The sequence below is a fragment of the Zingiber officinale genome, chromosome 7B, assembly GCF_018446385.1.
Source record: "Zingiber officinale cultivar Zhangliang chromosome 7B, Zo_v1.1, whole genome shotgun sequence".
Classification (NCBI taxonomy): Eukaryota; Viridiplantae; Streptophyta; class Magnoliopsida; order Zingiberales; family Zingiberaceae; genus Zingiber; species Zingiber officinale.
The window spans coordinates 82452398-82524486 of NC_055999.1; the positions used below are offsets into that span (position 1 = coordinate 82452398).

Sequence of the window (72089 nt, forward strand, 5' to 3'; positions counted from 1 at the left end):
CTGAAATCTGCATACTATACTTATAAAAATCTGCATGCTATACTTATAAAATCTGCATACCATACTTATAAAATCTGCATACTATTCTGCAAACAAACTTAACAAGATTCTGCATATAAACTTTAACAAAATCTTTAACATGCTACAATGGAAATCAGAAGAAAGGAAAGTAAATCACGCATGCTATTCTTAACCTCTTCCAAATCCTAATTCTGTACATAAAGCAACCATCTTTACCAAAATCTTCAACCAAGCTAAGCCTAAGGAAAAGTTACTGCTGCTATCAAAGGTTAACTCGTAATATACTAAAACATGCACTCAATGGATCTACACATGCTGAATTGTTTCCAACCGAACAAAGCATAAGAACATGTTACTGTTGCTGTCACAAATTGATACATGATACACTAGAACAAAACTAAGTAGACATGAATCTACACATTCTAAATCATTTCCAACAAAACAAGCATAAGGAAAAGATGCTTCTATTAAACTAAAAAAAATCAAACTACATGTTTTAAAAGAAAACTAAACTCTTTCTTGTTCCTTGCCCAACAACAGGAATCCGAAATCTGTAACCCTTCTAATTTACTGATCATGCCCACCAGAATTCATGAACAAAAGGATTTGGATCCACATCTGAATTCCCTTAAGCTAGCTACGGCAGCAATGACTAGAGCATGCTTTAATAGATTCTGAACAGCATGCTTTAACAAGAGAAATCTAACTATAATGCTTAAGGTAACACTGTGGTCTTCTAATCTGTTCGTGCTCTATACTTCAGCTCACTTCATGGCTCGTTGTTCGCACAACTTCAAAACCGAAAGGCCCAAACATAAACCAATCCGAAAATTGACCAAATTTGATGTACGATTCATGAGGATGGTGGGATTTAAATTACATGTCTAACCTATACAATTTCTCCTTCTTTCCTTAGGGTTCATGGCAGCAAGCATCAAAACAAAAACTCCTTAAAACATGCTTCGAAATCCAAACAAGAAGCTAACTTGAATCCGAAAATAGAGAAAGCAAGGAAACTCATGCAAAGCTTCGGGAACAAGGAGAGGATCAAGGATTAAACCTCGGAGCTATCCTACTGCAGGTGAGTAGCAACTTACCATGGCATTCTTGGACTTACAACCGAAGCAAAGGCCCTAGGGTTTCCGGAGAAGTCGAGCTTTCGGTCTCTTCTTGTGCTCACGGCTCCGCCTCGACGAGGAAACCTGGTACTGATGAAGAACCTCCGGAGAATCCCCTCGTCGGCCGCCGGAAGCATACCCTAGCTGCTGCTGCATTTTCGCCGAGAAGAGGTCGACGCCGCGTGAGAAAGAGGGGAGGAGAAGTTTAGGGCACGGGAAAATAATACCTCCCCTTCTTCTCATAACTTATCTCCCTTTTATAACTTAACTATATTACAGGTTCTTATCTGTTCACGAAATAATAGCGGAACAGTTGGTTCGTTGGGTTTTGCTCGAAACCGCGGGTCTGGGCTTCGATTCTCAGCCGCACCTGTTTTTCTCCAATTTATTTCTTTGTTATTAATTTCTATTACTTAAATAAATCTCTTCCTTTATCTGTTCAAGTAACAACTGCTATCCCAGTTGGTTAGCTGGGTTTTGCTCGGGTCAGGGGTTGCCGGTTCGAGCCTCGGCTTGGACATTTTTTTGTCACAACTTCTTTCTTTTGGTAAAAATTCCATAAAAATACTCTAAAAATTTCTAAAAATCTCTAGAATTTTTATAAAGCATTTCCAGATTTTTAAAGCACTTTTAGGATTCCTAATGAGGAAAATTGGGTCGTTACATGTTCATATAAATCCCCTAATTTTATAAATCTCCTTAACCATTGATTTTACCCAACTAATAATTTTTTTACTATGAATGTGGCCAAAAAATGTTAATCACCTTTATAATATTAATAATCTCAATATATTAGGTAAAATTATTATTTAAGGACATCTATATGATAAGGGGATTTATACAAACCTATAGGAATTAGTTGTTAGGACCAAAAGTAGCTAGAGGGGGGGGTGAATAGCTCGTCGCGTTCGCTTGTTGCTCGGCGTTGCTTGTTTCTTCAAAGATGTGCAGCGGAAATACAGAAACAAACACAAGCACGCTAACACTAGGATTTTACTTGGTATCCACCTCACAAGAGGTGACTAATCCAAGGATCCACACCAACGCACACACCCTCCACTATGAATAACACTCCTTTATGGTAACTACCAAAGGCGGAGAAGCCCTACAACACTCTCAATACAAGAAGAAGAAAGGGAAATACAAGTTAAGCAAAAGCTTACAAGATGTGCAGTAAAAACCCTAACCCTAACTTCTTCCTCTTGCAATAGATCCGCCTCTTGACTTGGAAAGCCTCCAAGAACCTTCAAGAACGGCGATCACGTGCTTGTAGAGAGCCGTGGAGGAGCTGGAATGAATCCGAGAAGAGCTCGTGAAGAAGTTGCGAAGACCACGCTCGCTTTCGACGCCAACGGTTGGATCCCGATCGATTCGAATGTTCGCAACGAGGCTTTGATCGATCCACGGATCGATCCGAGCGCGCGTTCAGAAACGCCGATCGATCCACGGATTGATCCGGCGCTTATCGCGAAGACTCGCCCGATCGATCGATCGATCGGGACCTCGATCGATCCACGGATCGATCCGAGCTTCTATCCGGAAGAATGCGGATCGATCCACCGATCGATCCACCTGGATCGATCCACGGATCGATCCAATTTTGCCCAAACCAAGTCCCAAACCTCCCTAACCAACATCCGGTCAACCTTGACCTGTTGGTACATCATGCCTCGCATCTGGTCACTCCCTTGACCTGCTAGGACTCCCCACCAAGTGTCCGGTCACTCCCTTTGACCCACTTGGACTTCCACCAGATGTCTGGTCAACCTTGACCCATCTGGACTTCCACCTGATGTCTGGTCAACCTTGACCCATCTGGACTTCCTTCCTTGCCAAGTATCCAGTCAATCCTTTGACCTACTTGGACTTCGCAACACCAGATGTCCGATCATCCTTGATCCATCTGGATTTTCCCTTGCCTGGCTTCACTCACCAGGACTTTCACCTAGCTTCACTCACTAGGATTTTCAATCTGCCTAGCTTCACTCACTAGGTCTTTCACCTGGCTTCACTCACCAGGACTTTCACCTAGCTTCACTCACTAGGGTTTTCACCTGGCTTCACTCACCAGGATTTTCCATCTGCCTAGCTTCACTCACTAGGACTTTCACCTGGCTTCACTCACCAGGATTTTCACCTAGCTTCACTCACTAGGACTTTCACCTGGCTTCACTCACCAGGATTTTCACCTAGCTTCACTCACCAGGATTTTCAATCTGCCTAACATGCCAGTTAGGACTTCCCAGTCAAGTATCCGGTCAACCTTGACCTACTTGACTCTTCTTCGATCAATATCTTATTGTCAAACATCTAAACCCAAACCAAGACTCAGCTTGGTTAACCAGGTCAACCTTGACCTGAGGGATGTTGCACCAACAATCTCCCCCTTTTTGATGTTTGACAATACCACAATAACACTTACAATTCCACATGTAAGTTAGGCTAATCCTATAGCCTCCTTCTTCATGCCACTAGGTAATGAACCCATAAATTAAGCTTTTCATTCTCCCCCTAAGAGGGCAAACTCCCTCTAGGTAATGAAAACCTAACTTACTTTCTTTCATTCTCCCCCTATTGGCACACATCAACCTCCTACTAATAAAACACATCAACCCGTCTTTGGACACACATCAACCTATGCTCCAATTTTGGGCACACTTCAACAACTCCATTTGGTGAAGACTCTCCCCCTGAAGAGTTGCTCATCGTGATCACAATTTCACTCATTGTGATCAACGTAATATCGAAGGTCCCATACCCTTCATTATCCTTAACTTCTCCCTCAATGTTGACAAATACCCAACCTTGAGCATTTTCAACCACTTGAGTTGCCACTTGAAATGATGAGGATATCCACTCCCCATTTATCCCCATTTCAAGTTTAAATGCTCAACCTGGAGCAAGTTCACAATGTATGATCCACCTTCCAAGGTTCATGAAAATAATTTTCATATCTTTAAAGCTAAAGACATGGTGGAAACTTCTGTCATTGCACCAACAATGACTTGGAATCCCTAAACCTTTAGGAAACCCAGATTTAGAAGTTTTGAGGTTCAAATGTTCAAAATTTGAAACAAACCTCAACCTAAACTTCAACTTAGCCTTCCTTTACCATTCCATCCTTGTTTTCAACACGAAAACACCCTTTTATGTATACAAATGTATTTTAAGGGTTTGGAATGAGTACCTAGACTAAAAATAGGTTCAAAGTGCTGAAATCAGGCTTTCCCAACCAAAATCAGCAACTTGGATCGATTGAAGTTGGGTTCCAATCGATTGAACCTTTCCGAATCGATCCACCGATCGATTCAGACTACCTGATCGATCGGCTGATCGACTGGATCGATTGCTCTCTTTTCAATCGATCCATGGATCGATTCAGCACTCAATCGATCCATGGATCGATCGGAACTCGATAGTTGCTGAAATTCCATTTCAGTCAACTGAAACCCTAGAAAATTCTACAAAATCCAAAATTATGAAATTTCGTGTAGACATTGTTTAGGGCATATATTATCAAGAAAAATAGTTTTCTATGAAAATACATCATATTTTCAAAGATTGACACAAACTTGAAAACTTGCAAAACTTTAGTGTTTTCTTTAAGTTTGTGTCTAACTATTCAATGGTGATTACTATCAAAAGATAGCCTTCACCAAGGTTTTCCAAAATCATTTTGAAAACTTTTTCAAACCAATATCCCACCATATTCCTTGGGCTTAATGCACATGACTTGTACATTAGCTTTCCCAATGATGGGAAAACACATATCTATGTGTTTTGATGAAACTAAAACTCAAAAGAATGCACTAAATCAGCATCTTGAGTTTTGTTCATCATCCTAACATCTCACTTGTATCTAATGTGCACTAAAACACATACAAGTCATCTTATAGGTCTTTGTGAGATGTAGATTTTGGTTTTGCCCTAATCTAGGGATCATGCATATCTATCTAGGCATTTTGGAGATATTAGACACCCACCTAGGATGTCACTTGTTAATAAGTGTTGTTAAATGCCTTTTGTCCTTAATTACAAGGAATTAAACTTAATGCATGATAATGTTATGACATACATCAAAAAGAAATAATTTTCAAAAGAGAATATCCTATAATTACATGATGTATGAATGTCATGACATGGTATTTTTGGATTTTTCATAATAAAACATGAACGCAAAAATAGACATGATGTCATGACATATGATGGGCAAACAATCATGGCAAGATTTAGCATAAATAAAATATACCTAGATTAACTATCTAAGTATCCTTAAAACCGTAGCTAAACTTACAACTTAAACCTAGATTGCCCTAAAGTGCTTCAATAAAATGTCAAAGCCTAAATTGGCATTTCTAATTCCCTTGATTAATTTATGCCAGTCGAAATTAAGCATATCCTCAAATGTTGGCATATTTCATTTTTCCACAAGAGTAGCACTTCAAAGTTAAGGCCCGGATTGCCTTAAATTTCCTAAGAACATACCAAAATCCCAACTTGGTAGCTCTTATGAATTTCCCAATATGTGCCTTTTAAGTTTAAAATGAAATTTTCACCACTAGGCACATTTTACTCTTTCAAGGAGTAAATAATAGTTCCATTTCATTTTCAAAGGTTAACACAAACCTTGAAAATGCTCCTTGAGTGTCAATTTCCTCAAAGTTGGGTTAACTACCCTTCTAATTGGAGTTGACACTCTCTAACCCATCTATGGGGTAGAGAAGATGCTCCTAGGAACCCAACACCTATTGGTGCTCCTTGGATGCTCTAGGTACTCACTAGGGATAACTTCCCTAGATACCTTCCTAGTGACCTTGTTGGGCTTCTTAGAAGCCTTGGTCACATTTTCTAGGTCAACCCTAGGGATAGCCTCCCTTGTGACCTTGTTAGTGACTTTCTTAGACTTCTTAGAAGTCTTAGTCACTTTGGTTGCAAAAATACTCTTAGGGATGACTTCCCTAGTATTCTTGACTTGACCACTAAACCTAGGGTTTGTTCCATAACTATATGGAACCCTATGATAACTAGGCACATCCTTCTTAGCCTTTGGTTTGTATCCCAAACCTCTATGGCTATTTGATGGCTTTGACTTTCCTACCCCTAGGTTTTGCTCATTTTGCCCTTTTAGGATATTTTCCATCCTTTTTAGGGTCTTTTCCATTTTATCAAGTCTTGATCTCAAGACTTGATTTTCTATCATTAAATCCTTAGAATTTGGTTTTTCATTAAGTCCATGAGCATTTTTGTTTCTAGGCTTGTATCTACAATCCTTAGAGTTCTTGCCTAGACTTTTACCTACATTCCTAGCCTTAGGTGTAGTAGTTTTGGCATGTAGGGCCACATGCTTTTCCTTAAAGCCCTCATGCTTCCTATTCTTATGGTAAATTGCATTAAAATGATAAAAATTAGAACTATCATGCTTTTTACCATAATTTAAAGGAGTAGGCTCAATAAATGTTACCTTCTTCTTTACCTTGGAGGCTCCCCCTTGACTAATGCCTCCTTGAGCCTTGACCATCTTCTTCCCCTTGAGGCATTGACTTCGGTAATGCCCCTTTTGATTGCAAGAGAAGCATATAATATGCTCCTTGCTCTTCTTGGTTCTGGGGATGGTCTCCTTGGGCTTCACCTTGCCCTTTTGTGCCACTTGGCCCTTCTTCTTGGCTAATTTAGGGCACTTGCTCTTGTAGTGCCCATGTTCCCTACATTCAAAGCAAATAATATGATTTTTATTATTAATTGAAATATTTATACCTTTGCTTGTAGGGGTGGCATCTTTTTCTTTGGATCCGGAGGTAGAAGCTTCCTCTTGATCGGACCTTGATTCTCCTCCATTTGATTTTTCTTGACTTGTGGAGGTATAAGCTTCTTCCTCCTCTTCTTCTCTTGACCCGGATGTAGAAGCTTCTCCTTCTTCTTGATCCGGTGTCACCAAGGATTGCTCCCCCTCAATCCTAGAGGTGGAGGCTTCATCATCTTGAATATGAAACAAGGAGTATGCTCCCTCCTTGTTCCCTTCGGTGCATTCCCTTGAGGATGAAGCTTCTTGGATTTCCTCTTCTTCGGAGGTTGAGCATCTCTCAACCTCGGAGTCCTCCTCTTGGTCTTGCTCCAAAGAGTCACCCTCTCTGGATTCTTCTTGCTCTTGTACAGTGGAGGGGATCTCTTCATGAAGCTTGGCCAATTTGCTCCATAGTTCCTTTGCATCTTCAAATTCTCCAATTTTGCAAAGGATGGTGCTTGGCAATAAATTGACCAAGAGCTTGGTCACTTTGTCATTGGCCTCGCACCTTTGGACTTGCTCTTGGCTCCACTTGCTCCTCTTGAGAACTTTGCCCTTTGAATTTCTTGGAGCCTCAAAGCCTTCCATTAGAGCAAACCATTGCTCTATCTCCATCATAAGGAAATTTTCGATTCTTGATTTCCAAGAATCGAAACTCGTGGAAGTGTATGGTGGAGCCACCCTTGTGTCAAATCCAAGCCCATCTTGGAATTGCATCTTGAAGTTGAGCTTGATAAAGTCTTGAACTTGAAGAATTTGCTCCAACTTCTTCACCCTCTAGCTTTTCTTGATATGCTTGACCCTTCCGGCGATGATTCCGGTGAAGAGCGGCCTTGCTCTGATACCACTTGTTAGGACCAAAAGTAGCTAGAGGGGGGTGTGAATAGCTCGTCGCGTTCGCTTGTTGCTCGGCGTTGCTTGTTTCTTCAAAGATGTGCAGCGGAAATACAGAAACAAACACAAGCACGCTAACACTAGGATTTTACTTGGTATCCACCTCACAAGAGGTGACTAATCCAAGGATCCACACCAACGCACACACCCTCCACTATGAATAACACTCCTTTATGGTAACTACCAAAGGCGGAGAAGCCCTACAACACTCTCAATACAAGAAGAAGAAAGGAAAATACAAGTTAAGCAAAAGCTTACAAGATGTGCAGAAAACCTAACCCTAACTTCTTCCTCTTGCAATAGATCCGCCTCTTGACTTGGAAAGCCTCCAAGAACCTTCAAGAACCTGGCGATCACGTGCTTGTAGAGAGCGTGGAGGAGCTGGAATGAATCTGAGAAGAGCTCGTGAAGAAGTTGCCGAAGACCGCTCGCTGCGGCTTTAAACCCGACGCAGTTGGATCCCGATCGATTCGAATGTTCCGAATCGATCGGAGGCTTTGATCGATCCACGGATCGATCCGACCTGCGTATTAGAAACGCCGATCGATCCACGGATTGATCCGCGCTGAGTTGTGCCACGGATCGTCCCGCCGATCGAGATCGATCGGGACCTGATCGATCCACGGATCGATCCGTGCTTCGATCGATCGAAGAATGGATCGATCCACTGATCGATCCACAGCCTGGATCGATCCACGGATCGATCCAGCACTTGGTTTTTGCCCAAAACCAAGTCCCAAACCTCCCTAACCAACATCCGGTCAACCTTGACCTGTTGGTACATCATGCCTCGCATCTGGTCACTCCCTTGACCTGCTAGGACTCCCCACCAAGTGTCCGGTCACTCCCTTTGACCCACTTGGACTTTTACTCGTCGTGCCAAGTATCCGGTCACTCCATTGACCTACTTGGACTTCCACCAGATGTCTGGTCAACCTTGACCCATCTGGACTTCCTTCCTTGCCAAGTATCCAGTCAATCCTTTGACCTACTTGGACTTCGCAACACCTACGTGATCATCCTCGATCCATCCTGGATTTTCCCTCGCCTGGCTTCACTCACCAGGACTTTCACCTAGCTTCACTCACTAGGATTTTCAATCTGCCTAGCTTCACTCACTAGGTCTTTCACCTGGCTTCACTCACCAGGACTTTCACCTAGCTTCACTCACTAGGGTTTTCACCTGGCTTCACTCACCAGGATTTTCCATCTGCCTAGCTTCACTCACTAGGACTTTCACCTGGCTTCACTCACCAGGATTTTCACCTAGCTTCACTCACTAGGACTTTCACCTGGCTTCACTCACCAGGATTTTCACCTAGCTTCACTCACCAGGATTTTCAATCTGCCTAACATGCCAGTTAGGACTTCCCAGTCAAGTATCCGGTCAACCTTGACCTACTTGACTCTTCTTCGATCAATATCTTATTGTCAAACATCTAAACCCAAACCAAGACTCAGCTTGGTTAACCAGGTCAACCTTGACCTGAGGGATGTTGCACCAACATTAGTCTCATCTCATTCTGAGCTCTTTAGGTATCTCGACCATCTTCATATATTTCAAAATATGTGTGGCATGTTAAATTACAACCTTTTATAGAAATTTAACTAAATCTTACGTGCGTGGAGCTGATTTAGTAATTTAAGAAAAAAATACAGTTGGTCAAATTATTTTTAAGTATATTTTTATGATCAGGTGGTTTGTAGGAACCCATATGAATTAGTTTCATGTTTTGAGCCCTTTAGGTACGCCAACCGACTTCGGAAAGTTTATTTTTTTAAAAAAATAAAAATAACAATCTACAACGAATTTTTAATTTCATCGCAAAATCTATGATGAATTTTTAAATTCGTCAAAAAATCTGTGACGAATTTTAAAATTCGTTGCAGATCTGCGATGAATATAATTTAAAAATTCATCTCAGAATCTGTGATAAATTTTAAAATTTGTCATAGATTTATGATTTTTTACATATAAATTTTAAAAATTTTGAGTCTGGTTGATATACCTAGAGAGCTTAGAATGATATGAAATTAGTTTTTATGGGTTCTTATAAATCTCTTGATTTTATAAATTTCTCAAACACTAAGTTTACCCTACCAGTGATTTTTTTACTGCGAAGGTGTCCAAAAAATATTAATCACCTTCATAAAATCAATGATCTTAATATTGTTGGCACAGTGGGCCGACAAGAGGGGAAGGGTGAATTGCCTGAAAAATAAGAAATACCCTCCTTGTTCTTTCAACTCTAAAAATACAACAGTGAAATAATAAAATGACAAAAAATAGAGAAAAGACTCAAGAGATTGACTTGGTTACAACTTAGATGGATGTTAATTCAAGACAGTTGAAAAGCTGAGAAACAATCTCCTTCTCTAAAGGTGGAGAAGCCTTTTACACACTAAGAAAACTCAAACATTGCTAGGAATTGAATATTAGAGTTGATTGATTATTTCCTAGCTCCAGGGGTCTTTTTATAACTCCTGGAAACTCTATCTACAACGTTGAGGGTGCCTCCACCGAAGCATTTGGATAAATCTTTATCCAAATGCGAAACAGTCATGTTGACTACTTCGAGGGCACCCTCAATGGCCTTGAGGGAGCCTCAGACGCTATGGAGGGCACCCTCCCGCCTGAAGAGGTGGAGGCGCCTTCAACACTGCGTTAAGGGTGGCCCCAGCTTGCTTGTCCAGCTCCTTTTGACTCCTTTTCTTCTTCCGAAGCTCCGATCGCTTGGGTGATTTCGACCAACCGAAATAGGGCTCACCCAAACTCAATTTCCGGCCTTCTCCTTGAGCAGACTTCTGATCTGGCTTCTCATCCCTCGAATGTCGCGTACGTTCTTCTCGTCCACCGGTGTACTCTTCCGCAGCTCTCTCATCCCTCAGACGCACCGAGCCCGTCGACTCCCTTCCCGTGCCATCCTTCTCGCTATCTGCGTCTTCTGCTCGACTTACTGTACTCCTAAGCTCCTGCACACTTAGACATAGGGATCAAAAACCAAACAGGGCCTAACCTAACTTGGTTGATCACATCAAAATAACCACGGGGTCCAACAATCTCCCCCTTTTTGATGTGAATCAACCCAAGTTCAAGCTAGGGTTAAAACAGACAAGTAATAAATGCAAATAAAACATTTAAGCATAAATTTGCAATATAAGTAATTGCAACATTAAAATTGATAAAAAAATCTATCAGTAAAAAAAATTAACTCCCCCTAGACTTGTACCTATCTCTCCCCCTTTGATCACGTAAAAAAAGTACAAATGGTCAAGTTTTAAAAACATTTTTGAACATTTTCAAAACAATTTTAAAAAAAATGAAATTTTCTAATAATTGACAAGAATTTAAAAGCATTAATTTTCATGCTTATCAGTTTGTCAATTAAATATTCAATTCGATAATCGACTTCCAGGTTGTGGCGAGACACCATGCCTTCTTGGTTATTAGATCATCAACCACTTTTAGACAAAGCCTTTTAAGGAATATAAACATTTAATTTCTCTGATAGCCTAAACATAAGAGAATTTTTAATCTAAATAAGAGTTGGGAACCCAATATAGGTTCTTCCTACAGGATTAACTAGAAATTTAAGGGGTACATAATTTTTGGAAATCTTTCTAAGTTGTCCCTGATGTTGTCTAATATACCAACTTAACTTTCCATAAACTCTAAGTTTTGGTTTTTGAAAGTTGTTAGGTTTTAAGCATGCATTAGTGTTCAGATTTTGAATTTGCATTTTCAAATTATCATTTTCTGTTTGTAAATTATCTAATAGTATTTTTTAAATTAGCAATTTATTTTTCTGATTTTACTAAGTCTTTTGTAAGAACTTTGATAAAATGAAAAGACTGTTTCAAGTTTAGAGTACGCACCTCACTTACCTCTATTTCTGATACTCCCCCTTCATCGTAGCTTTCTACTGATGATTCTCTCCCTTCATCTATGCTCATCTCTGAGCTGATTTCTTCTTCAATTTGATGGTTGGCCATCAGTGCTAATCTCAAGAAGGCTTCGACTTTAGATCCGGAGGACGACGAATCTGACCACATGGCCTTCAGGGTATTGTACTTGGAGGATGTTGACTTGTACTTTCCTTTCTCCTTTTCGTTGTTATTTTTCTTTATTTTTGTGTAGTCATCCTTGATGTGCCCTTCTTCATTGCAATTATAGAAACAAACCATCCTTCTGTTGCGTTGATGCTTTTTTGACTGCGATCTAAATTTATTAGTCTTAATAAACTTATTGAACTTCCTTACCAATAGCGCCGCTTCAATTTCATCGATCGACGCTTCGGAGTCGGGATCATCCATCTCAGCTTGTAGGGCAACATTGAGATTTGACTTCTCTATTTGTTTAGATTCTCTAATTCGAGACTCGTGAAGTTCGAAAGTAGAAAATAAGTTTTTTAGCGTACTTACCTCAAAGCCCTTAGAAATGTTGTATGCATCTACTAAGGATACCCATTCTGACGTTTTCAGGAAGGCGTTGAGCGCATACCAGATCGAATCTTGATTTGTTACCGATTTTCGAGGTTGTTCAGTTGAGTTATTAGTTCTTTGATTCTCGCTTGGAGTTGACTACCTTCTCTCCATTGTTCATCTGGAGATTTGTAAGCTGAGTCCGGAGGATGCCCGCCTTGCTAACTTTGCTTCTGAGGTACCTTCGTGGAGCTCCAGGAATTTTTCCTAGAGGTCTTTGGCAGAGTCGTAGCTTCTGATTTGACTTACCTCCTGGGGCGGCAGAACGCTGAGCAGATGAAACTCTGTCTTTCTGTTGGCCACGAAATCGGCTTGCTCCTTCTTAGTCCATTGGTACTCCTCTTTATATTTTGGAACTACAAAACTGTATTTCATTGTTAATCAAATATCGAAATTCATTTTAAAAAATACCTCCATTTAGCGTTTCTATGTAGCGAAGTCTCCGTCGAATTTCGGGGGGGGGGGGGGGGGGACTACTTGCACTGGCCATCGTCTTGGTCTTTGCTGCTTTAGATGGCGATTAGTCCTTCTGAGGCTGTCGGACTCTGATACCACTTGTTGGTTCAGCGGGCCGACAAGAGGGGAGGGGTGAATTGCCTGAAAAATAAGAAATACCCTCCTCATTCTTTCAACTCTAAAAATGCAATAGTAAAATAATAAAATGACAGAAAATAGATAAAAGACTCAAGAGATTGACTTGGTTACAACCTAGGTGGTTGTTAATCCAAGCGGTTGAAAAGCTCAGAAACAATCTCCTTCTCTAAAGATGGAGAAGCCATTTACATACTAAGAAAGCTCAAACGTTGCTAGGAATTGAATACTAGAGTTGATTGATTATTTCTTAGCTCCAGAGGTCTTTTTATAGCTCCTGGAAACTCTATCTACAACGTTGAGGGTTCCTCCCGAGGGGTGGAGGGCGCCTCCCCCAAAGAATTTGGATAAATCTTTATCCAAATGTGAAACGATCATGTTGACTGCTTTGAGGGCACCCTCAATGGCTTGAGGGCGCCTAGGATGCTATGGAGGGCTCCCTCAAGGCATGGAGGGTGCCCTCCCGCCTGAAGAGGTGGAGGCGCCATCAACACTGCGTTGAGGGCGCCTCCAGCTCCTTTTGACTCATTTTCTTCTTTCGAAGCTCCGATCGCTTGGGTGATTTCGGCCAATCAAAATAGGGCTCACCTGAATCCAATTTCCGACCTTCTCCACGAGCAAGCTTCCGCTCTGGCTTCTCATCCCTCGAACGTCGCGTACGTTCTTCTCGTCCACCGGTGTACTCTTTCGCAACTCTCTCGTCCCTCAGATGCACCGAGCCCGTTGACTCCCTTCCCGTGCTGTCCTTATAGCCAGATGCATCTAGCTTTCGCTCGACTTCTTGTGCTCATGAGCTCCTACACACTTAGACACAGGGATCAAAAATTAAACATGACTTAACCTAACTTGGTTGATCACATCAAAATAACCATGGGGTCCAACAAATATGTTGGGTAAAATTGATATTTGAGGGAATTTTTGTGATCAAGGAATTTATATGAACCCATTGTAACTGGTTTTATCTCATTCTGAGCTCTCTAGGTACTCAACTAACATTAGAAAGTTTATGTTTTTTTAAAAAAATTTACAATCTCCAATGAATTTTGAAATTTGTCACAGAATCTGTGATGAATTTCAAAATTTGTTGCAGATATGTGATGAACTTGGCGATTCGTCGCAGATTTGATATTTTTTTATATATAAATTTAAATTTTTCGAGATCGGTTGAGATACTTAGAGATCTTGGAATGAGATTACACAAGTTCCTATGAGTTCCTATAAATACCTTGATTTTATAAATCTCCTCGACCACTAATTTTACCCAACCGGTGATTTTTTTTACCGTGAATGTGGTCACAAAATATTAATCCCCTTCATAAAATCAATGATCTCAATATATTCGGTAAAATTAATATTTGAGGACATCTATATGTTTAGGTGATTTATAGGAACCCATAGGAACTGGTTTTATCTCATTCTGAGCTCACTAGGTATCTCGACCATCTTCATATATTTCAAAATAAGTGTTACATGTTAAATTACAACTTCTTATAGAAATTTAACTAAGTCTTACGTGCACGAAACTGATTTAACAATGTAAGAAAAAAAATAAAATTGGTCAAATTAATTTTTAAGGTCATTTTTATGAACAAGTGATTTATACGAACTCATACAACTTGTATCATGTTATTCTAAGCCCTCTAAGTATGTCAATTGATTATGGAAAGTTTATTTTTTTAAAAAAAATAAAAATAACAATTTGCAATGAATTTTTAAATTTGTCGTAGAATCTGTGACAAATTTTAGAATTCATTGAAGATCTGTGATGAATTTATTCTGCACTGAATTTTAAAATTCGTTGCAGATCTATGATGAGTTTTTAAATTCATCGCAGAATCTAAGACAAATTTTAAAATTCATTGCAAATTTAAGATTTTTTTTATATATAAATTTTAAACTTTCTGAGACTAGTTGAGGTACTTAGAGAGCTCAGAATGATATGAAATCAGTTCTTATAAATCACCGGATTTTATAATTCTCCTCAACCACTACTTTTACCCAATCGGTGATTTTTTACCATGAAGGTGTCTAAAAAATATTAATTATCTTCATAAAATTAATAATCTCAATATATTTGGTAAAATTAATGTTTGAGGGCATCTATATGATTAGGGTGTAAAATACTGAAAAATGGCAAATAATGATAAGGGAATTTTCTGGAATTTTTAGAAATTTTTCTGGAATTTTTCGGAGATCGTATGGACGAGTTTATGGGGACAAAAATTGAGCACCGGGAAAGCCTGTTTGGGTTACCCCATTTAAATGAGGAAATATTTGATTTTCCTTTTTAATTTTCTTTCTTTTTCCTTATTTCTTCTCCATCGCCGTTTCTTCCCCAAACCCGCGCCTCCTCTCCCAATTTCCCCCGACGCCGTGCCCTAACCGCCCTTCCCAATCGGCGTCGCAACACCGCCTTCTCCCTCGTGTACAAGGTGATCGGCTAAGGAGTCTGAGCCTCTGCCGATTCTCCACTCTTTGTGATCGTGTCCTAGCCAGCCCCGACCACCACAACCGACGCCGACTCTCTCTGCCTAGCGTCGACAGCCGGCTACCCCCCTTGTGCTGACACTTCATCGCTTCCTGTGTCACCTCTCGTCCCCACGGCTAACACCAGTCACCACTGCCGTCACCGTTCATCCTCGCGAGCAGCCGACGCAGAAGGGGGGGTTGATCACAGCTGGCCCTGTCCGTGCCCTAGCGCTGACACAAATCCAACACACTTCTCTTGAGTGTGCCCTAGTGTGGAATCCAAGCCCTAGTTCTTCCTCTTGCTGCCACTGCCGAGCGAGCTTGCTTCATCCCTCTATTTTCGGCAGTCTCCTCTATGCTGGCCGCCAAACCTACCCTTGCCTCTGTGCCACTCTTCCTTTCACGGGATGATCTGTGGCCAAGCGAAAGAAGTCGCCAATCTAGCTTCAAGACCAGCACTGGATCTCAGCCTCGGTCTGGTGTGAAGTTGCCGGCAGTTAGTATGGTGATCAGACCACAAGGTGAGCCTTAATTTGGTCTTGCATGGTTGAGGATTTACTCACTGTGAATTTGACATTTAGTTTGTTCTAGGTGCTGATGTGGAAGGGTTGACCTGTTAGGCAACGGCTCCACCTTGCTTCGATTACGATTATTGGCAACAACTTCACCTATGACTAACTACTGTGCTCCAACAGCGGATTTTCTCCGACTGTGAATTGAGGTATGGAATTTGGGATTAAGTTGTTGTGATGGATTATGTTTATTTCAAGTCCTAATTTGAATGGATTAGTTAAGAAATGATCGAGGAGTTAGATGATCCAATTAGGGTTTATAATTGGATCTGGATTTATGTTAGCTTTTCGAGGATTTGATTTAGCTAATTTGTTTATATGTAATTAGCTAAATCTGGATACCATGTATTACAGGACTCTGATTCGAGACGAGCATCTCAACGTTGGATTTGACTGGATTGAACCTGCTATTTGAGGCAGGTACCTTGACTTATCTTTGATAATGTCATGTTGATATGTTTAGTAGGTTATAACCTTTAGTAATGATTATGCTCATCTTTGCTTCGGTTGGTCACAACCCGATACCTCTTACATGCTTGTTTCGTTTATTTGTTATGCATATCATGATAGTATTTACCTGATTATATATGTCTATAGAGGTAGTGACACAACAATGTTATTTATTATGTTCAGGACCTAGGGTTTTTTATACCTTATCTGATATGTGTACCTTTGATTTGGTTCATTGTCCTATGGTACACCTTTTATATTCATATATGGATATTGCTATGCTGTTCAGGATATTGTCATGCTTAGTGTCATGCACCATTCGCATGATTGCATGTTGTGCGATAGTCTGCTCCATTATTGTTGAGCACATCGCCAGTTTCATCGGTGGTCCGTTCATGGGTAGCGTGGTAGCACGTCATTGCTCGGTGGTGCTCCGTTGGGGCGCTCATGGGTAGTGCGTGGTAGCACGCCAGATCCCTCCCTCGTCATGTATCGGAGATGAGAGCATTGTGCTCCCATATGATTTGGGGTAGGAGGATAGGTGTACTCGACAGCATCCCGTCCACTCGGTCACTCATCAGGAGCAGTGATCACTGTCCTACCCACTCGGTCTCACCATTGTGTGTGAGATGGCTGACTGGCGTCAGGGGTTACCATGTCATTGGCATCATATGCGTTGATGCATTTACTGATTGTGTTTGTTGCACTTATATGCTGCATTTGGATGGATGCATTTGTTTGACATGCATACAGGATTTATGATACTCTCGGTCTGATGACCTGACTATTCTGATAGGAGGCCCCGGAGTCTCTCTAGCCCTTTTTATGCATTCCGGCTTTTGTCGTACTCCATAGTTATTCTGTTATAGCTTACTATACATGTCATTCTCTGAGTTGTTGAACTCACCCCGTGGACACTATCTTTCCAGGTTGTTTATGGAGTTGCTTGGAGTATCCTACCTGCCGGTCCCCACGTCACATTAGAAGACTAGTCTCCGTATTTTTGTTTATTTTTATCTTGGTATATAATATGTGTGTATTTGGTTTTGTGTTCCGGTTTTGTTTCCGGAGTGTTGTTTTGTTGTGTGGTGTAAGCCTAGGCAGCTAGCAGTCTTGTATTTTGGTTTGTATTTGGTTTTCTAAACTGCGTGGTTGTGTGTATGTTCCAACCGCCTGTGGCTGATGTATACTGTGTCTGTAGAAATGCTTAAGATTGTCACCCGTATAGGGGTGGTGATGCCGAAATTTCTTTGCATAGGGACTTCCCCGGGGCGTGACAATTTAGTGGTATCAGAGCAGGTATACGATACTTGCTATGTGTTTTGGATTTTCGAGATTTATCTGATACCAATTTATTTGGTATCAGAGCTCGGTTTACGAGTCTTATTTCTCATGTTTCAGATTTTGTGTTTTAGTCTTCTCGATGTGACTTTTCGGGTTTTGTGACCTGGCAGCGGCAGGACATCTCCAAGTTATAGGAGGTATGTTGGTATATTGTCATCCTACCTTTTTGTTGGTATATGCATTGTTGACTATGATAGTTATGACATGTATAAGTACTTTGTATTTGGTATCTGTCTGATGTTGTAACCCATATTACATGTGATGGGTTAGCCACTGATGATGATCGACTCTGTTAGAGATCAAGGATTACAGTTTCTGGTGATTTTTCATATCATACACCAGTAGTTTTAGCTTCTGTTACTACTAGTTGGTTAGCAAATTGAGGCACATACCAGTCTCTGCTATTATTAGCTGGGTAGTGGATAGTATCTATATCTTCATGTTGACCTAGCCAGTAGTATACCATTTTATCTTAGTTAATTTTATTAGTAAATATTGATTTACTCTTGTTACATCGGTCAGAAGAGGTCTGATTTACACTTATTGATTTGGATAGTCGTGGATGGATTTACCACAGTTGCTTGAAGAGGATTAATGTAATCTTGATCAGTTAGTAGATGACTGATTTAGTTTTGTTGGTTCGATCAGTAGGGGACCATCATACTCTATTTTATAGAGATGCTGATCTTTGGGTTATTCGTGCTTAGTTGGATATCTGGAGCACATTGAATACATGACTTGTCACTATGTGAATTTTGATGATATACTTCGCCAATGGTTACTTCTGCAATTGTTAATTATGAAGTAATATATGCTAATATACTTCGTTAATAAAATTAGGATAGTAAATATTATTTTAGACTTCATAAATTAAAAAAAGTGGGTTTCACATATAATTTTAAGCGAGGATTTACTTCGTAATATGTATTCGATGAAGTAATAAGTGTCAAAATAAAATTTATAATTTTAAGTGATGAAGTAATAAGTTTGAACCAATTGAAACATGAGTTAAATCGGTTAATTTTTTCAACCCAATTAATCTCCACGGTACTAAACCCTTAATTAGTTTTATTATGTTTCTCACTTCCCGTTCTTCCCGACTTTTTTCTTCCCGACGCGACATACAAGTTTAGGGTTTAACGCGGCGATTTCCTCTTCTTCATCAAGGTTCGACGATTTCCTTCTTCATCAACACGACTTGCTAGGTTTCCTTCTTCTTCATCAACCATCGGCTAGGGTTGTGTTCTTCAGCGACGCGACAGTGCTAGGGTTGTCACGACAGTGCTAGGGTTGTGCTCGCCGCTCGATTCCACTGTAAGATCCTCTTTCTTACTAGTGTTGTATTTATTTTCTTCTAGATTGAAACTCTTCTTTTGTTAATCTTCAAGATCTTAGCAATTTGTTGGTGAGATCCTCTTGTCAATCTTCTCGATTTTTCTGATCTTGTGCTTTTCCCTATATTCGTGGCAAAAAAAAATAATTGAAAGCTTGTTATTCTATTGTGATGTTTTTCTCTAGAAGTGTTAGGACTTAAAAGATAGTCTTATCTTGATGGTTAAATCCTGTGATCCCAAGTTTATTGCATGAATTAGAAACAATTCTTCACATTGCCCATAATGATATGAAAACTAATTTTTATATTGAATTGCATAAAAGGATATGGCTACAGAAAGTCAAGTAGAATGAAATTTAGATGAGATGGGGTTCAATTGAGTTGGTACTAGTTAGGTCCAAGTCAATGAATATGGATGTAGGACTGTCTGTTAATTTTCCTGAGTTCATCATGGTTCAAACAGAGTGTCTCAGAGATGACAGTTTGCATAAGATGAAGGATTAAGGTGGATGGTTGCTTAGGGTAAATGGCTTGATTAATGCTGTGATATTAGATGTTGCTTGTCCGTTCACAGATTCAACTATGTTATATTGCTTTATTTTTGTTTAACATGTGTCACAATAGGATTGACTCTCTATTGATATCTTAAGAAAGCATTTGTTTACTCTGGTGTGCTTTGCTGCTTCACAAGCATTCCATCCATTGACTTAGTGGATATTTTCCCCATAACATTTCCCCCGTAGATCATGCCTTTCGAAATCTCATTTGTAGAATCTGATGTTATATTAATTCGGTCTTTTCTTGACATCTGCCTTAGCTTCCATGTCGTACCTTCCGTTACTAAACACCTTGACATTTAGTAATTATTGTATCAATAATATGTTAATAATAGTAATTTCATAAGTATGATATACAATTAAAGTTTAAACCAGTTGAGTTGATAAAATAATAATTCTAAAACCCTTGCAAAAGGAGGGCATTAGACTAAGTCCTGAAATCACCTCAACAGCTTCATGCTTTTGAGTTTCTTCCTTTACATCATGTTCATGGCTATTCTCTATCATCTTATCTGTGGATCTTAGCATCCAATCCAACCCTAATTCCTTCCTTACAATCTCTTCATTGTTTTGATGAAATAGGTCTCTTTCACTATCATTGTCAGAAACGTCCACTGCTGAGCAGCAATAAAGCAATAAAAAAAAAATCAATTAAGTCCATAACTCTACATCCCAAAAACTATATAAACCGATTGTGCAAAATAATAATAATAATAATAATAATAATAATAATAATAATAAGTTTAAGAAAAAAAGACAAAGTTCTAGAAATGGTTACCAGATCTTTTTTCCTTTCGCTTATTTTTCACTTCTCTACTTCTCTTTCTTTGTTTTCGCTTTAGGTTGCCTTTCCTCTCATTCTCTTCAGACGATGATGAATAATCATCCGATGATTCTTATCTTCTCTTCCTTAAGTCTCTCCTCTCGATCTTTTTGTCTCCAGATTCATCTGAATCTGAATGAGAAGCAAAGGAATCAAGAAGCAAAGAAATGCTCCTTGACAATCTAGTCTATGACAACAAAAAAAAACAATCTTATCAGCTTAACATCAAGTTCAAGCCCAAATTTCTACAAAATAACATTAAACTATAAATAAAAAGTTGGGAAAATGAAATTAAGCCAACGTATCTAGTCATCCACATAGCATGAGTCATGCGCACCATTTGTTTAACACAATTATGAAACTACTGATTAACTCTTTTGTTAACCAACCCATATTATAAACAACTCAATACCATTAGAAGTTAGTTTATTAATGCTAATAAAAGTTTCTTCATACCACACACCTACCTCTTTGAATTGTCTCTTCTTAATTCTTGCATTAGGATTTATAAATTAAAGTTCCATAGGATTTACATTTTGAACTACATGTAGTTTTAACTTTTGTTTATTCACTTTAATATCTTTTAATGTTGACCTATTTGTTTGTAGATTTTGCTTGATTTAAATGGATAAATCTTGGATATACTTGGATAGAAGGTCCAAACAGTATGAGGAGGGTGTGGAACAGTTTATTAGATATTGTTTACAGAATCCCAATATTGACCCCAATGATATTCATTGTCCTTGTTGCAAATGTATCAATCTTAAAAAAGGATCGGTGAAGTCCATTTCAGAGCATCTTTATTTCCATGGTTTTAGTCAAAATTATGTGAATTGGATTTGGCATGGTGAGCCCGCCAAAGATGATAAAGTAAAATGGAGTGTCAACCAGGAGCCAATTAATAATGATTATGACAACGTTGAAACCGCTCATATGTGTGAGGCAGCGTATGATAACTATACAGAAAACCCTGAAGAATTTATGAAATTTTTAGAAGAATCAGAGAAGCCGCTGTACAAGGGATGTCAACGTTACACAAAATTGAGTGCACTTGTGAAACTGTACAATACCAAAGCAAGGCATGGAATGAGTGATGCTCTGTTTTCAGATTTACTATTGGATTTTGGGGATATGTTGCCAAATAATCACAATTTACCATCCTCAATGTATGATGTAAAAAAGACGTTGAGTTGTTTGTCGTTGACTCATGAAAAGATTCATGCTTGTTCCAATGATTGCATTCTTTATAGGAAGCAATATAAAAACTGCGTAAGTTGCCCTAAATGTGGCTTGTCACGGTGGAAGTTAACCAAAAACAAGGTTGAGAAGAAAGGTATTCCTGCTAAGGTGGTTTGGTATTTCCCTCCCATACCAAGATTTAAGCGCATGTTTAAATCTTTAGAGACCTCAAGAAATTTAACATGGCATGCAGATTCTACAAGAGTTGTTGGTCAGTTACGTCATCCAGTTGATTCACCATCGTGGAAGTTGGTGGATCATATGTGGCCCGACTTTGAAAGTGAGCCAAGAAATCTTCGTCTAGCACTTGCAGCTGATGGCATTAATCCTCATAGCAACCTTAGTAGTCGGTACAGCTGTTGGCCAATTATGTTGGTTAACTATAATTTACCTCCAAATATGTGCATGAAGAGGAAATACATTATGCTAACTATGCTCATTTCAGGGCCTAAGCAGCCTGGAAACGATATTGATGTATATCTGGAGGTGTTAGTTGAAGATTTGCAACAATTGTGGGCAGGAGTTGATGGAGTCTATGATGCTTATCGAAGGGAGTTCTTCACTCTTAAAGGAGTCTTATTATGGACCATCAATGATTTTCCTGCCTACGGTAACCTTAGTGGATGTACTACACATGGTTATTATGCATGCCCATTATGTGGAGAAGATACTTATGCAAGACACTTGGAAAATGGGAAGAAAATGTCATTTACGGGCCATAGACGATTCCTATCACAGTTTCATCCCTATCGTAGGCAAATCAAGGAGTTTAATGGCAGGGAAGAACTTGGAGAAGTAGCTAGACCATTATCTGGGATTAAGTTGTTTGAGAAACTTTCTGACATAAGGTGTGAGTTTGGAAAGAAGATAAGTGTGAGAGGGAAAAAAAAGCATGCAAAGGCTAATAAGTTGGAAGTCAATATAGAAGAAAAAGATTTAGAAGCAATAAATTTCAGAAAATGTTGGAAGAAGAAGTCAATCTTTTTTAATATTCCTTACTGGAAACACTTGCATGTAAGACATTGTCTTGATGTTATGCACATCGAGAAAAATGTATTTGAATCCCTCATTAATACTTTGATGAATGTTAAAGGAAAAACCAAGGATAATGTGGCAGCTAGGTTGGACATGGTTGCGATGGGAATTAGACCTGAATTAACACCTATAGTTGGGGAGAAGAGAACATATCTTCCTTTTGCTGCGTGCTCATTCACAAAAAAAGAAAAATTACAAGTGTGCAAGTCATTAAAGGATATAAAAGTTCCAGAAGGTTTCTCTTCAAACATGAATAATATTGTGTGCATGGATCAGCTGAGGTTGACTTGCTTGAAATCACATGATTGCCATGTTTTAATGCAGCATTTCTTGCCAATAGTTATACGTGATGCGCTGCCAAAACATGTTAGATATGCCATCATAAGATTATGTTTTTTCTTCAAAGATATTTGTTGCAAAGTTATAGATGTAGCCAAGTTAGATAAGTTGCAATCTGACTTGGTTGTTACACTATGCTTATTGGAGCAATATTTTTCCCCATCTTTCTTCGATATCATGCTTCACTTAACTGTCCATCTTGTTCGAGAAGTCCGATTATGTGGACCAGTTTACTTTAGATGGATGTATCCATTTGAAAGATGCATGAAGGTGCTTAAGAGTTATGTAGGCAGTCGAAAACATCCTGAAGGTTGCATTGTTCAGAGATATTTAGCAGAAGAAGCAATTGAATTTTGTTCAGAATACCTCAGTGACGTTGATCCTATTGGAGTTCCTCAATCAATTTGAGACCCGAAAGCAAATGGTTCTGGCTTGCAAGCATGCATCACACCAATTATAGTGCAACAAGTTGATCTGCAACAAGCACATTTGACTGTGCTAGAAAATATGGAAGAAGTATCTCGCTATATAATGTAAGTGTGTTGTATTATTTATAATTCTGCACACATAAATGAGATTATCTAATGTCTCACTTAAATTTACATATTAATACTTCTACAGTGAACATAAAACTTTTTTGAAATCAATGTTTCCCAAAAAAGAGAAAGATGAAAGGTGGATACAAGATGCTCACAACAAGAGGTTTATTGATTGGTTTCGTGCAAAGGTGGGTATTAGATTCATCAAATTTTTAATATCATTTGTGCTAAACAACTTATATCTACTATTTTTAATCACCATATTCAAATTGAATACATGTTAGGTGGCTGCTGAAATTGACAGTTGCAATGGTGGAACAACATCGACATTAACATGGTTGTCCCATGGACCGCGTGCACAAATCATTAAGTATAATAGTTATGTGATAAATGGTAATTTATACCAAACAAAGGCGCGAGATGATGACAGAGTTTGCCAAAACAGTGGGGTCTCTTTAGTTGCCAACACTATGCTTGTTTGTAGTGCTAAAGATAAGAATCCCTTGCTAGCTGATGTGTCTTTCTATGGAGTGATTGAAGAAATATGGGAATTAGACTATCATCAATTTCAAGTTCCTCTTTTCAAATGTGAGTGGGTTGCAAATGACAAAGGAATAATCAACAATGATGAATGTGGCTTCACCTTAGTCAACTTGAACAAACGTGGACACAAGAATGACGAATTTGTGCTTGCAAGTCAAGTCAACCAAGTCTTTTATATTGATGACCCATTAACAAAGGGGTGGTCAATTGTGCTTCCAGTTCCAAATAGATGTTATGAGGGAGATGCTGATGACAATTGGAGCAGTATTCCTGATTCTAGACCAATTGATGATGTTGATACTCATTGCATTCCTGCACATGAAAGATATATTAGATCAGAAATTGAGGGTGTTTGGGTCACAAAAAAGAAAAAATGATGTTTTAAATTTTTGTGTAATGTTTATGTTATGAACATAAAGGAATGTTTTATGCACTTTAAAAAATTATGTTATGTAATTGCATGTTATGCTTATACTTGTGTTGCTATTTATTTATATTTTTGCTATTATGATTATATATGTCATGTTTTTGTTATTGTACCAATTTTAATAGCGGTTTCATTGATGTTCTTATGCAGACAATACTCGATGGGTCGTAAAAAACAAGTAGTAGCAGTTGAGGAGATACATGGAGTAGTTGATGCTGAGCTACATGGTGTAGCTGATACAGAGGTACATGAAGGTACTGATAGAGAAGAACGTTCTGTCGATGTGCAGAAGAACAAACGAGGTCCTACATCAATGTGTAAACTTACTGCAGCTGCAAGATGGGGGAAAAAAGCGAAGATTGATTATGATGACATGGGCCGACCATTATACAATGCAAATGGAAAGGCATTGCAATCGTACATTGGCTGTGTTGCTAGAACCATGGTGCCAATCAACATAAAGTCTTGGCCTACTGTCCCAGAAAATATAAAACAAAAATTGTGGGAAGAGATTTCGGTAAGATTAATAAATACATACAATCTCAAATCAAGTTAGCTTTCAACTCTCTGCTGCCAATGTTTTATTTAATCCATTCTTGTCATATAGCTATCATTGTTTTATTTAATCAATTCTTGTCATATTAGTTGTATAATTATCCAGCTTGTATGTCTATTATTGTTTTATTTCTATTCAACTTCTCTATTAATAGTATTAACTAATTTTTTGTGTTGCAGAATGTGTTCGAATTAACACCACAAAGTGAGACTGCTGTGATGAATTCAGCATCTCAAAAGTGGCGAGATTTTAAAAATAAACTCACTAGCAGATTTGTTTGGCCAAATAAAGACAATCCTGAAAAATTGAGTTCTCCACCTAGCCAATATCAAATCCCAAAAGCAGTTTGAAAAGCATTTGTAGATGAGAGACTTCATTCATCATGGGAGGTACACACTCATATGGTGTTAGCTGAAAATCTTTAAAATATCTCATTTGCAAATTTTGATTATAAAATTTATTGTCTTTTAAAGTATGGTGTTATTTGTACTTTTACATTTGCAATTTCCTACATTTAGACGTTGAATTTCCTACATAGGGTTTAGTGTATAACATATTTTATATACACTTAAAATCTGTGTAGGAGGAATTGCAACCACCCAGCCACGTGGGGGGATTGAAAAGAATTACTCAAGCACTTTTGACCACCAAACCAAAAGAATAATTCTTGTCTGATACAAATTGAAGCCTTGCTACTTTGTCTTAAATGCATCATTCATATATAGATTCCGTAACATCAATGCACAAATCACGTTTAATTGTTTGCAGGTTTATTGGGTAGACTTCATTGGGTAGAGCAATTTATATATAGTTAGGATTATGGTTGCAGGTTTAATTGTTTGCAGTTTATATATAGTTAGGATTATGGTTTCGTAACATCATTCATATTTTGCAGTTTAATTGTTTACAGTATAATTGTTTGCTTATACACTTATAATTGTTTGCATGTCTGCTATATATAATGCATACTAATGCATACGGGTGTTTATGAATGTATCTTCTATGTAGGCTATTCATGAAAAGCAAAAAGAACGAACCATGCATTATAAATATCATCACAGATTGTCTCGCAAAGGTTACATCGGCTTAGAGGCTGAATTGATGAGCTATCATGCAATTATACTTATCATTTTCAAGCAAGTATTTAATATTATGTAGCTGATCATTTTTGGAATTGTAGAGGGAAAAAAAAATAATTGCTGAAAATGAGGAAGTTGATAGATCGATGCTTTGGCGTAAAGCCCGTGAGGATAAATCTGGCAACATAACAAATATGGAGATAGCAGAAGTCGTTGCAAAAATTGTAATTATTTTTTTTATCTACTTTTCATATTGCTTAGCTAAATATTATTGGAATTTTTGGATTGATTTGTTACATCTCATATTGTAGGATGACTTAATGGAAAAGAAAGTCAAAGGAGAGTTCAAATCTTCTGGGATGAATGATGTGTTAACTACTGCTTTAGGAAATCAAGAACACTATGGATGGGTTAGAGGAGTGGGAGGATGTGTAAAACCCCAACTCTACTTTAAAACTGCAAGAAAGAGTAGAGAATCAGTCCCAAAGGATTTGATCGATAATTTCAAAGAACAATCGGAGGAGAATAAGAGCTTGAAGGCTGAAATAGAGAAATTGAAGGCTCAACTTGCTCAGGTCATTGATAATCGACTTGTGAGGTTGTTATATCGAACAAGTCCTCAAACATGAACGACCCAAAATGGAGAGATGATGTCGAGATTTATGAATGTGGCACTTCAAGCTTTGAGGTTTTATATTTCTCAATTTTATGTCAAATTATTTTTCTTTCAAATTAAGGTATTTATATACAATTTATTCTTTTTTGTTAAAGGGAAAAAAATGTAACCTGGCTGTGAAGCAACGTGAAAATGTGGTGGCGTACGACACAATACTATCAGAAGGAGGCCCAAATATACTGATTCATCATGTTCCACTTGGAGAAGGGAATTTCAAGGTATCTATTGATGTTGTTTTAGATGAAGGAGCAAAGCTTCCAATTCCAATTCCGTCTGGACCAACAATCATCAATGATGCTATTGGAACAATTGTTGCTTGGCCTAAAGAGTTGGTAATTTTACCAACAAAGAAGGTACTTTCAATTTATCTTGAAAAGTTGTATTTGAAAAAGCCTCAATCATTTGAATACTCATATGAATATTTTAACATATTGCAGAAGAATGTACAACTTCAATCATTTGCTCCTTCGGATGTTCATGGTGATCAAGACAAGTACAAGGAAATTGAGAAAACTTTACCGATGGCATGCAAGTATATCTACTCCTATGTTATTAGATTGATGCCTAAAGATGAGAGCATACACATAGAATTTGATGAAGCTATGTTTGGACGTCCTAAAAGTGTATGGTTGCTAAGAGAAGATATCTTACGCTTTATGGAGATGAAAGAGATAGGTGCCAGACACATTTTGGTTTACATGGGGTATGTTATGTGTTAAATACAATATTTGTTCACATGTTTTGCTTTGTTCACAATATTTGTTCACATGCTTTTGCTTTGGTTTACATGGGGTATATTTAGATTTTTCATTACTTTTCCATTACCTTGCAATTAATACCATGCAGTTACCTTTACAAATACATGAAGAAAGAAAATAGAGCTGAGTATGTGTCATTTGTGGATCCTGGTCACATATCTACATGCGGTGTGGGTGAAGAAGGTAGTAAATTATCACAACATATTGCTGCTCAGTTGGGAGCATCGAACAGAGATAGCATATGCTTCATCCCATATAACACTGGGTAAGATTTTAATTATTTATTTTTTTCCTACTACATGCTAGTCAATGTTATATTTTTTTTGTGCAGGTACCATTGGATCTTGACTATAATTAATGAAGATAAGAATATGATATATTTATTGGACTCTTTGAGTAACAGGAACCGAGATCATGCTTGGCAAACTATTGTGACCAAGTAAGTCGTAACTTATGCTAATTTTGAATGCATTCAATTCATTATAGGTTGAAAAACTAATTTTCTATTTTTACAATGTAGTGGGGTCAAGATATACAATGCATCAAGGGGTATTTCAAAAGGACCAGGTTTTAAACAATTGACAGTATGTATTGTGACTATGTATTTAGACATCAATTAATAATTCTTATTATTTGGATTGTGACTTCTTGCATGACATTTTCAATTTCATTAGGGTAATCTTAAACAAAATGGTGGTGTTGAATGTGGATATTGTGTGATGCGGTACATGAAAGAGATAGTCTTAGATGAATATCCACAATTGGAGAGAAAGGTGAATTTCTTTTTTATGAAATATTTTCTTTCTAAAATATTAAGTTATTTTTCATTGATCCTCAAATTTTTGTTAATGATTCAGTTTGCAGCATCAAAAAACAAACAGTATTTCAATCAATCTCAGTATGATGAAGTCAGAAGTGAATGAAGCGAATTTGTCTATTTCTATGTGGATGCCTAAGTGTAGGCTATGAGATAAAGTTTAGATTGTATTTAGAGATTTATGGATACAAAAGTTTTTGGATTATGTTTAAACATTTCTTTTATGAATACACTTTTGAATTGTATTTGACAGATATTTGTGATATATTTGTTCAATTTTGGTGATGAAAATTATTGTGTTATAGCAAAATATTACGATATACACTTTTATTAATTAAATTTGTATTGTAGTAAAATATAGTCAAATACTTCGATACTATAAATAAAAATGATGAAGTAATACAATACATATGACTTCGGTATATTTAAATATTGTCGTAGTTAAAGAAACTATTTACTTTGTCACTGATTAAATTGTTGAAGTCGTTCGTATGTATTACTACGTTAACGTAAATTGTTGAAGTGTAGTAAAATATGCTTTCCTACTTCTATACTATGATGAAGTATTACAATAACAATTACTTCGATCAAGCTAAAATATGCGGAAGTAATATTAACTATTTACTACACCATAATATAAACAATTGTGAAGTCATAACTTCTTTAAACTTCGTTAGATAATGTTACCTCTACAGTAATATATCATCAACTACTTCGGTAATTTTACTGGTCTTGATGAAGTAATAACGGTTTTTTACTTCGAAACCGGTCCGATTTTGAACCGGTTTTGAACCGGTGATAGACTTCAGTAATCATGTGCCGAAGTAAAAAAATAACCCTTTTACTTCACGTGCGTCTACTTCGGTAAATATCTCCCTATTACTTCGGATAATATCCGAAGTCTATCATTGATTTTCACATAGTGTGTACTGACATGGGGAAAGACTGAATTAGCCGTATACCGTTGTCGGTTTGGTCAATCTATAGAGGATCGATGTATCCTATTCCATGGGTACGTTAATTTTAGACTGTATGTACCTAGTTGGATAACATAGAAGGTAGCATAGGGAATATCAGGTTGATTGGGTTAAATATGCTTATTATGTATATCCATGTGGTGTGTACATATGATTATTGTGGGTGTCTAGTAGATTATACCCGAGTGGTCTGATTATTTTTTTGGAGGTATCTTATCGACTTAATCTGAGTTGTGATATGTGTAGATGTGTTCGGTGTAATATTTGAGGTATCTTGTTCATCATATTTGTTCTGTGTGTACACTCGTGTCGATTATGATTTGTTGGAAGTATTACGTTGATTATACTCTTGGCATAGGTGTATATATGTCATGTGAGTGTTGTTTAAGGTGTATTGTCGATTATACCTATGTGGATATATACACACGGGCTCGTATGCATTGTTGGAAGTATCACGATGATTTATACCTATGTTGAATGTAGAATGTTAAATGTCTACATTATGTCATTTGTTGTATTACCCTGTCAACTAATTCTCCTATTAGTGGGTGACCGACCCACTAGGATGATGATAGAGTTGACTATGGATTTGATTTGCTTACTGGGTTGTTAAACCCTAGGCTACCCACAATGATATGTGGTAGAGAGATCTCGTGCAGTCTCTAGTTGGATAGTTAGGTGCCTTGGGCACTTATGGATTGTTGTGGTGGAGCGTTGCTCCCACATGTTATGGATCGTTTGTGGTGGAGCGTTGCTCCCACATATTGCGGATTGCGTGTAGCGGAGCATTGCTCCCATATTTATTGCAGATACATATTTTGGATTATTTGTGGTGGAGCGTTGCTCCCACATATGTGGTATTTCGTGTGATGGAGCGTTGCTCTCATACTGGAGGATCTAATCTTTGGTGATTTATATCGCTGGTGATCAGATTTCCTGACTTATTGTCGGGGATCTTATGGTTAGGAATGTCTGTGATACGGACATTATGTGTCTTGGTTTTACCATTTAGGGTTACAGTGCCCTAGATGTTTTCATGGACTCGATGATTTTTGGTATTCCTAGGATGTTGGATCGGTTTCCATTGTCTTTGTTGATAATGTTATGATCTATTTCAGATCCAAGGTGAGTCACGTACACCATCTTCACATAGCTCTAGAGATGTTTCGACGAGAACATCTATATGTGAAGATCAGTAGTGCGTATTTGGATTGTCTCATGTGAGATGTTTGGGACACACGGTCACCAGTAGGAGTATACCGTGGTTCCACAGGAGATAGAGGTTGTTACCGTTTGGAGCAGCCGAAATCAGTGCAGGAGATCCGCAGTCCTTGGGACTAGCAGGATATTACAGACCTTTCATCGAGGGTTTCTCCCGCATAGCTATGTCACTGACACGCCTGACCAGGAAAGGCGTGAAGTCCACGTGGTCCGAGGATTTCAAGACCAGCTTTCAGGAGATGAAGCGGAGATTAGTGTCGACTCTAGTTTTGGTTTTACCTTCTGGAGAGGACGGATTCGTGCTCTATACCGATGCGTCTCTTCAGGGTTTGGGCGTTGTTCTGATGCAGCACGACGGGTTAGTCTCCTATGCTTTTCGACAGTTGAAGGAGCATGAGAAGAACTAACCAGTTCATGATCTGGAGTTAGCCGCCATCGTCTTTGTTTTGAAGAGTTGGCGACATCATTTATACGGCATTACATTTGAGATTCTCACTGATCATAAAAGTCTCAATTATATTTTCATCCAGAAGGAACTTAATCTCCGACAGAGGAGATGGATGGAGTTCCTGAAGGATTATGATTGTACCATTAGCTAACACCCGGGGAAAGCTAATCTGGTTGTCGATGCACTCAGAAGGAAGTCCGGAGGGACTTTGACTTGCCACCGGACTTCAATCACATACTTGATTCAGGGTTTCTCCGAGTTAGACTTTGAGGAGCAGGAACAGACAGAGCAGGGTATTCTTGTTACCATGGTTGCTCAGTCGTCGATCAGGATGAGGATCTGAGAGGCTCAGGCTGGTGATCAGCATTTATAATGTATAGGCAGCCAGATAGCTTCCGGGCAGCAGACCGAGTTCACACGAGACGAGGAGGGTATTATATACTTCTAAGGCAGATTATGCGTACCTCAGTCTTACCCAGTTTTGTCGGAGCTACTTCAGGAGGCTCATCATTCTCGATTTACGATCCACCCAGGCGGAACCCACATGTATCGAGATTTGAGGCGTTCCTACTGGTGGAACGGTATGAAGAAAGGCATCATGGAATTTGTAGCAAGATGTCTTGTCTGTCAGCAGGTGAAGTCCGAGCATCAGAGACCTGCCGGCTTACTTCAGCGGATTCCTGTTCCTGAGTGGAAATGGGAACATATTACTATGGACTTTGTGGTGGGTTGCCGAGGACACGATGAGGCCATGACGCGATTTGGGTAATCATTGAACGATTAACCAAATCGACGCATCTCTAAGCGATCCGGAAGACTGATTCCCTGGATCGATTGGTAGATCTGTATTGCCGGGAGATCATCAGATTACATGGTGTCCCATTGAGTATCATTTCGGATAGAGACCCTCGTTTCACATCTCGATTTTGGCAGAGTATGTAGCAGGCCTTGTGCACTCAGCTCCGTTTCAGTACAACTTTCCATCCGCAGACAGATGGACAGTCAGAGCGGACCATAAAGACTCTAGAGGACTTGCTGAGGTCATGTGTATCAGATTTTGGAGGCAGTTGTAATGACCATTTGCCATTGGTAGAGTTCGCCTACAATAACAGCTTTAATTCGGCTATCCAGATGGCACTGTTTTAAGCGTTGTATGGTAGGCCTTGTCGGACACCCACCCTCTGGGATGAGGTTGGGTAGGCCCAGTTGTTGGGACCTCATAGAGCTCAGCTTGAGGTAGAATTGGTCCGTACTATCAGACGGAGGATGTCAGAGGCTCAGGACCGCCAGAAGAGTTATGCAGATCGGAGACGCAGACCCCTGGAGTTCTTTTCAGGTGACCATGTTTTTCTGCGAGTTTCACCCACGAAAGGGGTGAAGAGATTTGGCCTCAGAGGTAAGCTAGCTCCGCGATGAATTGGCCTTTTCTAGATCCTAGAGAGGATTGGAGTAGTAGCTTATCGCCTGACGCTACCACCGGCTCTAGCAGGCGTGCATGACGTATTTCATGTATCTATGTTGAAGAGATACATAGCAGACCCAGCTCATGTGTTGTCTGATATACCAGTTTCCTTCAGCCTGACGCCACCTACGAGGAGGTTCCGGTACGGATTATGCACCGGAAAGAGCGTCAGTTGCGAAAACAAGACTATCCGGCTGGTTAAAGTCGGATGGCAGCATCGTTCGTACAAGGAGGCTACTTAGGAGCTCGAGGAGACTATCCGAGCTCGATACCCCCATCTTTTCACTTGAGGTATGTGATTAATTTACCGTTCAGCATTTATACTTTTACCTGTTGTTAGTATGTGCTGATGGTAGATAACGAAATTTGGAGACCAAATTTTTATTAGTGGGGGAGAATGTAAAATACCGAAAAATGGCGAATAATGATAAGGGAATTTTCCGAAATTTTTAGAAATTTTCTGGAATTTTTCGGAGATCGTATGGACGAGTTTATGGGGACAAAAATTGGGCACCAGGAAAGCCTGTTTAGGTTACCCCATTTAAATGAGGAAATGTTTGATTTTCCTTTTTAATTTTCTTTCTTTTTCCTTATTTCTTCTCCATCGCCGTTTCTTCCCCAAACCCCCACCTCCTCTCCCAATTTCCCCCGACGCCATGCCCTAACCGCCCTTCCCAATCGGCGCCGCAACACCGCCTTCTCCCTCGTGTACAAGGTGATCGGCTAAGGAGTCTGAGCCTCTGCTGATTCTCCACTCTTTGTGCTCGTGTCCTAGCCAGCCCCGGCCACCACAACCGACGCCGACTGGCTTTAGTCCCCACGGCTAACACCAGTCACCGCTGCCGTCGCCGTTCATCCTCGCGAGCAGCCGACGTAAAAGGGGGGGGGGGTTCTTCACAGCCGGCCCTGTCCGTGCCCTAGCGCTGACACAAATCCAACACACTTCTCTTGAGTATGCCCTAGTGTGGAATCCAAGCCCTAGTTCTTCCTCTTGCTGCCACTGCCGAGCGAGCTTGCTTCATCCCTCTATTTTCGTCAGTCTCCTCTGTGCTGGCCGCCAAACCTGCCCTTGCCTCTGCGCCACTCTTCCTTTCACGGGCTGATCTGTGGCCAAGCGAAAGAAGCCACCAATCTAGCTTCAAGACCAGCGCTGGATCTCAGCTTCGGTCTGGTGTGAAGTTGCCGGCAGTTAGTATGGTGATCAGACCACAAGGTGAGCCTTAATTTGGTCTTGCATGGTTGAGGATGTACTCACTGTGAATTTGACATTTAGTTTGTTCTAGGTGCTGATGTGGAAGGGTTAACCTGTTAGGCAACGGATCCACCTCGCTTCGGTTAGGATTATTGGCAGCAACTTCACCTAGGACTAACTACTGTGCTCTAACAGCGGATTTTCTCCGGCTGTGAATTGAGGTATGGAATTTGGGTTTAAGTTGTTGTGATAGATTATGTTTATTTCAAGTCCTAATTTGAATGGATTAGTTAAGAAATGATTGAGGAGTTAGACGATCCAATTAGGGTTTATAATTGGATCTGGATTTATGTTAACTTTTCGAGGATTTGATTTGTTTTAGCTAATTTGTTTATATGTAATTAGCTAAATCTGGATACCATGTATTATAGGACTCTGATTCGAGAAGAGCATCTCAACGTTGGATTTGATTGGATTGGACTTGCTATTTAAGGTGGGTACCTTGACTTATCTTTGATAATGTCATGTTGATATCTTTAGTAGGTTATAACCTTTAGTAATGATTATGCTCGTCTTTGCTTCGGTTGGTCACTACCCGATACCTCTTACATGCTTGTTTCGTTTATTTGTTATGCATATCATGATAGTATTTACCTGATTATATATGTCTATAGAGGTAGTGACACAACCATGTTATTTATTATGTTCAGGACTTAGGGTTTTTTATACCTTATCTGATCTGTGTACCTTTGATTTTGTTCATTATCCTATAGTACACATTTTATATTCATATATGGATATTGCTATGTTGTTCAGGATATTGTCATGCTTAGTGTCATACACCATTCGCATGATTGCATGCTGCGCAATAGTCTGCTCCATTATTGTTGAGCACATCGCCAGTTTCATCACTGTCGGTGCTCCGTTGGTCCGCTCATGGGTAGCGTGACGCAGCATGGTAGCATGTCAGTTTGCTCGGTGGTGCTCCGTTGGGACGCTCATGGGTAGTGTACTGCAGCGTGGTAGCATGTCGGGATCCCTCCCCGTCATCGTGTGCCAGGAGATGAGAGCATTGTGCTCCCCCACTTATGATTTGGGGTAGGAGGATAGGTGTACTCCGACAGCATCCCGTCCACTCGGTCACTCATCAGGAGCAGTGACGACAGAGTGCACGGTTGTCACAGCCCTACCCACTCGGTCTCACCATTGTGTGCGAGATGGATGACTGGAGTCAGGGGTGACCATGTCATTGGCATCATATGCATTGATGCATTTACTGATTGTGTTTGTTGCAATTATATGCTGCATTTGGATGCATGCATTTGTTTGACATGGATACAGGATTTATGATACTCTCGGTCTGATGACCTGACTATTCTGATAGGAGGCCCTGGTGAGTACAGTTCTCTCTAGCCCTTTTTTATTGTGCATTCCAGCTTTTGTCCAGGAGACTGTACTCCATAGTTATTACTGTCTATTATAGCTTACTATACATGTCAACTGGTATCTGTTGAGTTGTTGAACTCACCCCCGTGGACACTATCTTTTCAGGTACCAGGTTGTTTATGGAGTTGCTTGGAGTATCCTACCTGCCGGTCCCCACGTCACATTAGAAGACTAGTCTCCGTATTTTTGTTTATTTTTATCTTGGTATATAATATGTGTGTATTTGGTTTTATGTTCCGGTTTTGTTTTTGGAGTGTTGTTTTGTTGTGTGGTGTAAGTCTAGCCGGCTAGCAGTCTTGTATTTTGGTTTGTATTTGGTTTTCTACGGTATTCCGCTGTGTTTGGTTTGGTATAGCCAAGTGGGTTGTTAGATCTACAATATAACTACGTGGTTGTGTTTTTGTTGTATCAGCCGAGTAGGCTGCATATAAACTGCGTGGTTGTGTATGTTCCAGCCGCCTGTGGCTGATGTATACTGTGTCTGTAGAAATGCTTCAGATTATCACCCGTACAGTGGAGGTGCTGTCGAAATTTCTTCGGATAGGGACTTCCCCGGGGCATGACAAGGGGGTTTATAGGAACCTATATGAACTGGTTTCAGCTCATTCCAAGCTCTCTAGGTATCTCAACCGACATTAGAAAGTTTATATTTTTTAAAAAAAATTACAATCTGCAATGAATTTTGAGATTTATTGTAGATTTGATAGTTTTTTTATATATAAATTTAAACTTTCTAAGTTCGGTTGAGATATCTAGAGACGAATGAGATGAAACAAGTTCATATGGGTTCCTATAAATCCTCTGATTTTTATAAATCTCCTTAACTATTAATTTTACCCAACTAGTGATTTTTTACATCGAATGTGCCAAAAAAATTTTAATCATCTTCATAAAATCAATGATCTCAATATATTGCGTAAAATTATTATTTAAGGGCATCTATATCATAAGGGGATTTATTGGAACTCATAGGAACTGGTTTCCTACCTGTAGGATGATCCGCAATTACAGTTGAGAACGTCGCGATAATAAGAGCCCTATGCCTTGCACGATCGATTCGTTCTTGTCCACAGTGCTTAGCAATCATTGGGATGCAGATTCAATCGTTGCCTTCTTGTGTTGTGAACGAAAACCATTCGCCCTTTTGTCACTAGTTTGATCGCTTAGAAATGAGGATGTCAATCCATAGGATACATTTCTCACTTTTTTCGTGACCCACTCTATATGGTTTAGTCATCTTCTCGTGGGACTCAATCGACCTCGCTCAATCTGTTAGTCGTCTCGTCCCTTTGGCATCTTGTCCAGGCATATGTGTGCCTAGTGAGTACTTATGCGCAGGGTGTCTATGTTGCTGAACGCTTACTAAGAGTGAGTATTGTTGTGCCCCCCCTCTCGGCAACCCCTTAACGACCTAGCTCAGGTACAAATACCTGAGCATTATTGGGTTAGCATTATAATCAGTGCAACAGTCATTTTCACCCTAGATGTCAACTCGTAGGTTTCTTTATTCTGGGACTTAAAGGCGATTAGCCATGGACCCGACCTACGGGACTTCAACCCACTCTGCCTTATTCCGGCTCTCCCTTCTTTTCCTTTTGGCATTCTGAGATCCTTTATTCCGGTGACAGCTTGTCTCCTCTGTGCGCATAGGGTATGGTTAGCCTATGAATTGACAGCGGTCCGATCTTTCGGACCAGACCTTCATCCGAGTCCTCTCGGGTCGTACTTTACAGAGGCATCCCTTTTAGTTGAGTTTTGTCTGTGTTTGGTTAAATTCCTAACCTGGTTTTTGGTGTGATATGTTAAATTACAACTTCTTATATAAATTTAACTAAGTCTTATGTGCATGAAACTGATTTAGCAATTTATGAAAAAATATAGTTGGTTAAATTATTTTTGAAGGATATTTTTATGATCTGGGCATTTATAGGAACCTATACGAACTTGATTCATGTCATTTTGAGCCCTCTAGGTACATCAACTGACTTCAGAAAGTTTTTTTAAAAAAAATAAAAATAACAATTTGCGATAAATTTCTAAATTCTTCTCAGAATCTACAATGAATTTAGAAATTCATCGTAGAATTTGCGAAAAATTTTAAAATTCGTTGTAGATTTATGATTTGTTTTATATATAGATTTTAAACTTTCTGAGGCCGATTGAGATACATAGAGAGCTCGGAATGACATGAGAATCTATAGGTTCCTATAATCATCTAATTTTTTAAATCTTCTCAACCACTAATTTTACCTAACTGGTGATTTTTTTACTGCAAAGGTGTCTGAAAAATGTTAATCATCTTTATAAAATTAATGATTTTAATATATTAGGTAAAATTGATATTTGAGGGTATCTTTATGATCAATGGATTTATAGAAAACCATAGGAACTGATTTCATCTCATCCGAAGCTCTCTAGCTACCTCAACCGACATTGGAAAGTTTATTTTTTTTAAAAAAAAATTACAATCTACAACAAATTTTGAAATTCGTCGTAGAATCTGTGACAGATTTCAAAATTCATTGCAGATCTGTGATGAATTTTGAGATTCGTCACAGATTTGATATTTTTTATATATAGATTTAAACTTTTTAAGGTCGGCTGAGATACCTAGAGAGTTTGAAATGAGATGAAACTAGTTCCTACGGGTTCCTATAAATCTCATGATTTTATAAATCTACTCAACCACTAATTTTACCCAATTAGTGATTTTTTTACCTTGTGGCTGAAAAATATTATTCGCCTTCATAAAATCAATGATTTCAATAAATTGGGTAAAATTATTATTTAAGGGCAACTATATGATAAGGGGATTTATAGGAAGCCATAGGAACTGATTTTATCTTATTCTGAGCTCTCTAGATACCTCGATCGTCTTTAGATATTTCAAAATAAGTGTGACCTATTAAATTAAAACTTTTTATAGAAATTTAACTAAGTCTTAAGTGCACAGAATTGATTTAACAATTTAAGAAAAAATAGTTGAACTGATTTAACGATTTAAGAAAAAATAGTTGGTCAAATTATTTTTTAAGGCCATTTTTATGATCAGAGGGTTTATAGAAACTCATATTAACTTGTTTCATGTCATTTTGAGTCATCTAGGTATCAATTGGCTTTGAAATGTTTATTTTTTAAAAAAAATAAATTTGATTTTTGCGACAAATCCTAAATTCGTCTCAAAATTTACGACGAATCTATTATTTGTCGCAAAATTTACGACCAATCCATTTTTCGTCATAAATTCAGCTACAAATATGGGAGTTCATTGCTAATTTCCAATGAATTTTACGATGAATAATATTTTGTTGCTAATTTGAGATGAAAATATTTTTATCACAAAATTTGTTGCTAAACTATGATAATTTAGTTTTTTGTCGCAAAAGTTATCGTAAATTTATAACAAATATTTTTTATCACAAACATTTATTAAACTTTGCCACTAAAATTGAACAAACTGAATGTTATAAAATTAATTAATTCAGTTGATTATCAAAATCAGATAGATTTATCAATTGACTGATTATGGTATATTAATCGACTGATGATGTTTCTATTTAATTAATTTATAAAATTAAAATTAAAATTAAAATCGGACTAAATGAATAAAAACATAATATTTAAAAAGAAAGTTAAAATTTTAAATTAACCGAATTTAACTTTTGAATTTGTTTGGTTCATTCTATTTAACGGATTTTCTACAAACCCATACATGGAAAGCATGCTCTGGCTTGCCTTTATGCTTGTAGTAAAGAAAGTGGGAAGTTAAGGTGTTTCAACCGATGTGGGAGGACACTGGAGGAAGATTAGGGGTGAGGCCGTCGGTGCAAGTTTTGGGTGCTAATTAAGTAGTACTTGATGCAGATAAAGCTACGACATGCACACAAAGGAGCTTAGGGTTTAGGGTAGGGCACAAGCTGATAGATTTTATAAAATTTAAATCGCATGAATTCTAGATAATCAAAATAATAATTCAAATAGGAAAAAAAGAATATATGAGTATGAATGTTCGTTTCATCGAAAACATGTATACATAAACAAATATGACAAGGAACCTGATTGAAGAGTTATTCTTGTCTTTAGCGTTGTCCAGAAATAATCTCTGTGGAAGAAGATACAACAGAAAGAAAAGGAAGGTCTTCCAAGGGACTTAGGGGTGACGACATTGAAAATCTTTAGGTCAATGGAGAACCAAAAACTTTGTCAAGATAATTCCCTAAGCCCTTGGGGACCAATCCTATATATAGTGGACATCTATTATCAACCCATAGATAATAATAGATGCGTGACTATAGGTCCATATATATACTGAACATCTATTATCAGCATATAGATGATAATAGATGCGGGACTAAAGGTTTTACATATATAAGGTCTACATCCAACAACCGAACCTAAACCTAAATTAGATCACTTTAAAGGGTTCAAATCGTATTCTCATACGAAACTTACGAATAACCCCACCTAATAGGGATAATTATATCCAACAATCTCCCACTTGGGCTATATGTGAGTTGTATGTGTAATACAAGTAAAACTTTAGTTGATATCAAACTTTATGAGTATAAGATACCCCTGCAAATAATCTGATCCATTAACTTCATTAGTATAGGACAAAAAAGGTAATAGCTACTGTATATGATCATAACAACCTCCAACAGTAATCACAATACCAATGTCATTAATGACATAGATTAAGATGTAGATGTGTAGAGTGAAAATTACATGAAATGTGATCAGTACATGTCAATTTTCAATTGGTCCTAACATGACCTCAAAAGAGGTTAGATCATATTTGCAAAATACTTTATGCTAAACTGCAATAGCAAACATGATCCAAATTGTATGATTCCAAAAGAAATCTATATCTTATTTACAAGCATCAAATGCTAAATAACAATAGTAAATATGATATCATAGTCAGAGTGTCAAATAAACATATACATTCTCATTAATGTTTTGAACTTTAAGTACGTACAATAATCAAAACAAATGTTTGTCTTTATTAATCAACATAGAGCAATAAATACATACTCCTACTAGATGAGTTCTTCTTCCATAAGAAGGACTCTCATATCCACAACATGCGCATGAAACACCTTAGACACTAAGCCTTTGGTGAGTGGATCAGTTAACATGGAATATGTGCTGATGTGCTCTATCATAATTTGATAACTCTGAACTCTTTCTTAACCACTAAAAACTTGATGTCGATGTGTTTAGACTTCGATGAACTGCGGTTGTTCTTGGCATAAAGTTCTACGACTTTATTATCACAGTAAATCCTCAATGGCCTGTCAATGCCATCAATGATTTGTAATGTTGTGATGAAGTTCTGTAGCCAAATCCCGTGATTGGATGCTTCATAGCATGCTATCAACTCTGCCTCCATAGTAGAAGTGACTATTAGTGTCTCCTTGACACTTCTAAGATATAGCCCCTCCAGCAAGCATGAAGATATAGCCTGAAGTGGACCTCCAGCTATCCAAGCATCCAGCAAAATCAAAGTCTAAATATCCAATCACCTCCAAGTGATCTGATCTCTAATACGTTAGCATATGTCCTTTAGTTATTTGCAAATACTGCATCACTCTCTTTACCAATTTTCAGTGTGATGGTCCTAGGTTACTAACATATCTGCCTAACATTCCCACTATAAATACTAAATCTGGTCTAGTACAAACTTGTGCATACATGGGACTTCTCACTGCTGATGCATATGAGAATTGCTCCATCTCCTTTATTTTAAGTTCAAGTTATGGACACTGTTGCAAGCTAAACTTGTCACCTCTTGACACAAGTGTGTCACCAGGTGTACAGTTCTGCATACCATATCTTATAAGCACTTTTTCAATATAGGTTTGTTGTGAAAGTCCAAGAATGCCTCTTGAACAATCACGATAGATTTGTATGCCTAAAACAAAGGATGCTTCACCAAGATCTTTCATTTCAAAATTACCAGATAGAAATGATTTGGTTTGATGCAGCATACCCTTATTATTGCTCACAAGCAATATATGTTCACATACAAAATAAGTATAACAAACTTGCTTCGACTGAACTTTACATATATGCATTGATCAACGAGGTTCTCTTTAAATCTAAATGAGGTAACCACTTGATCAAATTTCTGGTACCACTGATGGGATGCCTGTTTTAAACCATAAATGGACTTCTTTAATCTATATACTAGGTGTTTTGAGTTTTTAGACTCAAAGTTCTCTGGTTGCATCATATATATAGACTCCTCTATATCTCCATTGAGGAATGCAGTCTTTACGCCCATTTGATGTAGCTCTAAATTATAATGAGCTACAAGTGCCATGATTAGCCTAAGGGAGTCTTTCGTCGACACAGGTGAGAAAGTCTCCTTGTAATCAATGTCTTCTTTCTGAGTGAACCCCTTGGCAACAAGATGAGCCTTACACTTTTCGACATTGCCCCTTGAATCCCGCTTGATTTTAAATTTCCATTTACAGCCAACGGGCTTTTTTCCTTCAGGCAATTCGACAAGTTCCCAAACGTCATTGTCCGCCATAGACTTCAACTCTTCTTGCATGGCGTGAATCCACCTTTCAGGGTTAGAGCATTGTTTGACTTCTTGGAAAGATGTAGGATCACTCTCCAATCCTATGTCAAAATTATACTCTTGGAGATAAACATAATCAAAGAATTCGTGGCTCTTTGTTCCCTTGTGGATCACCTTAAAGGCACTTGTATTTGAGGTGGTTGAGGTACTTTCTCATTAATATGAGGCAATACTTCAATTTCAATGGTAAGTTCCTCCAATTGCATTGGAGATGTCATGGAAATATCTTAGTTTACTACGCTCACTGGATGTGTGATATCCATAATGTGCAGTATGGTAACCATATCGCTACTGATCACACTAGTAGTAACCACAGGAAGATCGCCAATGCTTTCCTCAAAAGATACTTCCCTGCTTTTATTACTCCTACTGTCCTCAATGAACTTGGCATTTCCCGTTTCGAAGAAGGATCTATTAGAGTGATCATAAAATTTATACCCTCTTGACTTCTCAGAATATCCTACAAAATTATAGCTAACCATTCTTGAGTCTAGTTTCCTTTCATTAGGCTTGTAAGGCCTAGCTTCAGCTGGACAATCTCAGACATGTAAGTGCCTAATGCTAGGCTTTCTACCTGTCTACATCTCGAATGGGGTCTTAGTTACTGTCTTATTAGGTACTCTATGGAGTAGGTAAACTACAATTTTGGGTGCTTCACCCCATAAAGACTCTAGTAGAGAAGTGAAAGTCATCATACTTCTTACCATGTCTTTTAGGGTTCGATTGCGATGCTCAGTTACACCATTCTGACTGGGTGTACCAGGCATGATATATTGAGGAACTATCCCACACTGAGCAAGGTAGTTCACAAAAGGTCTTGGATGTGTTGGTGCGGGAAGCATCAGACGATCGAACCCAAATTTTGATAATGGCAAAGGGTTCAAAGTTAAGTAGTCTTGTGATCTAACAAGTTCATGGAGCTTGCAGGAAAGTCCTAAGTGGTACTTAGGCAAAAGTCCTAGCTGTGGTTAGGCAGGTGGAAAACCCTAGGGGGTGGTAACCCTAGGTCATAAGGGGTGGTAACCCTATGCGGAAAGTCTTGGCGGGTCAAGAGCTTCAAGCAAAAGTCCTAGGGGGTGGTAACCCTAGGTGGAAAGTCCTGGTGTCGCGAACCAGGTGGAAGACTGGACGGGCCGGGAAGCGGACGGGCCGGGAAGCGATAGGAGAAAGTCTGGCAGAAAGTCTGGAGGATCGCACTGGCAACAGGTAAATCTCCTGAGTGGAGTAGGTGAGGATGCGCTCCCCGTAGAGGGAACAGTAGTTGTCGGGTCGACCTAGGGTTTCCGGTTGGAAATCCGAAGTCAGACCCGGACAATCCGATGACTGTCGATTATATCACTTATAATATGTCTGTGCTAACTTTGTTTTGTAGGGTTTTGTGTTTGGGACTAACACATTTTGCAGGAACAAAGAAGTACATTTGACCTCGGATGAACATTGTCCGAGGCGCCTCCATGGGGCTTGGAGGTGCCTCGGGTGCAAGCCGAAGCCAACTGTCCAGAGGAGTTGGAGGCACCTTGAAAGAAGCTGAAGGCGCCTTGGACCTGGCGTTGGAGGCGCCTTGGACCAGCCTTGAGGCGCCTTCGATGAGATAAGGCGCGACCAGATCAGAGCTGATCCACGAGTGCGACTCGGCGGCCTGGAGGTACCTCGGACAGGCTTGGAGGAGCCTCCAACACTGTTTAAAAGGGGGGTCGAGGCAGAGGCTCAGTACATCAATTCTAAAGCTGTTATTCATCAACGTGTTGCTCAAAAAATGACCCGACGAAGCTACGATGAGTTTTCGACAACCCAAAGCTACAAGTTTTCTTCTTCATGTTGTCGCTATAAGTTACTGTTAGTACTTTCAATTGTTATCTCTTCTTGTACTGAATTTACGATTTGATAGTGAATTGCCCACAGTAATCGCTCAACGAGCGAGGGCCTTGGAGTAGGAGTCGCCCAAGGCTCCGAACCAAGTAAAAAACACTTGGGTCCTTTTTTGTGTTTACTTTTATTGTTATTTCCGCTGCATTACACTCGAATGCTTTACGAATTCGAATCGAACGAAATATCCACGAGCGCTATTCACCCCCCTCCGGCGCTTCTCAATCCAACAATTGGTATCAGAGTGGGGTAGCGTTGATCTGGTGCAACCACCAATCACGCAAACTTTTTCGTGGTGTTTTCAATTTTTACGGAGTCAATTAGAATCTAGCTTAATAGCTACATTCTAATTATCTTTTCGAATCGGTTTTTGCTCGAAGTTGGTGCAACACCACTCGAGCTTGTAATCTTAATTTTATTTCCCGCACTGCTAATCCAAGACCTAGTCTTGGGACATTTCTATTTTGTCTTTGTTCTTGCATATTATCAATGGCCCAACAAGAGGGATTCAGCACCGTTCGTCCCCCACTCTTCACCGGAGAAGACTTCAGGTATTGGAAGGGACGAATGGAGATGCTCCTCAAAATCCAGTTCGAGACGTGGATGATCGTCAAGACTGGACTACAACTTCCAACCGATGAAGATGGCAAGCCTACACCCTGCGAAAAATGGGAACCATCCCTAATCAAGAAAGTGGAGGTCGATGCCAGAGCGACCTGCACCCTACAGTGCGGACTGACCAAAGAAGAGCTCAACAGAGTTGGACCGTTCTCCAGTGCAAAAGAGCTATGGGAGAAGCTGATCGAACTCCATGAGGGCACTTATGACACCAAGGTGAGTAAAAGAGACCCTTTGTTTAATAAATTATATAACCTGAAAATGCAGGACGGAGAGACAGCAAGTCAACTCCACGCACGCATACAAGACATCCTCAACTCCCTCCATGTGATCGTGCAAATAGTCGAAAATCGGGATATTATAAGGTACGCTCTAAATGCTTTTCCAAGGAGTACATTGTGGGCATCAATGGTAAATGCCTATAAAGTCTCCAAGGACTTATCTTCCATTAGATTAGATGAATTATTTTCGAAATTTGAACTGCATGAACTGACTAATACACAGCCAACCAAGAAGGGTATTGCTTTGGTTGTAGGTACCAGTCGAACACGCGAACCAAGATCACGCCGAAGAACTGAACCGGAGTCGGAAGACGAACCCGACTCAGACAATGAAGACGACGAATTGACCTCTGAACTCGTGAATCTGGTGAAGAAGCTCTACAAGAAAAAGAAGGGCTTCAACAAAAGAGATCTAACGAAAGCAGTCCAATCCAAGGAGAGTCAATCAAGCTCTAAAGTCAAGTTCAAAGTAACTTGCTACGGGTGCAACCAGAAAGGGCACATCAAGGCCAACTGCCCAAATCATAAGGATGCAAAGAAGCAGAGGAAAAAGAAGGTGCTGAAAGCGACATGGGACGAATCCTCAGAAGAAGATACCGACGACGAACCCGATCAAACGAGTCTACTTGCACTGATGGCCCAGGACCAGATCAATCTATCCGAGAGCGAGAGCAAGTCGGAAGCCGAGTCCCAGTAAAGCCACGGATCCGTATCCGTTTCCGAAGGGTCTGACACCGCTGTAAGTATTCCTCGGTTAAACAATTTAGTTAATTACTTATTACGTAAATTAGCTAAATCAAACCTTAAGGTCAAGTCACTTCTAAAGGAAGTAGCAGTCCTTAAAGAAGTGACCAACTACAAACCTTGCCTGATCCTGTTCAGACTGAAAATTCAACTCAAGTTCAAAAACTTGAGGAAGAAAATTTCAGTCTGAAAACTTAGGTCAAGGATTTGAAAAATACATTAGAACGGTTCTCTTTGGGCTCCAAGAAGCTTGACCTGATTCTTGGGATACAAAGAGCCATTTATAACAAAACTGGTCTAGGTTATAAAACTAAAAGAAAATATAGATCTTACCTATCCTTAGTAAATAGACAAAATAATAAATCAGTCCAAGCATGGGTACCTAAGTCCAACCTGGTTAATCAAGTTGGACTTGGTCAATATTGTGTTCCCAATAATCAAATATATTACCTCGATAGACCATATCGAGGCTATGATTCAGGGGGAGCTAGAAGAAAAACAATAAACATAAAATTAAATTAAAATTAAAATTAAAATTAAATAAAATTAAATTAAAATTCAAATTAAATAAAATTAAATTAAAACTCAAATTAAATAAAATTAAATTAAAACTCAAATTAAATAAAATAAAATTAAAACTAAAAAAAATAAAGTTAAATTAAAATTCAAATAAAATCAAATTAAATTCAAATTCAAATTAAAATTCAAACTAGAATTCAATTTGAAATTCAAATTAAAAAAATCAAATTAAAATTAAATTCAGATTTAAAATTCAGATTAATTCAAAATTCAAATAAAATTTAGAAATTAAATTCTTATAAAATCTTAAAAATCCAAGGGAAGGCTCCAGAATAGCTGACACCTCCAAACTTAATCCACCCGACAAGGGTAACCAAGAGTAGACTACACGACAAGGTAATTAAGGTTAGATTAAAATGGGCTAGGTTTAACTTGACTCACGGTACTGGTGAAGTATTGGATGATAGTACGTTGGGGAAACTTAGTCATCGCATGTCTAGGAAGATATGACTTCGACCTGGTGCATTTGGCTAAATGGAACTGACCGAAGCTACCCTTTATGGATCCTAACCAGTTAGACCAAGGTTTTGTACTAAGTTCAATGGGTAGGATTATTTAGAAAACCTCGAAGGCATGGTTACTTTAATGATGTCCTTGTGACTCACCATAGTCCAGAAGTTTATCCAAAGAATGTCTACTTGTTGAACCCAAAGCTAAACCTGAATCTAACACAAAGTTAAACCAAACCCTAAAATTGAACCTAATTCATCTCACAAAAATTATAGGATTACCTGATTGAAAATTTAAATCGGGTGAGATGACTAATGAATAGAAATTAAAAGAAAATCAAATTTGAAATTCAAAAATGTAAATCAAAATTCGAAATTCAAATTCAAATTCGAAATTTGAATTAAAACTCGAAATTCGAAATTCAAATTCATAATTAAAAATTAAATTAAATTTTAAAATTCAAATTCAAATTCGAATTAAAACTCGAAATTCGAAATTAAAATTTGTAATTAAATTAAATTAAATTAAAATAAATTAAAATAAATTAAAATTCAAAATTCGAAATTCGAATTAAAACTCGAAATTTGAAATTAAAATTCATAATTAAAATTAAATTGTTCAAATTAAATTAACTCAATTATCTTTCAAAATTAAATTAACTTAATTATCTTTCAAAATTAAATTAACTATTTTTCAAAATTAAATTAACTTAATTATCTTTCAAAATTAAATTAACTTAATTATTTTTCTTTCAAAATTAAATTAAGTTGATTATCTTTCAAAATTAAATTACATTAATCATTTTTCAAAATTAAATTAAATTAATTATCTTTCAAAATTAAATTAAATTATTATCTTTCAAAATTAAATTAAATTATTATCTTTCAAAATTAAATTAAATTAATTATCTTTAAAAATGAAATTAACATAATTATTTTTCAAAATTAAATTAACTTAATTATCTGTCAAAATTAAGTTAATTATCTTTCAAAATTAAATTAACTATTTTTCAAAATTAAATATAACTTAATTATCTTTCAAAATTAAATTAAATTAATTATCTTTCAAAATTAAATTAACATAATTATTTTTCAAAATTAAATTAAATTAACTATTTTTCATATTAAATTAACTTAATTATTTTTCAAAATTAACTTAATTATGTTTCAAAATTAAATTAACTTAATTATTTTTCAAAATTAAATTAACTTAATTATCCTTTAGAAATTAATAGCTTTTCGAAACTTAATTAAATCCTTTTCAAAATTTTTTTTACTTAAATAACCTCTTCAAAGTTTAAAAAGCATAAACCAATTAATAATTTTTAATTTTAAAAAAAAAATGACACGTGGCGCCTGTCAGAGGCGCCTCCCACACAAGGGAGGCGCCCTAAACAAGCGGCGGGAAAAGTCCTGCCAACTAAAGCTAAGGCGCCTCGGATCATCTCCGAGGCGCCTCCAACATCACTTAAGCCACCTTAAGAAGCCTTTAAGGCGCCTTCAACCCACAATTTTGCCACGAACAGAAACCTTTCTGTTCGTGTTCTGCCGACGCCGAGCACAAGCTTCTCGTGCGATTTCTCCCCAACCAAGGCGCCTTCAATGTTAGTTAGAGCCCTAGAGCCAATCATTTGATGATTGTATGGACTCATGTATATCATATTCTTGTATATTAATAAAGGCATTTGTTTGGTTATTATACTTATTTGTATTAGTGCCAAATAGACTAAGTATAATAGCGTCCTTGAGTAGAAGGTTCATACCTATATCAATCGATTAGTTGAATCGATAGTGAGATGATATAGGGAACACTACTTTAAATCATTCCTAGTCGAGTATTAGCATTCAGGGACAATGTTAATACAATAAGACTAGCATGTAGGTCAGCTCGATGACTTGATCTCACAAGTCATGGATATAGAGATATCAAGCTGACACATGGGTATGCATTAGAGAATGTATACTGAATGACCCGCCATGAGAAAGTATCATGGATCGTTATATGAGTGTCATATACTTTCTCATGTGGCTATTAGTATGACTATTAGTCCTTAGACCTGAAGTCACCATGGATCCCTACATAAGGAGTTATGTACTTTAGTTTCGTCAAACGTCACCCGTAACTGGGTAGACTATAAAGGCGATTACTGGGTATATAACGAATTATGTAGAGGGATGTGAGTGATGTAGATGGGATCTATCCCTCCCATATGACGGGAGCGACATCGGTATTCTTGATAGAGTGAGACCACTAAGTGCATGGCCATGCCCAAATGAGTCAACATTAGATGTTGAGCTCATTTGATCGAGTGAGTCTACTTGGAGTTCAAGATTTAGATTGATTAGAGGATGACACGGTCTATGCCTCACATTGATCAATCTAGATGTCTAGGATAGAAGGACACTTGTCATTATTTTGTGAGGAGTCACAATTAGTAGTCACAAGGTGATGTTGGATCTCGACATTCTTGTAACTTGGGTAGTAATGATGTGTTACTAGATACCGCTCATTACTTATGCTCCTAAATGGGTTTAGGGCATTGCCAACGTTACAAGAACCTATAGGGTCACACACTTAGGACAAATAGATGGAGATTAGGTTCATATGATGAACCAAGAGGATTAGATTTATTTGATAAATCAAATTGGATTAAGAATAATCCTAATTGGGCTAACTTGGGTTCAACTCAAGTTGATTCATGTATTTAATGAGTCTAATTTAGATTATGACTTATTAAATCAATTTAATTTAATGAATTAGAGTCATTATATTAAGTTTGCTTGAATCAAATGGTTGGATTAGATCAACCATGGTAGAGATTGGGTCAAGTTTGACTTGACTAGAGATGGAAGACCAAAGGTCAATTTTGAATTGACCTTTTGCCACCTCATTGGTGAGTTGGCATTAGGTGGACCAATGATGATGTTCCACATCATCATGGTGTGCCACCTCATGGAAGTTACAAAGTCATTTTCTTATTAACTCCACATTAATTGCATTTAATGGGGAGTTATTCTTGTGAAGAAAGTAGTCGGCCACTTTGTGATTGTGGGTGAATTCATTTTCATTCAAGTGTGGTTTTTCTTCCTCCTTCTTCCTCTCAAGCTCTCCCTCTCCCTCTCCTCCTTGCTTGGCCGAATCTCACCAAGGTGCTAGCACACCTTTGTGTGAGGTTTTCTCCACCTACGTGTCCGTGTGGATACTTCTAGAGGACCGACACTTGACGGTCTAGAGATCCGGCAACTTCTTGGACGAGCGGGAACGCGAAGGGCTTCGCTTCGAAGGTATAACTTTCATCTAGTGTAGATCTAAAGTTTTACAAACTCGTACAAGAAAAGGTTTTTCGAAAAGTTTTTGTTTACGAATCTTTGCACGGATCTACGGCTTTGGGTGACTCGGGGTTTCCGCGACGCGAAAAAGCGGTTTTCGCGGCCCGAAGAACCCAACATTCAACCCACCTCTTCCTCCTCTACTCCTAGCAATGCCTCCTAGGTATACTCTAAACCTTCCTTAATCATCTACTACATGAATTTCATACTAGTTTTTGTTATTTTGCTTGTATACTGTCAAAAATAGGAAACATCGCATTGTTGATCCTCCACCGGCTAGGGCCCCTTCTACGGATCCTAGATTCCCCTCAGAACAGCATAGGGTAGATTTTGCTAGGTTTACCTTTGAGTCCATTAAACCTAGGTATGTAGGTAGGATATTTTTCTCCCAGTTCTATCACCCTGCTGTCCAGATGATAGATTACTATCACCTAGGGAAACTGGTTTACTGCAACAACACAGTAAACCAGGATTTGTGTGCCCAGTTCTATCACAACCTTGAAAAGGTTGATGATACTACATATTCCACCAGAGTGGGTGGAACTGACATCCAGTTTACCCCCTCCCTGATTCGTACGAGTCGAGAGCTTAGCGAGTCCACATGTACCTTCCTGTGCTACCCGGGTAGGGATCTACCATTTGGTGATCCCTATTCTCATATCACCTTAGATGACATCTATATGCATTTTTTTGGGGAGGAGAGACCCTTTGGCCTGGTTGAGTTCAGGTCGATTCTTCTTAGAGTTCAGGACTACATCATGTACAGAGTCATGACAGCATGCATCTTGCCCATCACATCTCGAGACGTCTCGAAGATGCGACCATCCCACTCATTCTTTCTGTACGCTCTTAGTTAGCGCTTAGATATAGACATTGCTCTGCATATGTTCTATAACATCATTCATGCATCTAGTACAGTCACGTCTGGAGTGGTCCATATGCCCTACAGTCATATCCTGACCCAGATTTTCTCCACCTCTAGGATAGACACGACCATAGGGACACTCATCCCACTTACCATATACGATGAGTTAGGGCAGCGGAGTCTTTGATTAGCCGGTATAGAGGTCACCGCCGAGGGGATTCTGGCGTGGAAGGGCCGACCACCGCCAGTCGCTGCTCCTATCGCTCTAGAGGCCGAGGATGCACCAGGCGAGGGAGAGGAGTGGCCCGACTTCTTAGCAGAGGAGTTTTTCACAGATCCTTCCACCTCTGCCGGGCCCTCCACATCAGTCGGGCCTTCGACTTCGGCATCACTCTCTGTCGAGGACAGACTCACCCGTCTTGAGGTTCAGTCCATTGAGACTCGATGCGCTGTTCGAGAGAGCCATCGCTTCCTTCGATCTCTATGATCCGAGATAACTGCAGGGTTCGCTTCTCTCCGAGGCGAGATACGTCGCCAGGGACAGCCTTAGCCTGCACCCGAGCAGCCCCTTGCACCACCTCCAGTTGATGACCCTCCAGCTGAGGATCCTACTTTCGATGATCCTGCTTTATGAGACTATCATTTGATGTATCTTGGATAGAGTCCTATATTGTCTAGTTTTACTGCACTGGTGCTTAGTTGAACTCTACTTATTTATGCTTACTAGTTTTTTTGGTTAAATTCTACTCTTAGAAGACAAATAGGAATGTGTTGGGTAGAATAGATTTTAATTTTCAAAATCTGCTTAAGTTTAAAATTATATTTCTAAATTTTAGGCAAAATTTTGTTTTCAAAATCCCAATTTTTCTTAGATTTTCAAAATATGGACTTAGCCTAGGCTCTACCTTAGAAATCATGCTTCCTTAGAATTCAGCCAGAGCATCTCACAAACACCTAGGCTTACCTTAATTGTGCTTGAAAAACATAGAATGGTGTGAGATGCATAGGGTACAGCCTGAACTAAAGAGTGCTTATATCTGTGCATCAATATGAGTCTGGGCGTTAAATACCTAATATACAGTAATCAAGTCAAGTCATCCATCCCTAGTCAAATCTAACTAGATCTAGTGACTTAACTTGACTAACCAAGTGAAAGTTGTTGTCCTCTAGACAAACAGCTAGTAGCTAGATGGTTAGACATGTGGCCATGAAGTTAAGTATTTGATTTTTTTAGGGTTACTCAACCTGCACATTAGGGCTCTGATACCTTACTAAAATAACTTAGTTAACTTGCAATCAAATTAATCCGACTCATGTTTAGACATTAAGGTTTAACCTTATTGCTCCTCCTTGGCCGTTAAGTATTTTGGAATTCATTATTCATTTTTTCAAACTTTCTTAATAGTTTTTTTTTTCAAAATCCTTTGAAAATTTAGTGAAGTTTATTTTGTTCTTTTCAAACTATTATTTAAAAACTTGTTCAAAATTAAAAGAATATTTATCAATAAAGCTTTGAAAATCTATCTAATAGAGTTTGAAAATTTTCCCCAAAGTTTCAAAATTGGCTAAAGTTACTTTTCAAAATAAACTTTTTACTAGCTTAGTTGAAAGAAAATTATCTCCTTAAAAGAATTTTACAATGAAAATTAATTATAAAAAGCTAAGTGTTTGAAAGGCTCTTTAAAATTAGCCAAAAATCCTTTCCTTAAAGCTAAGTGCTTTCTTTAAAATTTTTTTCCAAACTTAATTCAATTTTCATACTTAAGAAAATCCCTTTTAAAAAGACTTTTAAAAGTTTAATGAAAAATCTTTAAATAAAGTCTTAAAAACTTAAGTTTTCAAAATTTTGGCTAAACATAGTTGTTTGCACTTAAACTATTTTTACTTAGCCAAATTTCACTAAGTTTTTTCCTACAAAGTTTTAAAATCTAGGTATTTTAAATGTTATTTTTGGGCTTCAACATTTTTACTAAGTTTTTCCTACAAAGTTTTTTTTGATATATGGCAAAGGGTGAGAGTAGGACAAAAAATTCAAAATTCAAACTAAGGATAAGAGTTCTCTTATTAAGGGGGAGCTTTAACTTTGGAAACCTTAAGTTTACCTTAAATTTTAAAATCCTTTTTGCTTGTACTTAACCTATTACTTAAGTATGCTTACATTTGTGCTTTAACTCCTGATTTAAAAGCATGCTTATGTTTATTTATGTTTTTTGTTTCACTTAACTTTGAATTTGAGTTACCATAATCAAAAAGGGAGAGATTGTTGGTGCGGAAAGCATCAGACGATCGAACCCAAGTTTTGATAGTGGCAAAGGGTTCAAAGTTAAGTAGTCTTGTGATCTAACAAGTTCATGGAGCTTGCAGGAAAGTCCTAAGTGGTACTTAGGCAAAAGCCCTAGCTGCGGTTAGGCAGGTGGAAAACCTTAGGTGGTGGTAACCCTAGGTCATAGGGGGTGGTAACCCTATGCGGAAAGTCTTGGCGGGTCGAGAGCTTCAAGTAAAAGTCCTAGGGGATGGTAACCCTAGGTGGAAAGTCCTGGTGTCGCGAACCAGGTGGAAGACTGGACGGGCCGGGAAGCGGAAGTCTAGTAGAAAGTCCGGAAGCTTCGAACGATGAGAAAAAGTCCAGTCGATCTGGAGGATCACACTAGCAACAGGTAAATCCCCTAAGTGGAGTAGGTGAGGATGCACTCCCCGTAGAGGGAACAGTAGTTGTCGGGTCGACCTAGAGTTTCCGGTTGGAAATCCGAAGTCAGACCCGGACAGTCCGATGACTGTCGATTATATCACTTATAATATGTCTGTGCTAACTTTGTTTTGCAGGGTTTTGTGTTTGGGACTAACATATTTTACAGGAACAAAGAAGTACATTTGACCTCGGATGAACAGTGTCCGAGGCGCCTCCATGGGGCTTGGAGGCGCCTCGGGTGCAAGCCGAAGCCAACTGTCCAGAGGAGTTGGAGGCGCCTCGGAGGAAGCTGAAGGCGCCTTGGACCTGGCGTTGGAGGCGCCTTGGACCAGCCTTGAGGCGCCTTCGATGAGATAAGGCGCGACCATATCAAAGCTGATCCACGAGTGCGACTCGGCGCCCTGGAGGTGCCTCGGACAGGCTTGGAGGCGCCTCCAGCACTGTTTAAAAGGGGGGTCGAGGCAGAGGCTTAGTACATCAATTCTAAAGCTGTTATTCATCAACGTGCTGCTCAAAAAATGACCCGACGAAGCTACGACATGTTTTCGACAACCCAAAGCTACAAGTTTTCTTCTTCGTGTTGTCGGTATAAGTTACTGTTAATACTTTCAATTGTAATCTCTTCTTGTAACAAATTTATGATTTGATAGTGAATTGCCCACAGTAATCGCTCAACGAGCGAGGGCCTTGGAGTAGGAGTCGCCCAAGGCTCCGAACCAAGTAAAAACACTTGGGTCCTTTTTTGTGTTTGCTTTTATTGTTATTTCCGCTGCATTACACTCGAACGCTTTACGAATTTGAATCGAACGAAATAGCCACGAGCGCTATTCACCCCCCTCTCGCGCTTCTCGATCCAACAGGATGTTGTTCACCTGATCCATCATATCGACCATAATATTCACCTCCACAATCGGATCGAACGACTTTAATTTTCTTACCTAGTTGAAGTTCAACTTCAGTTTTGAAAATTTTGAACATGTCCAAAGATTACGATTTCTTATGAATAAGGTACAGATAGCCAAATCTAGAATAGTCGTCTATGAAGCTAATAAAATATGCGTGTCCATTCCAAGATGCCTTAGGGAATAGTCCACAAATGTCAGTATGTATTAGCTCTAAAACATCACTACAACGGCTAGCCCCCTTATTCCTTTTGTTAGTGGTTTTTCCATTGATACACTCAATGCAAACATCAAATTCTGACATGTCAAGGTAATCGAGAATTCCATGTGACATTAACCTTTCTAGGCGTTGTTTGGATATATGTCCTAAACGCCTATGCCACAACATGGAAGAATTCTTGTTAGTCAATTTATATTTCATACCTATACTATGTATTATCACATTGTCAACTGTAGGAGTAAAGGTGTAAGACCCCACCGTTTTTGACAATTTTTTTTACTAGAAATTTTAATAAAATTTTGGTTTCCATATATTAGGGCACATTTTCTAAGGAACTAATTAGAGGGGCCCAGGTTAGCAATTAAACTAAACTTTAATGGCTAGAATTAGAGGTGGGTCGATTAGTAAATTTGGGGCCTAATTAGAAAGAGTGAGGGTGCTTTTAAAAGGGGTAAAAGCGTGATTGAAAAGGGGGGAATTCGTTTCATCAGACAGTGTAAAATATGGCAACAAATAAAAATTTAATAATAAGGTTTAATAGACGAATACTCTTAACGGAATTTTAGAAATTTTCTGAGAATTTTTCGGAGCTCGTATGACATATGTTGAGGGGATAAACTATTGGCCTAAGGGAAAGACTGTTTAAGCTACCCTATTTGAACGAGGAAATGTTTAATTTTCTTAAATGTTTCTTTTTTCCTTTTTCCTTTTTCCTTATTTTCCTTCCCGTGCCCTATTTCTTCCCTGCCGAAAACCTTCCTCCCTCACTCGACGCCACTCGATCTCTTCCCTTCTCGCTGTTTCTTCCCCGAGCACTTCGGCTTCCCCAAACTGATGGTGCCGCCGCGACCTAAGCTCCCTCGACACCAACTCCTCACCACCCCGTGCCCTAGATTGGGTCCACAGTGTTGGAATGTATACTATAAGCCTATCTTTTGTATGAACAATTGTTTTGAAATATTTTGAAATTAGAATCACTTTGGTCAAATGATTACATTTTATATTTATATATATGTCAATACAGTTGTCCATTTAATTTATATTGTAGATAACATGGTGTGTGGTGCCACATAGAAGATCATGTTATTGGTTCCTTATAAATTATAAATAGTAGCTCACAACCAAGATGGATTGGGACAAACCAATGGAACGATTGTAGTGTAATTTGGTATTAGTTTGTCTTGACTATAAAATTACACTAGTACACTATGTGTGTACTAAGCAGGACCGTTTGAGGTTGTTTGATTTGTATTGACTACATAAAAGAACAGAACCTCTGTTATTATGGATGTGCATCCTCTTAATCCCTATATAATAACAAGCATGTATACTTAGTATTTATTTCTTTAATTTATCAATGGGTGAGATTTATTCGTTAAATCAATAAGCCCGATGAGTTGAGACATAGTACTGTTTATATGGTGTGTTGTTGATTATAGAAGGAATCTGTGTCCTAATTATTTAGGTTGATGATGTCCCCTTGAGGAGCTCATAAGGATTATCATGTAAACCCTACAGGTGGACTTAGTCCAGCATGATAATAAAGTTGAGTGGTACTACTCTTGGAATCAGGTATTAATTAATTGAGTTGTCAGTAACTCATTTAATTAACGGACTTACGATATCTTAAACACAGGGAGATTAACGCACTCATGATAAGTAGGAGCACATATTGTAATATGGGATTGGTGCGATAGTTCAATAGTAACTCATTAGTGGTATGGGTTATTATTGATGGACTTGGGTTAGGTGTTCGGGTCGAACACAGGAAGCCCAAGCCCATCAGGAGGCCTAAACTAATTCCTACTCTAGGTCCCTGTTGTAGCCTCTATATAAAGCCTCACATCCACCCATCCAAGGTGTCGTGTTGTTTTGTTTTCTGCGCCACCTTCTCCACCTAGGGTCGGCGCCAACTTCCTCCACCTAAGGCCGGCGCCACCTTCTCCACCTAGGGTCGGTGCCAACTTCCTCCACCTAAGGCTGGCGCCACCTTCTCCACCTAGGGTTGGCTCCTCAACTCTTTGCCTAGGGCCGACACCCCCCTCCTCCTTGCTTAGGGTCGATGCCCCCTTCTCCCTTGGTGGGCGGCGACTTGAAGAAGAGGAAGAAGAGGAAGAAGAAGAAGAGGAGGAAAAGGAAGAGTAGAAGGTGCCTCATCCTAGAGCTTCTCTTGGTGGTCGGAGATTTGGAAACAACGAGTGGAAGGGTGGTTGTTTTCTTGGTAGATCGTCACCCACACGACGTCCAAGAAGAGGAGAGGAATACGATAGATGATCAAGAGGTATTTAGCTACAAAGGAAAGGTATAACTAGTTCTTTAATTACGCTGCCTAATTAGTTTAGTTTTCTTTGTATCGATTTTGAATACCAATACAAGAGGCCAATGATCTTGTACTTTGATCAAGGTATGCTTTGATCCATCAAAAACTTGCTTGATTAATCAAATACATGTCTGATTGAACATACGGATTGCTTGGAATAGTTCTGTACTTGTACAATTTTTGTACAGGAAAATTTAAACAGAACGGAATTCCAGTGCCCTTCACACAGCCGTCGACGCCCCTTACTACCGCCTCCTTTCTTCCCCGATTATTCGGGCACCCGTGCAGAATCTCAGCCAAGAGAGGAAAGGCCGAGCCTTAGTTTTGTTCGGCGTCACTGGTTGTTCGGCGCCATTGCATCGAGCCGGTGCCACCCGATCGCCGGCGTGAGAGGGCATTCAGGGCTCCGAGGATCCTAGTCCTCTTCATTCTTGTGGCTGATTGATGTCTCAGTGGAAGGTGTTGGGTATCTTTTGAGGTGAGTGACATTCTGTTTGTTAGGTTTTAGCAAGTTACTGCTTATAGGTAAGGTTTGGGTTCTAGATTCATAGAGATTAGGTTTTGATTCCAGATGTGCTAACAAGGAATGATTGTTCCTGGCAGTGACTTGTAGTAATTCAGGCCGCAGAGCTCCAGCAGCAGGCACTTTCCTTTAGCATCTAACCGGCAACTACTCTTCCCTGCCTGACCCATGGATCAACAGAGGTGACTTTGTGTTGAGGTAAGGTGTAGAGAAATTGATTCTTGCTATGGCTTACACCTAGAATTTAGGATAGGAAAGATTTAGAATGAATTGTTCTTAATTTGATTTAAGGTTAGGTTGATTATGTATAGATTTTAATCTAATTGAATAGTGGGATGGTTAGGGTTAGTAGATCTAACCCTAGTTGACCTATGGATTATAATTAGTGGATTAATCAATAGTTCGGGTTAGTGATTATATCGTTTAGGGGATTTTATTTAGCCATTTAACTCGTATGATTTTAATAAAAGTTATACATGTGATTGATGCAGGACTTTGATTCGAGACGAGAGTCTCGTTGCAGGATTTTTGGATACGATCTTCTTTAGAGGCGGGTACCTTTGACTTATCTCCTTGATATGATCATTTTAGATATGCATAGCAGTTTATGGCTAGTAGTAATGATTATGTTTGCATCTGTTTTGGTATGCCACTATTTGGTTCTTGTAGTTGTCTTTATTCTTATCTGTTATGCATTCATGCTTATATTCTCTTGGTTGTTGCCATGTTTACTCCTGTTCATAGAAATAGTGACATACATTGTCCTACTGTGTAGTAGACTAGTTATTTGACATATCTGATTTGTTTACCTGGTCTATTGTTACCTAGATCCTTGTGTAAATTTATTTTCCTTTTGGTATATATTATATGGAGGTATATACTATCAGTATCTACATGTTTAGTGTCATGCACTATCTTTCATGATTGCATGCTGAGCGATTGTCAGCTCTATTATTGTTGAGCACATCGCCAGTTACATGGATCTGCACACGCAACCACTCATGGGTTAGTGGTATATCAGGCAGGGTGTGTTTCAGTAAGTTGCACTGTCAACGGCTCCGCTGGCCCGCTCATGGGTAGTGGTGACATAGCGTGGTAGCAAGACAGGGATCCCTCCTCTAGACCGTCTCAGGGAGATGGGAACATTGAGCTCCCCCACTTATGATTTGGGGTAGGAGGATAGGTGTACTCCGATAACATCCTGTCCACTCGGTCACTCAGGAGTAGTGATGACAGAGTGCACAGTTGGCATAGTCCTACTCACTCGGTGTTACCATCATGTGTGAGATGGTTGACTGGCGTTAGGGGTGACCATGTCATTTTTGCATCATATGCATGAATTGCATTTATTGTTTGTGATTGCTGCATTTTGGATGCTACATTTGTTTTAGTTGCATATGTTTGACATGCATACAGGTGACATTTTATATATGGTCTAACGACCCCTATATTCAGATAGGAGATCCTGGTGAGTACAGTTTTCTTCAGCCTTTTCAGTTTTCACTTTCTTTTATTGTTCTGAAAATTATACCGCATGGTTATTACTATTAGTTATAACTTATTATGTGTTTCTATCTGGTATCCACTGAGTTCTTGAACTCACTTCGTTGATTATTCTTATTTTAGGTTGAAGCCGTCAGAAGGTTCCATTTGCTAGTCCCCTTGCCACAAGGATTTTCGCTTTGATCTTTGGTTTTCTGTTTATTTGTTTAGAGCTATGTTTCAGACTTGTTCTGGTTTTGCACTCTGGATTTTTGTGTGTTCTGTCATAAGGCATTGTAATGGTTGAACTTTTGCTTTCTTGGTGGATTTTTTATTTGGTATGTTTTTCTACGCGCCTGTTGGTAGGCAGAAGAGGTAAGTTTGGATGTTGTTTTCGATTTCTTTTCATATTGTGATGACAGCCGGAGGCTGATATATTATAACTGCGTGGATTGTTTGTTTTTGTATGTCATATATATTCCAGCCGTATTGGCTGATGAGTGTGAGCCCTGAGGGCTATGTAGATAAATTTTATATTGTCACCCGTACAAGGGAGATACTGCGAAATTTCTTCTGGTAGGGAATTTCTCGAGGCATGACAATTTATTTGGTATTAGAGTAGGTTTTTGATGCCTGTTGTTCATGATCTAGATTTTTGAGTTAATCTGATACCAATTTATTTGGTATCAGAGCAGGTTTACGATGCCTATTTTTTATGTTATGGATTTTCGAGTTAATCTGATACAAATTTATTTGGTATAAGAGCCTAGGTTTTGCTAGTCAATTTGGGTAATTTTTGGATTTGTACGGATTTCCGCTATCTTCATGTTTCAGAATTCTATTTCGGATTTGTATGGATTTCCGTCGATTTTCTTATTTCGAAATTCCGAGGGATTATTTGACCTCGTCAAGGAAAGGTCATAAATGGGGACTTAGCAGCAACGAAACATCTCCAGACGGTAAATAGGTATGATGATTATTTTAGTAATTGTATTAATACCTAGGTAATTAATTTAACAAATATGAGGTGAAGTACACATGTTCCCGTGCCGAGACATGGTGCAGGACGACCACGCAAGAGGGCGTTGGAATCTCTGGCGACAGAGTCGCTAGAGAGGTCTGCTGGGATAGAGCCTGTCGGTCAGGAACAGACTCCTCATGGTACTGCAGGTGCATCGAGCTCTCGGATGCCGACAGTCCCTTCTCCAGAGTTACCCACCCCTGTAGTATTCACTGTACCACCAGTAGTACCACCTACGTACCCAGCACCCCCTCCAGCCCCGCCTACTGTGTACCTAGAACCACCGCCACCTATGCTTGCTACGGCGTATTCGGCACCTCCTCCAGCTGTGCCTACGACGTATCCGACACCTCCTCCAGCTGTGCCTACGGCGTATCCGACACCTCCTCCAGCAGTGCCTGCTGCTGTGTACCCGGCATCCACACCAGTAGCACCAATTACACCTACTATTCCTCCAGTCTCTCCAGTCTATATTGACCATGCAGTGCCACCAGTGGTACCTGCCCCAGCTTACGCAGCAGCACCAAGAGTACCTCCCCTGGCCTATCCAGCTGTACCACTTGTAGTACCAGCTCCAGAGATTCTGCCAGTTTCCACAACGATCCCTACTCACCCTACTGATATAATTACGGCACGAGCTCGGATCCCAGCTTTGGCAGAGTCGATGAAAAGTCGATTCACGCTATTCTGCGGAGAGACAGATCTGAGTATGGCTCATTCTTGGATAGAGACCTTGGAGCGGAATTTCTTCTCTATGGCTTGCTCTGAGTGGGAGAAGGCAGACCTGGCTGCTTATGATTTACGGGACGAGGCCGATATCTGGTGGGATACGTAGTGAAAGATCATAGGCGAGCAGCACATCACCTAGGCACGATTTAGAGAGGATTTTGAGAGCCAGTACTTTTCACGGTCATATCAGTTGACACACCGTCAGGATTTTCTAAGTCTTTAGCAGAATAATCGCACGGTGACAAAATACAATGCTGAATTTAATCGGTCGGCCAGATTTTGTTCAGAGTTAGTTGCTGAGGATAGGTCTCATATGCTTCAATTTATCCAGAGACTGGATGGACATCTGCAAGTAAAGATTACGGGTTTTGGTAATTCATTTTACATAGAGTCATTGGACAGAGCCCTTATGATTGAGTCGGCTCAGCAAAGAGTGTATCCAGACAAGAAAAGGAAGCAGACTGATCGGACTTCAGGGCAGATCCAGCAGTCGTAGGCTACCAGACAACAGTAGAGTGGATGCAATCAGTCGGGTCAGGGTATTTCTAGGGCATCTGGTCGGCCTCAAAAGTCAGGGCGATCTTCTTCAGGACGTTTCCAACCTCCTTAGAAGAATCGAAAATAGCTCGCCAGTGACATTCACTGCACCCGATGTGGGTCCAGGGATCACATCACATCATCTTACACCTTGGGACAGTCAGTTGCTACTATTGCAAACTGCCTGGGCACATGAGCCAAGATTGTTCGCTGAAGGCTGAGCACGTGGCTTCCAAAGTCTCTGTTCAGGGAGGATAGTTTGGTCAGACAAGGACTCAGCAAGGGGGGTAAAAGGCCCAATCTTCGCATCGTCAGCAGCAGACAGCTCCCCCTGTAGTAGATGCATATGGCATGCATGGACAGGAGAACTCCAATACTCTTATTGTATCCCAGAGCTCTGTTCCAAGACCTTAGTATCTATTGCAGGGGCAGTATCAGCTGCAGCCCCAGCCACTGGTTCAGTACCAGTCACAGCCTCGGCCCCTAGTGCAGTATTAGTCGCAGCCTCAGCCCCTAGTGCAGTATTAGCCGCAGCCTCAGCCAATGGTTCAGTACCAGTCATAGCCCCAGCCACCGGTTCAGTACCAGTCGTAGCCCCAACCACCAGTCCAGTATCAGTTGCAACCCTCATATCCATCTCCGGCTCAGTATCCAGCACCTTCTCAGTGATAGGCTCAGGCTCGGACGTTGCAGCCTTTGGCAACGCTACCACTTCCACCCCCGCCAGAGATTAGACAAATTCACGCAGTTACCAGAGAGGATGCACAGCGGGATGATGGATCCATTTTTCGCGGTACGATTTTACTTTATGCATTTTTCGCTGATATACTAATTAATACTGGTAGTTCACATTCCTTTATTTCTCGTGCATTTATGAGGGAGATTGGTAGACTACCTATCCTTAGACCATGGTGACTGACTGTCGCCCTACTATCCGGTGATCCATTGGATGTCACTCAGGAGGTCAGAGGATGCCCATTGGACTTCGGCAACCATATACTCATTGTAGATTTACTAGTACTGAAAATGGTCGAGTTCGACATTATCATTGGCATGGATTGGCTATCAGCACATCATGCCACAGTTGGTTGCCAGACGAGGGTGGTCACATTCTGACCTTCGAACCAACCCTCATGGGATTTCACTAGCACCAGGGATAACGGTATATCGACCATTTCTGCGATTCAGGATCAGAAGCTGCTGTCGCATGGCTATCAAGGATTTCTATTGTAGTTAATCAATGCTGACGACAACAGTAGTTCTCAACTCTCAGACGTTCTAGTGGTCCGAGAGTACGGTTCCAGATGAGCTACCCGTCTTGCCTCCTAGAAGGCAAGTGAAGTTTGCTATTGAGATGATTCCGGGGGTCGCGCCAGCATCGAAAGCTCTTTACCGTATGACACCGAAAGAGTTGGACGAGCTAAAGGTCCAACTCTAGGAGTTATTGGGCAGGGGATTTATTCGCCCTAGTGTATCTCCATGGGGTTCTCCGTATTGTTTGTCAAGAAAAAAGATGGTACTCTGAGGTTGTGCATCGATTACAGACAGCTGAATGTCGTGACTGTCAAAAATAAGTATCCATTATCACGGATCAAGGATTTTTTTTATCAGCTCAGAGGTACATCAGTGTATTCTATGATTGATCTACGGTTCGGATATCATCAGCTGAGAGTCAAAGATTCTGATATTCAGAAGATAGTATTCCACACCAGATATGGACATTATGAGTTTTTGGTAATGTCATTTAGGCTTACAAATGCTCTAGCGGTATTTATGGATTTGATGAACCACATCTTTCTGGAGTATTTAGATCAGTTCGTTATCATCTTCATTGATGATATATTGATCTACTCGCATTCCAAGGAGGAACATGCACAACATCTTCGCATAGTCTTGGAGACTCTTCGACGACATCAACTATATGTGAAGTTCAGCAAGTGTGCGTTTTGGCTATCTTCAGTCGATTTTCTGGGACACGTGGTGTCTTGCCGAGGTATTTCCGTAGACCCTTAGAAGATCGAGGTTGTCACCAGCTGGGAGCAGCCAAAATCAGTTCAAGAGATCCGCAGTTTCCTGGGTTTGACCGAATATTATAGAAGGTTTGTTGAGGGTTTCTCTCACATTGCTATGCCGCTGACACGCCTGACCAAAAAAGGTGTGAAGTTCACATGGTCAGAAGCCTATGAGACCAGGTTCCAGGAGCTGAAGAGGAGATTAGTGTTGGCACCAGTACTGGTTTTGCCCTCCGGAGAGGATGGATTCGTGCTCTACACCGACACTTCTCTACAGGGTTTGGGCGGTGTTTTGATATAACACGGCAGGGTAGTCGCCTATGCCACTCGTCATTTGAAGGAGCATGAGATGAACTACCCAGTACATGATTTGGAGCTAGCCGCTATTATCTTTACTTTAAGATTTGGCGGCATCATCTATATGGTATTACATTTGAGATTCTCATTGATCATAAGAGTCTCAAATATCTTTTCACTCAGAAGGAACTCAATCTCCGATAGAGGAGATGGATGAAGTTCCTAAAGGATTATGATTGTACGATTAGCTACCATCCGGGGAAAGCTAATGTGGTTGTCGATGCACTTAGCCGAAAATCCAGAGGGATTATAGCTTGCCATCGAGCTTTAGTCACGGACTTGATTCAGGGTTTCTCTGAGTTGGGCCTTCAGGAGCAGGAACAGGCAGAGCAGGGTATTCTGGTTACCATGGTTACTCAGTCGTCGATTAGGACGAGGATCCGAGAGGCCCAGGCCGGTGATCAACACTTATAGTCCATTGGCAGCCAGATGGCTTTCGGGCAACAGACCGAGTTCACACGAGATGAGGAGGGCATTATTTATTTCTGAGGTAGGTTATGCGTACCTCAATCTCACCCGGTCTTGGAAGAACTACTTCAGGAGACACATCGCTCTCAATTTGTGATCCACCCAGGAGGAACTCGCATGTATCGAGATTTGAGGCATTCCTATTGGTGGAATACCATGAAGAAAGACATCGTGGAGTTTGTAGCTAGATGTCTAGTTTGTCAGCAGGTGAAGGCCGAGCACCAGAGACCTGCCGGATTACCTCAGAGGGTTCCGATTCCAGAGTGGAAATGGGAGCACATCACCATGGATTGTTTGGTGGGATTGCCTAGGACACGACGAGGCCATGACGCGATTTGGGTAGTCGTTGACCGATTAACCAAATCCGTACACTTCTTAGCGATCCAGAAAATTGATTCTCTAGATTGATTGGCAGAGCTGTATTTTCAGGAGATCATCAGATTGCATGGTGTCCCTTTGAGCATTATATCGGATAGAGACCCACGGTTCATGTCTTGATTATGACAGAGTCTGCAGCAGGCCTTGGCTGCACAGCTTCGATTCAACACAGTATTCCATCCGCAGACAGATGGACAGTCAGAGCTGACCATCCAGACATTAGAGGATTTGCTGAGGTCTTGCGTTATGAATTTCGAAGGTAGCTAGGAGGACCACTTGTCGTTAGTAGAGTTCGCCTACAACAATAACTATCATTTGGCTATCCAGATGACACCGTTTGAAGGGTTGTATGGTAGACCATGTTAGACACCCACCCTCTAGGAGGAGGTTGGGGAGGCCCAGCTGCTAGGACCTCAGAGAGCTCAGCAGGAGGTGGAATTAGTCTGCATTATCAGACGGAGAATGTCAGAGGCGCAGGGCAACTAGAAGAGTTATGTGGATCGGAGACGAAGACCCCTAGAGTTCTCTACTAGCGACCATGTATTTTTGAGAGTCTCACCCACGAAAGGGGTGAAGAGATTTGGCCTCCGAGGTAAGCTAGCTCCACAATACATTGAGTCTTTTCAGATCTTGGAGGGGATCGGAGCGGTAGCTTATCGTCTGGCGCTACCACCGGCTCTGGCTGGCATTCATGATGTATTCCATGTGTCTATGCTGAGGAGATACGTAGCTGACCCAACACATATTCTATCAAATATACCAGTTCCCATTCAGCCTGATGTTATCTACGAGGAGGTTTCGGTACGGATTCTGGACCACAAAGAGCGTCAGCTGCAGAATAAGATAATTCAACTGGTTAAAGTCGGATGGCAGTATCATTATGACTAGGTTGCTACTTGGGAGCTCGAGGATACGATCATAGCTCGATACCCTCATCTTTTCAGTTGAGGTATGTGGGTTAGGTTTTCGTTCAACATTTATACTGTTTAGCTTTAGCTAGTACTTGCTGATGGTAAATAACAAAAATTTAGGGACCAAATTTTTATTAGTGGGGGAAAATGTAAAATACGGCAACAAATAAAAATTTAATAATAAGGTTTAATAGACGAATACCCTTAATGAAATTTTTAGGCATTTTTAAAAAATTTCTGGGAATTTTTCGGAGCTCGTATGACGTATGTTAAGGAGATAAATTATTGGGCTAAGGGAAAGCCTATTTAAGCTACCCTATTTGAACATGGAAATATTTAATTTCCTTAATGTTTCTTTTCCTTTTTCCTTATTTTCCTTCCCATGCCCTATTTCTTCCCTGTCGAAAACCTTCCTCCCTCACTCGACGTCGCTCGTCTCCTCCCTTCTCACCATTTCTTCCCTGAGCACTTCGGCTTCCCCAAACTAACGGCGCCGCCGCAACCTAAGCTCCCTCGATGCCAACTCCTCACCACCCCGTGCCCTAGATTGGGTCCATAGCTGTCGACACCCCTTACTGCCGCCTCCTTTCTTCCCCGATTAGCCGACCACCCGTGCAGAATCTCGGCCAAGAGAGGAAAGGTCGAGCCTTAGTTTTGTTCGATGTCACTGGTTGTTCGGCGCCATTGCATCGAGCCGGTGCCACCCGATCGCCGGCGTGAGAGGGCATTCAGGGCTCCGAGGATCCTGGTCCTCTTCATTCTTATGGCTGATTGATGTCTTGGTGGAAGGTGTTGGGTATCTTTTGAGGTGAGTACCATTCTGTTTGTTAGGTTTTAGCAAGTTACTGCTTACAGGTAAGGTTTGGGTTCTAGATTCATAGAGATTAGGTTTTGATTCCAGATGTTCTAACAAGGAATGATTGTTCCTGGCAGTGACTTGTAGTAATTCAGGCCGCAGAGCTCCGGCAGCAGGCGCTTTCCTTTAGCATCTAACCGGCAGCTACTCTTCCCTGCTCGACCCATGGATCAACAGAGGTGACTTTGTGTTGAGGTAAGGTGTAGAGAAATTGATTCTTGCTTTGGCTTACACCTAGAATGAGGATAGGAAAGATTTAGAATGAATTGTTCTTAATTTGATTTAAGGTTAGGTTGATTATGTATAGATTTTAATCTAATTGAATAGTGGGATGGTTAGGGTTAGTAGATCTAACCCTAGTTGACCTATGGATTATAATTAGTGGATTAATCAATAGTTCGGGTTAGTGATTATATCGTTTAGGGGATTTTATTTAGCCATTTAACTCGTATGATTTTAATAAAAGTTATACATGTGATTGATGCAGGACTTTGATTCGAGACGAGAGTCTCGTTACAGGATTTTTGGATACAATCTTCTTTAGAGGCGGGTACCTTTGACTTATCTCCTTGATATGATCATTTTAGATATGCATAGCAGTTTATGGCTAGTAGTAATGATTATGTTTGCATCTGTTTTGGTATGCCATTATTTGGTTCTTGTAGTTGTCTTTATTCTTATCTGTTATGCATTCATGCTTATATTCTCTTGGTTGTTGCCATGTTTACTCCTGTTCATAGAAATAGTGACATACATTATCCTACTGTGTAGTAGACTAGTTATTTGACATATCTGATTTGTTTACCTGGTCTATTGTTACCTAGATCTTTGTGTAAATTTATTTTCCTTTTGGTATATATTATATGGAGGTATATACTATCAGTATCTACATGTTTAGTGTCATGCACCATCTTCCATGATTGCATGCTGAGCGATTGTCAGCTCTATTATTGTTGAGCACATCGCCAGTTACATGGATCTGCACACACAACCACTCATGGGTTAGTGGTATATCAGGCAGGGTGTGTTGCAGTAGGTTACACTATCAAGGGCTCCGCTGGCCCGCTCATGGGTAGTGGTGACACAACGTGGTAGCAGGACAGGGATCCCTCCTCTGGACCGTCTCGTGTAGATGGGAACATTGAGCTCCCCCACTTTTGATTTGGGGTAGGAGGATAGGTGTACTCCGATAGCATCCTGTCCACTCGGTCACTCAGGAGTAGTGATGACAGAGTGCACAGATGTCATAGTCCTACCCACTCGGTCTCACCATCGTGTGTGAGATGGCTGACTGGCGTCAGGGGTGACCATGTCATTTTTACATCATATGCATGGATTGCATTTATTGTTTGTGATTGCTGCATTTTGGATGTTGCATTTTTTTCGGTTGCATATGTTTGGCATGCATACAGGTGATATTTTGTATCTGGTCTGACGACCCTTATATTCAGATAGGAGGTCCTGGTGAGTACAGTTTTCTTTAGCCTTTTCAGTTTGCACTTCCTTTTATTGTTCAGAAAACTGTACCGCATGGTTATTACTGTTAGTTATAACTTATTATACGTGTCTATCTGGTATCCGCTAAGTTCTTGAACTCACTCCGTTGATTGTCCTTGTTTTAGATTGAAGTCGTCAAGAGGTTCTAGTTGCTAGTCCCCTTGCCACAAGGATTTTCGCTTTGGTCTTTAGTTTTCTATTTATTTGTTTAGAGCTATGTTTCAGACTTGTTCTGGTTTTGTACTCTAGATTTTTGTGTGTTTTATCGTAAGGCATTGTAATGGTTGAACCTTTGCTTGCTCGGTGGATTTTCTATTTGGTATGTTTAGCTACACGTCTGCCGATAGGCAGAAGAGGTAAGTTTGGATGTTATTTTCGATTTCTTTTCATATTGTGATGACAGCCAGAGGATGATATATTATAACTGTGTGGATTGTTTGTTTTTGTATGTCATATATATTCCAGCCATGTTGGTTGATGAGTGTGAGCCCTGAGGGCTATGTAGATAAGTTTCATATTGTCACCTGTACAAGGGAGATGCTGCTGAAATTTCTTCTAGCAGGTACTTCCCCGGGGTGTGACAGATAGAGGAAGCCGCAACTCGCATGGGGCGGAAAAGGAGAGGACGGGTGCGCAATTCCGACGAAGGAGGTCTTGAGAGAGGAAAGTTTTCTCCCTCTTTAAATGCTGGTAGGGTTCCTAGGAAGGGTGATGTCGGATTTGCGAAGGTTTTTCTTGTTTGTTCCTCACGTTATTCACGGATTTAAGTGACTGTGAGCAAGTTTATCAGTTGTATCGTTTTCTTGGGAGTTTTGTAGTCAAGAGTAATCGCTTGTGCTCATCGAGTTCTGTTGTTTTGGTTGATGGCCTCGGATTTCTCCTCTGGGAGCTCGGTCTCTGTTGTTCGATGTTTTTCTTGGATAGCTCTGGTTTTCGTTGCTCGATTCTTTCATATTTGATGAAGGATCTATCTTGGCTTTGCGGAAGCTGTAGATCTAGCAATGATCTAGGTTATTCGCTTGATTTTTGAGTGTTTATTATGTACATGCATACATACACACATTATCATTTGTGACTTGGTGTTTTTATATTGCATCGGTATTTTTATGTTGGCTTGATTTGGTTCGCTATCGTATTTCCTATATTGTCACTAGCGGTACTGTCCAATTTGGAGGATAAGTATACCCTCGGGGTATGACAATTTTATTGGTATCAGAGCATGGTTTGAGTTCAAATGATGGGTTTTATGTTTTTGGTATTTTGATCTCGTTTCGATTTACGATTTTTAGAGTTTGGGACAAGGCAAGCCGAAGGACATCTCTGAGCTATAGGAAGTAAGGTATACCTCTGATGATTATCTTATCTTTTATGCTCACTATCTTGTTAAGTTGTGGTTAGACACTCTCTAATTTAGTTGGATTGTGTATATGTTTCTATATCTGTCTAGTAGGTATACACTAACTTGGTGTACCATGATGGCATTTACTCAATCAACCTAGAGGATTTAAGGGAGTTTGGACCCTAAAATTGATAAGGTGATATAATCCTCGCTCGACCCTTGTGTGAAGGGGAGCTCGCTACTGTAACCTGTAGGATCTCGACCCTGGCTATGTTCGAGTCGGAGGAGTTTGGGTCCTAAAGAGAATAACATAATATGATACTCATTCCACCCTTATATGAAGGGGAGTCTGCTACCGCAACCTAGTGGATCTCGACCCTGACTATGTCCAAGATTAGGAAGTTTGGGCCCTAAAAAGTACAAGGTAATATGTCACTCGCTCGACCCTTATACAAAGGGGAGTCTGCTACAGTAGCCTGGAGGATCTCGATCCTGACATGTCCGAGTCGAGGAAATTTGGGCAAGACCTGAGTTTAAAAGAAAAATAACACTTTATTTGATAAGATAAATACAAAGCATAGATAAGCCTAGGAGAAATAATTTTAAAGATATCAATAATATTTTTAAGAAAAGTAAGGTTTTAGATAGTTAGCGCTCTATGGTCGATCGAGATTCTTGCTATTTGTATCTTCCAGATAGTAGGATCTTGAGTTTTGCTTGCTAATTGTCCAGAAGGGTCATCTCCATTATGGCTTCAATTTGCTCACGTTCCCAATCGGTTTAACCTTCTTCCAGACCAGGTCTCAGACTTGAAAAGTATGAGGAATAACCTGTTTATTATATATGATACACATCCGCTGTCGATACACCTTGAGTCGAGCAACCACTTGCTCTTGAGCCTCAGTGATGAGGTCGAGATCTAGAAGTCATTATTTAGAATTTTTTTGTTCATAAGTTCTTCTTCGAATTAATTCTTCCCTAATTTCTACTAGGATGATCGCCTCTCCTCCATAGATAAGATGAAAAGGAGTCATTCCTATATTTTCCCAAGGAGTGATTTGGTAAACCCACAAAATACTTGGCAACTTATCCACCCAATTGCCTTTGATGTGATACAGCTCGAGTTTGGAGTCCGCGAACTATTTCTCGATTGACCACCATAGTTTGCCCATTGCTTTATGAGAAGGCTACTGAGGTAAATGTTTGTTAGATTATGAATCCTTCACACCACTCCTTTAGTCGATGACCTTGAAATTTTCTACCATTATCTGAGACAAACTTGTGAGGGATAATATATCGGTAAACAATATTTTTTCATAGAAATTTCTTGATTGCATCTTCAATTATTTAAGCTAGGGTTGGCCTCAGCCAATTTAGAAAAGTAATCCACAGCCATTAAGAGATATTTCTTCTATTGAGACCCAACCGGAAAGGGTCCCACAACATTCATGTCTCGCTGATCAAAAGGGGTTGGTACAATGGAGGTCTTCAAGAATTCAATCGGACGATGAGAGAGGTTTTGATACTTTTGGCAATGAACATAGGTAGCGATGAATCAAGTAGTATTAGGTTGTATTGTTAGCCAGAAATACCTAGCTAGCAATGCTTTTCAAGTGAGTATCCTTCCTCCAATGAGATTTCCACAAATACCATCATGAATATCCCTCATGACATAATCTGTGTCATCAAGACTAAGACACTTGAGGAGGGGACGTGAGAAAGATCATCGATATAATGCATTCCTAGCTAAAGTGAAATAGGGGTCCTTCTTTTGAGTAATCAGGCTTCTTCCAGGTTGATAGGCAGAATTCTTTATTTGATATAAATAATGATAAACGTTCTCCAATCGGTAGGTTCATCCTGACTTGAGGATTGATCAATCTGCGAAACTAGCAGAGTTGGAGGCACATAGTCATCCTTTCTCCAACTTTTTAGTGCATTTTCCAGTTTAGCTAGCTTATCTGCCTTTTGATTATCTTCTTGAGGAATCTTTTGCAAAGTGACTTATTGAAAATCATCCTTTAACTTTTCAAAATGGTCAACGTATTGCCACAATTGGTTGTTTTTTATCTCAAAATTTCCTTCTAGCTGCTGAACAACCCACTAAGAATTCGAATAGATGGCCACTCGGGAGGCCCTTGTGAGTAAAGCTTAATAATTAACTTCATTATTGGATGCCTAGAACTCGAACTAAACAGAAAGTTGGGGCACTTCTTCTCTAGGAGAGATTAATAATATCCTGACTCTGATACCTTGCCAAGTGGAGGAGCAGCCAACATAAATATTCCAAATCCGATCTACCACCTGGACAAAAACTTTTGTCAAAAAATTTGCTAAGTCCTAAGCTTTAATAATGGTTCACGGCTGATATTAGTTATCGTATTCACACAACTATTGAAATGTATACTAAAAGTCTAGCTTTTTGTATAAACATTTACTTAGGAATCATATTGGTCAAATATCTACATTTATAAGTTAAGTGTAGTTGTTCGATTAATTTATATTATAAATAACATGGTGTGTGGTGTCACACACAGAAGATCATGTTATCAATTCCTTATAAATTATAAATAGTAGCTCACTACTGAGATGGAAAGGAACAAACCATTGGAATAGTCGTAGTGTAATTAGGTATTAGTTTATCTTGACTGATAAATTGCACTAGTACACTCTGAGTGTATTGAGCAGGACTATTTAAGGAAAGTTCTTTTTATATTGACTTAATAAAAGAACAAGACCTTAGTTATTATGGAAGTGTGTGCTCTTAATCCTAATATAATAACAAGCACATATATTTAGTATTTATTTCTTTGACTTATCAAAGGGTGAGATTTAGCTCGATAAATCAATAAGCCCGATAAGTTGGGAAATGATATTACTTATAGTGTGTGTTGTTGATTATAGAAGACAACTATGTCCTAGTAATCTAGGTTGATAATGTCCCCTAGAGGAGCTCATAAGGATTATCATGTTAAACCCTGCAGGTGGACTTAGTCCGACATGACGATAAGGTTGAGTGGTACTACTCTTGGACTAAGATATTAATTAAAGTGAGTTGTCAGTAACTCAATTAATTAGTGGACATCCGACATCTTAAACACAGGGAGATTAACACACTCATGAAAAGAAGGAGCCCAAAATGTAATTTGGGATTGGTGCGGTAGTTCAATAATAATTCCTTAGTGGAATGAATTATTATTGATGAAATTAAGTTGGGTGTTCGGGGCGAACACGGGAAGCTTAATTTCATCGGGAAACCAAAACCAATTCCTCCTCTCGGTCCCTATCGTAGCCTCATGTATATAGAGAATTATATCCACCTATACCCACCTTCCTA

At 39.4% G+C, this 72089-nt stretch overlaps 2 protein-coding genes and 3 long non-coding RNA genes across 6 annotated transcripts; all 5 read left to right on the top strand.

The window, feature by feature from the left end:
• Positions 1-15218: 15218 nt before the first annotated feature.
• LOC122003871 lies at positions 15219-16343 on the top strand. Its single transcript, XR_006118134.1, has 3 exons — positions 15219-15878; positions 15949-16078; positions 16284-16343. It is a non-coding gene; the product is annotated as an uncharacterized LOC122003871 (long non-coding RNA).
• A 5026-nt stretch (positions 16344-21369) lies between these two features.
• Positions 21370-23457, top strand: LOC122004486. Its single transcript, XM_042559364.1, has 4 exons — positions 21370-21602; positions 21687-21769; positions 21869-22523; positions 22695-23457. The coding sequence occupies exons 1-4, from the start codon at positions 21370-21372 to the stop codon at positions 23455-23457; spliced, it is 1734 nt and encodes a 577-aa protein (XP_042415298.1).
• A 782-nt stretch (positions 23458-24239) lies between these two features.
• Positions 24240-26768, top strand: LOC122003872. Of its 2 annotated transcripts, none has more exons than XR_006118135.1 (4): positions 24240-25075; positions 25294-25503; positions 26123-26417; positions 26505-26768. It is a non-coding gene; the product is annotated as an uncharacterized LOC122003872 (long non-coding RNA). The 2 variants fall into 2 exon arrangements; XR_006118136.1 differs by having other exon boundaries at positions 24251-25075; positions 26295-26417.
• Positions 26769-28154: 1386 nt separating this feature from the next.
• On the top strand, positions 28155-28700 carry LOC122003873. Its single transcript, XR_006118137.1, has 3 exons — positions 28155-28211; positions 28302-28400; positions 28485-28700. It is a non-coding gene; the product is annotated as an uncharacterized LOC122003873 (long non-coding RNA).
• A 31134-nt stretch (positions 28701-59834) lies between these two features.
• LOC122004487 (extensin-1-like) lies at positions 59835-60503 on the top strand. Its single transcript, XM_042559365.1, has one exon. The coding sequence runs from the start codon at positions 59835-59837 to the stop codon at positions 60501-60503; it is 669 nt and encodes a 222-aa protein (XP_042415299.1).
• The last annotated feature ends 11586 nt before the right edge of the window (positions 60504-72089 follow it).

Bases quoted from the DNA above. Each gene is read 5' to 3' on its own strand.
- LOC122004487 (XM_042559365.1), top strand. From the start codon at position 59,835: ATGCCGACAGTCCCTTCTCCAGAGTTACCCACCCCTGTAGTATTCACT.
- LOC122004486 (XM_042559364.1), top strand. From the start codon at position 21,370: ATGTGTGAGGCAGCGTATGATAACTATACAGAAAACCCTGAAGAATTT. The intron at 21,603-21,686 runs GTATGATGTAAA...CATTCTTTATAG, and splicing joins CACAATTTACCATCCTCAAT to GAAGCAATATAAAAACTGCG. The intron at 22,524-22,694 runs GTGTGAGTTTGG...CTTGCATGTAAG, and splicing joins GAGAAACTTTCTGACATAAG to ACATTGTCTTGATGTTATGC.